Raw genomic sequence first — 62029 nt, 5'->3', positions numbered from 1 at the left:
ATCACTCCAACCCCCAGTCAGCTTCCAGAGCATCTCTGTGAAAAATAAACTGGCTAAATGCAGTGTGGTATCCTGGACTGGATCCGGTAAAAGGACATTTGTGGAAACACTGGTGACGTCCAAAAGCAGTCTGGAGTTTACAATGATAAACGTTCCAATGTTGTGTAACGTTCCACAGTTGTGTAAAATGATGTAAAATGATAACATTGGGAAACATTGGGAAAACTGGGTAAGGAGTAGACAAATCTCTTTGTACCACTTTTTGCAACTTCTCAGTAAGTCTAAAATTGTTGCAAAATTAAAAGTGTACTTAAAAACAATACATTTTACTTTTTGTTTTTGCTTTGAGCATTTTCTTTATTTTTAAGGCTTTCTAACTATTGGAATGGTTTTATTTATGTATTTATTTTATTAAAGTATAGTTGTGCTATACAGTAGGTCCTTGTTGTTTATCTATTTTAGGTATAGTAATGTGTATATGTTAATCCCAAACTCCTAAGTTATCCCTCCCCCTCTTCTCCTTTGGTAACCATAAGTATGTTTTCTATGTCTGTGGGTCTCTTTCTGAAAAACAATGCATTTTATATGTATAACTGAATCACTTTGCTGTACACCTGAAACACTGTAAATCAACTATATTTCAATTAAAAATAAATAAGTAAAACAATACATTTAAAAAACAAAAATGAAAAAAAATTTAACAAAATGAAACAAACCAACAAAACAAAGAACCAATGCATTTGGTCATGTTACTCATCTGGATAGGACATCCTCTAGGATAGCCAAGGGTGACACCTAGACTCTATAGCACAACGGAAGGCCCATCACCCTGGCCCTTGCTGGTACGCTTCTCAGTGCTTTGGTCTCCTCGTCTGTAAAGTGGGGCTAGATCACCCTCCTGACATGGTGATGATTAAACAAGTTAATATAAACAAAGCACTTGGGGCAGTATCTGGCCCACACATACACACTCAATACAAGGGAAGTAGAGGTCCATGGGAGATGAAGGTCGAAGATACTATGTTGCTGGCTTTGAAGATGGAGGAAGGGGCAAGAAGCCAAGGTCTGTGGCCAACCTCCAGGAGCTGGAAAAGGCAAGGAGCCTGCAGATGGAGCGCAGATGGATTTTAGCCTCGTAAGACCCATTTCAAACTGCTGACCTCCAGAACTGTAAGATAATAAATGTGTGCTTTTTAAAAAATTATTATTATTATTATTATTATTATTATTATTTTTTTTTTTTTTTTTTGGTGGTAGGCGGGCCTCTTACTGTTGGGGCCTCTCCCGTTGCGGAGCACAGGCTCCGGACACGCAGGCTCAGCGGCCATGGCTCACGGGCCCAGCCGCTCCGCGGCACGTGGGATCTTCCCGGACCGGGGCACGAACCCGTGTCCCCTGCATCGGCAAGCGGACTCTCAACCACCACGCCACCAGGGAAGCCCTATTATTATTTTTTATCTATCTATCTATCTATCTATCTATCTATCTATTTTGGCTGCGCCAGGTCTTCGCTGTAGCATGTTTAGTTGCGGCATGTGGGATCTTTAGTTGTGGCATGCAGACTTCTTAGTTGCGGCAGGCAGACTCTTAGTTGCGGCATGCATGTGGGATCTAGTTCCCCAACCAGGGATCGAACCCAGGTCCCCTTCATTGGAAGCGCAGAGTCTTACCCACTGGACAAGCAGGGAAGTCCCGGGTGCTGTTTTAAGCCACACTTTTGTGGTCATTTGTTACAGCACTATAGGAAACAAATACGTATGCTAACCTACTGCCTGACACAGAGCAGGAGCTAAATAAATTTGAGAAAGTTTTATTACTCCTTGCCTTTCCCCAGAGAGGCCCTGGCAGGCCGTGTACCCCAGGGCCTTTGCATTTGTTATTCCTCTACTTGGAGAACTCTTCCTTCTCTTTTCTGTCTGGCAAGATCTTTCCTACTGTTTTCCCAAGATTATTCTCTAATACCCTATGAGCTTTTAAGTTTTCTCCCAGTCCCCAGAGTAAAGTTCATTGTCTCTTGGTCTCTTTCTTCTTGACTCCCCTCACTAGACAGTAAGGTCCTTTGTAGCCAAGGTTAAATCTATCCACTGCAGGATGCTGATGCAGTGGATCCTGGGAAATGCTGCTTGGATGAGTGAATGAATGAAAGAGAGAACGAGTGAGTGACTGACTGAGGCCAGGAAGGATGGGTGGGATTTGGACAGCCATGGGTGGCGGCATTTCCGAAGCAGGAAAGGGGGTGAGACACCAGTTCAACAAAGCCACCCATTTCTTCAATGTGCTTCAACCTTATGCATTCTGGTTATCAAAGAATTTGAGGGTCAGAGAGCAACAGTAACTGATTGCACTATAGAGAATGCCAATTTAGGTATTTGAAAATCCAATAATAATATTTTAAATAAACTTTTAAATTTAGAATAGATTTGGAGTTACAAAAAATTTGCAAAGCCCGGGGGGAGGGATAAAATAGGGATTTGGGATTAACATATACACACTTCTGTATATAAAATAGATAAACAACAAGGACCTGCTGTAGAGCACAGGGAACTATACTCAATATCTTAAAATAACCTATAAGGGAAAAGAATCTAAAAAAGAATATGTATATGTATAACTGAATCACTTTGCCATATACCTGAAACTTACACAACATTGTAAATCAACTATATTTCAATAAAAATTCTTTTAAAAAGAAAAGTTGCAAGGATAGTAAAGAAAGTGTCTATGTGCCCAGCACCCAGTCTCCTCTATCTCTAACGTCTTCCATGTGATACGGTTTGTCACAACTAATGAACCACTATTCATGTGATGACCATGTTACTGTTAACTGAAGTCCATATTTTATACAGATTTCCTTGGCTTTCCCTGATGCCCCTTTTCTGTTCCAAGACCCCACCTAAGACACCACGTGACATTTAATCATCACATCTCCTGAGGCTTCTCTCGGCTGTGACAGTTTCTAAGACTTTCCTTGTTTTTGATGACCTTGACAGTTTCAGGAGTGCTGCTCAGGTATTTTGTAGGACGTCCCTCAGTTTGGGTTTTTCCAATGTTTTCCTTGTGATTAGACTGGAACTGTGGGCTTCTGCGGGGGGGGGGAATACCACAGAGGTGAATTGCCCTTCTCATCACATCGTATCAAGGGTCCATGCTCCCACCATGACTCATCATTGATCACCTGGCTGGGGTACCATTCGCCAGGTCTCTCTTCATAGAGTTACTATTTCCCTACTTTCCATCTTGTACTCTTTGGAAAGAAGTCACTAAACATAGCCGTCACTCAGGGGGTGGGGGGTTATTTCCCACCTCTTTGAGGGAGGAATAGCTAACATAAATTATTTGGAATTCTTCTGTCTTTTCTACTCTATTTACTCAATAAATGATTCATATCAGTATGGACTCATGGATATTTATTTTACTCTTCAGGTTATAATCCAATACTATGCTATTGATCGCTGTTGCTTAAACTGTTCCATTGGGAACTCTTTCACTGGCTCCTGTGTCCCTTTGACATACCACCTAGTTTTGTCTTTTGAGCACTTCCTTATTTCCAGGCACTCTAAGATGCTCCAGGTCCATTTCATATGTTCCATGCTCCCTTCTTAGAATCAGCCATTTTTCTGTGGCATCCTGGTTCCATTTATTGGGAATGATATTAGAAACTGAGATCTGAGAGCTGGGTGCAATGAAAATATTTTAACATGATAAAATAGATAAACGACAAGGACCTACTGTATGGCACAGGTAAATATATATATGTGTGTGTGTATATATATATAATATATATATAAAATATATATATTATATATATAATATATATATTATATATATAAAACTGAATCACTTTGCCAACACCAGAAACTAACACAACATTGTAAATCAACTATACTTCAACAAAAAGTTGTTTGTTTTGGAAAAACAAGATAAGAAAGTATTTTAACATGAAAACTCTCTTCATGAGACTCCTATTTCTGCCAGTATGGAGGAGGATTGGATATTCTGCGTGACCCTCCCAATCAAAACAACTCGCGTTCTAAGAGCATTGAGCAGCTGGAACCGGGGTGCTCTGATGCCAAAAAAGAAAGGGAGAATGAAACCCTCGTTGAGAAGCCGAGTCCTGGAGCTGGGTTCTGTCCTGGAAAATTGAAGTTGTGAGCATGATTTTCTCAGTCTTTTGGGTATCATAGGATGAAAGACAAAGTTCAGGGCCCATCCCAGGTGGGGAGTCTAGCAGGGGCCTTCAACATACAGTCAGCTGAAAATACTGCCCCCAGCTCCAAAGGGAAGGGAAAAGGCCATTTCCTCCAAGATTCGTGAAAACAGGGCAACTTTCCAAAGGTTTGAGGTTACCCTGGCTGGTGCCCATCCCTGCCTCCTACCTGGCAGAAGACTGGATATTCCACAAACGGCGCAACGATGTTTCCTGCCCCATGTGCTCTACTAGGACCTTGCCACACCCCCATCCGGAAGTAGAGTCTCTGTCCCCTCCCTTTGAACCTGGACAGGCCTCTTGAATGCCTCGAAGGATAGAATGCAGTGCATAAGTGGCCCTGGGTGACTTCTGACACCAGTTTACAAAAGGTGACGCAGCCTCTACCTGGCTCACCTGTTCTCTGTTTCTCTCTCCCTCTCTCAGTGTAACTGAGCAGGACCCTATGGGGCCTTCCCAGACCAGGACCTGACCCTCTGCTCCCTGCCATGCCCTCCACCTGCCTTTTGTCTGTAGAAAAACTTTAGAAAAAGAATAAATTTAATCAGAGAAGTGAGGAAATGCAGAAAGAAAGGAAAACAGTCAAGCAAGACAAAATAATAATGTTTAGCTGTTAAACAAAGTCAAGGACCTTTGGTTCCTCCTCAAGGGCTAGAGGTAATATTCTGAGCCACGTCCTGTGAGCTGTTTTGTAGATTCTGAAACCCCCACCAGGTGGAAGAAGTCAACTGTATGCTGCCCACAAGCATGGAGACCCCAGACCAGTTAGAACCAGAAGGTTGATGATGTTGACTCCTGATTACCTCACCACCAACCAATCAGAAGAAAGTCCACGAGCTGATCACACACCCCACAACCCCTCTCCCTCACCCCGTCTTTAAAACCGTTCCCTGAAAGCCCTTGGGGAGTTTGGGTCTTCTAAGCGCTGTCTGCCTGGACTCCTTGTTGGCGCCCTGTATTAAATGTTGCACTTTCCTTCACCACGACCCAGTGTCAGTAGGTGGGCTTTACTGCGTGCAGGCAAGTGGACCTAAATTGGGCTCAGTAACATCGGGACACTGGCTTTCAAGCCCTGAGCTGCCATGTAGAAAGTCCTGTCCCCTGCAGCCTCCATGTGGAGGGACTCTGTGGGCAAATGTGAAGTCAGAGGGCAGTGGCCATGGAGCCCCAGGTGTTCCAGCTGCTGAGACCTCCTGGCCAGGTGCCAGACATGTGAGCATGTGAGCCTTCCTGTGATTCCAGCCTGTAGAATGGGGAATTTGGACTTGGCCAAATCAAGGTCTGGCCTTTGTCCAGCCTTCTGGGGGGTGATCTCTGGACCCTTGGGATTTTGTGACTGATAGGAGTATCTGTTTGCCTGAGGGTCATACTGGATAGTCTTCACGATCTGATATAGGGCACCAGAGTGGGGAGGTGCATATGCAGATAGCCTGAGAAAGGGGACTGGCCATGCCAGAAAGAGCAACAGTGTGACTTAGGGTCCCATGATATCAGTTGAACCTGGAGACTGAAACAGCCCTATGGGCAATTGGTGGACCAATTGTGCCTATGTAATGGAGCCCCAATAAAAACTCTGGAACTCTGGACACAGAAGCTCAGGTGAGCTTCCCCGGCTGGTGATGCTCTGTGCACATTGTCACACGTGGACCCTGAAGAGTACCACTTCTCAACCCTACAGGGAGAGGGCAACGGGAGCTCCACGTTTCGAATCCTCTGCCGCATGTGCTTCCTCACTTGGCCGATGAGAATCTGTGTCCTGTAATGAACCATAACCATGAATCCTTTTCCTGTAATGAACCATAACCATGAGTCCTTTTCCTGTAATAAACCATAACCGTGAGTACACCAGCTTTCATGAGTTCTGTGAGTCCCGCTATTGAATTGTCACACCTGAGGGTGATTTTAGGAACACCGCCTCCCCTGACACTGGCCATTGGTGTCTGAAATGAGGGCCGTCTCAGGGGCCATGCCCTCTAACTATGCAGCTGGTTCTAAACTCCCTGCACAGCCTCAGCCCTTCTCTTCCTGTCGCCCCATGAGAGGCCAGGCACCCCCCCCCATTGCGTGTGAGGAAGACTGACAGTGTGTGACGTCTGAAGCCACTGGGCTTTGGAGTGATTAGCTACGTGGTGATGGGTGATGGCAACACCAGACCTCAAAAGATTCCCATAAATAAGGTGAAAGATCATAAAACACACAAGGAAACAGGATGCCCTGAGCCAGCAGTTAACAACAGCATTGAAACTGCACACACTTCAGCTACTGAGAAAGTTGTAAACAGTCTTCAGTGTTTAAAGAAATCAAAGAGGGTGTGGGGATTAAGAAGCCATTTCCCCTCAGCTCTAAACCAACCCTCTGCTCTCTGCTCTGAGGTGCTGGAGCTGGAGCCCTGTCCACTCATTTCTCCTCAGGCAGCTGCTTTCCTGTCAGGTTCCCTCAGTACAGGCGCTTGAGGAAGACCCAAAGGCAGGAGGGCTGAGAAGGGGGTCTTGCTCCTCCCGTCTGCTGCGTGCTCCTGTCACTGTCACCTCAGCAGCCACCCTCCACCTGGCAGCAGCCTGCTCCTTTCTGGGGGGTGATCCCAGAAGCATCCTCACTGCATCCCCTCAGAGACCCCGGCACTGGCCAGTCTGCTCCCACTTGCACAAGCCTCTCCTCTGAGCTCCTGGGGTCTAATGATCCGACACCTTGCCTATGTTCCCCTGTCCCCAGCCCCACCACCCTCGCGATACCTCGGCGTCTTCCTCTTCTGGCTTTTACAGTTCCCCCTTACCTGATTAACCATTTCCTCATACTAAATTATCTTTGTCAGAATAACTGGTGTAGTTTCTTCTTTCCTGGCTGGACCTTGACTGATAGAGTACTTTGTACCAAGAGTGGTCCCAGGAAACAGACCCTCGAAGAGGGGATTCTGGGGCTGACTTAGCCACATCCTCATGCTTGACTGTGGTGCCCATGGGGTGTGGAACAGAGGCAAGGGTGTGCTAGGCTCGGACCAGCTCGCAGAAGCCAATGGTGCATCTCTTTTAACTCTGTGTTCCGCGATGTTCCATAGGTGGCTTAAAATCGGTCCTGGTGGGAGTGTTTGCATCACAGAAATCTGCCCAAACTACAAATCAGTTATTGTTATCCCAGAGAGTCAGTTTAGCATCCGCGTGGGTTACAAGTAATCTACAAGTAATATACAGTGGCATCACTACTACTTGCCTTCACATCTGCATCTGACTGTGATGTAGTGCCCACAGCAGCAAGGGCCCGGGAGAGCCGAGTGGCTGCTACCCCTGACATGGCAGTGATGACCACGGGACTGTGTGTGTGGGGGTGGGTGGCTGCATTTGAGTTCCTGGAGCTTTTCTTTTTTTTTTTGGCCACATGACTTGTGGGATCTTAGTTCTCTGGCCAGGGATTGAACCTGGGCCCTTGGCAGTGAGAGTGAGGAGTCCTAACCACTGTGGCCAGGGAACTCCCTCCTGGAACTGTTATGGAAAGTAAATGATAAGCTCTTTAACCTCTCAGCTTAAGTCACGGTTGGAAAGCCAGAGAGATTCTACAGAGCCCTAAAATAATCCTTTATTTCTTGCAGCTATAGGTTTTCGACCTTGCTGAAAATCATAGCCCAGATTTAATTGGTCAGGTTGCAGAATTACAACATAAATGGAATCCATAGATTTTCCAGAATCTCAGGCAGTACATTTAGATGTTTACTTTGTCTGGCTGAGAGATGACCAGAAGCACAGATGTACACTGACCCCTGGGGAGTGGGTGGCCAGGAACAGATACAGCAGAACCGGATTTCGTGAGAAGGAGGTGTGGGGAGGGGTGAGGTGGATGCCTCCCAGGATGAGCTCAGTGTGAAGATATTTCCAGTGTCCCATGTGAATGCCCACCCAAGGGCATCAGTGACTCAGTAATAATCCACTGGACAGGGTGACAAATTCTGGGCCAGCCCTGCCATTGCTTGTACACTGAGTTTACTTTAAAGTGTTCATGGCAGCAGGTGTGGAAGCTCTGCATGGGCCCAAGAACATGGACTTCCCCTCATCAAGCTGATCTGGCCACTGCCACTGCCTAAAGTGACAACAGTGGAGACCAACACTAAAACCCCAATACGGCACCATTCCCTGTGTGGAGGGGGGCCTGGAACCAATGTTAGAGACCTGCCAATGTGATCCTTAGTTGTATAAAGGCACAAAATAGAACTTATTTTTATTTTATTTTATTTTTTTTAACATCTTTATTGGGGTATAATTGCTTTACAATGGTGTGTTAGTTTCTGCTTTATAACAAAGTGAATCAGTCATACATAAACATATGTTCCCATATGTCTTCCCTCTTACGTCTCCCTCCCTCCCACCCTCCCTATCCCACCCCTCCAGGCTGTCACAAAGCACCGAGCCAATATCCCTGTGCCATGCGGCTGCTTCCCACTAGCTATCTACCTTACTACGTTTGTTAGTGTGTATATGCCCATGACTCTCTCTCGCCCTGTCACAGCTCACCCTTCCCCCTCCCCATAACCTCAAGTCTGTTCTCTAGGAGGTCTGCGCAAAATAGAACTTAGAGGCTTAAAAAAAAATAACCGAAATGAAAAGCTCCTGAAATAGGTTTATCGGCAGTCTAAGGGAAAATTACTGAGTGGAAGAGACATCTGAAGAAATAGCCACAATACAGGACACAGAGATGAGAGGTGAAGCTGTGACAGAGAGGCAAAGAGACACGGAGAACGGTGATTTTATGTCGCCTTTGGGAAACAACCTGCAGTTTGAAGAATACTGGTTGAATAAACTACTAGTCAGACTTCTGGGAGAAAAGAGTGAGAGGACGGACTAAAGTAACATTTAAAAGAGACATTGTCACACATGCTCCAACGTGGGTGAATCCTGAAGACATTATGCTAAGTGAAATAAGCCATCACAAAGGACAAAGACTGTGCGATCCCACTTACTTAGAGTAGTCACATTCATAGCGACTGAAAGCAGAATGGCGGTTACCAGGGGCTGTGGGGAGGGGGCATAGGGACTTGCTGTTTTCTGGGTATGGAGTTCTAGCCGCAAGATGAAAAGAGTTCTGGAGGTGGATGGCGGTCATCGTTGCACGATAATGCGAATGTATTCAATATCATTGAACTGTACAGTTAAAATGACTAAGATAGTAAATTATATGCTATGTGTATTTACAACAATTTAAAACATTTTTAAAAATATTGTTTGAGAATTTTCCAGAACGATGAAAGATACAAGTCAACAAATTCAGAAACCCTCGGGAATTCAAGCAGGATAAATGCTATAGACCGAACATTTGTATCCTCCCCAAAATTCATATGCTGAAACCCAATTCCTGAATGATGGTATTAAGGACCTGTGGTCTTTGGGGTGATAAGGTCATGAGCGGGGAGACCTCATGAATAGGATTTGTGCCCTTATAAAAGAGACCCCAGAGAGCAAGAAAATAGCTGACTATGAACCGAAAGTGGGCTCTTACCTGGCACAGAATTTGCTGGTGATTTGATCTTGAACTTCCCAGGCTCCAGAACTGTGAGAAATAAATGTTGTTATTTAAGCCATCCAGTCTATATGGTATTTTGTTAAAGCAGCCTGAATGGGCTAAGACAATAAATTAAAAGATACATCATGATAAAACTGCAGAACCCCAGAACAACAGGAAAAAACTTTTTTTTTTATATTTTAAAAAATTTATTTATTTAATTTATTTATTTATTGGCTGCGTTGGGTCTTCGTTGCTGCACGCGGGCTTTCTCTAGTTGTGGCGAGTGAGGGCTACTCTTAGTTGCGGTACACGGGCTTCTCATTGTCATGGCTTCTCTTGTTGCAGAGCATGGGCTCTCTAGGTGCTCAGGCTTCAGTAGTTGTGGCTCATGGGCTCTAGAGCGCAGGCTCAGTAGTTGTGGCGCATGGGCTTAGTTGCTCCGCGGCACGTGGAACCTTCCCAGACCGGGGCTTGAACCCGTGTCCCCTGCATTGGCAGGTGGATTCTTAACCACTGAGCCACCAGGGAAGCCCCAAACGGATTATTTTTGAAGGAATAATGAGGAGATTGTCATCTGAAACCTCAGCAGTAACAACGAAAGCTGGAAGTCAGTGGCGGCATCCTCACAGCCCTGAGAGAGAACAATTATCCCTCTAGTAAACCAGCCAAAATACCTTGCAAGAACAAGGGAAAAATAAAGTAATTTTCAGATGAACAAAAACCGATAGCATTTGCTGCAACGAACTCACTGAAATAGAGTTTAGAGGCTCTATTTCAGGCACGAGGAAAGTGATCCTGGTTGTAAGTTCTGAGACGCAAGAAGAAAAGATGAGTAAAGAAACTGGTAACTGTGTGGTTGAGTGTAAACCAACATTGACTATATAAACAATTTAGTAATGACTCACTGGTGAAAAAGGAAAAGATTAAAATATACTATAATTAAGGCATATAATTTATGGGATGGGTGATTAAAGTATGCCTAAGTGCTTTTATTTTCAGGGAGCAAAGTAAAGAGTGATCACTAAAACAACATAAATAGAGTATATAAGAGGAAGAAAAGTGGAATGAGGAAAAAAAAAGTCAGCCCTAAAGAAGCAAAAAGGAAAGAAAAAACAGTCATGACAAATAGAAGGCGCAAAATAAGACTGTAGAAATAAATCCATATATATCATAAATATAATAAGTATAAATCGACCAAATGCTGTAGTTAAAAGACAAAGATTTTCTTTAAAAAACCCTTTTTCTTATGAAGAATTCCAAGCATACTGAAAAGTGGGAAAAATAGTACAAAGAATCCCCATATGCCTGCCATGTAGGGTCCGTGTTAGCTATTTGCTGTGTTTCATCTATATGTGAAAAGGAGAATATTAATACATATTTTATGTAGTAAACATTACATAACGAAGTAAAATTTAAATGTCAATAATGAGGTGAAGTGTTCACTTTTGAGGCCAAGCAGATATGGGGTCTCAGTAACTTTTTTTTTTTAATTAATTATTTATTATTTTTGGCTGTCAGGTCTTTGTTGCTTGCGGCGAGCAGGGGCTACTCTTCATTGCAGTGCGTGGGCTTCTCATCGCAGTGGCTTCTCTTGTTGCAGAGCATGGTCTCTAGGCACACGGGATCAGTAGTTCTGGCTCGTGGGCTCTAGAGCACTGGCTCAGTAGCTGTGGCTCACCGGCTTAGTTGCTCTGTGGCATGTGGGATCTTCCCGGCCCAGGGCTCCAACCCGTGTACCCTGCATTGGTAGGTGAATTCTTTTTTTTTTTTTTTTCTCTTTTTTAGAGGTGGGGCGGGGGGATGAGGTCAGAGAAACTGGCAGAAACCAGGTCTCACAGAGCCTCAAGGCCATGGAAGGCTTTGGAATTTATTCTAAGTGAGATGAGTGACATTGGGGGTTTAAGCAGGGGCATGACACCATTGGACTTAGAGTTTTTTTTTTTTTAAAGGGAATTCCTTTATTTTTATTATTTATTTATTTATTTATTTATGTATTTATGGCTGTGTTGGGTCTTCGTTTCTGTACGAGGGCTTTCTCTAGTTGCGGCAAGCGGGGGCCACTCTTCATCGCGGCGCGTGGGCCTCTCACTATTGCAGCCTGTCTTGTTGCGGAGCACAAGCTCCAGACACGCAGGCTCAGTAGTTGTGGCTCACGGGCCTAGCTGCTCTGCGGCATGTGGGATCTTCCTAGACCAGGGCTCGAACCCGTGTCCCCTGCATTGGCAGGCAGATTCTCAACCACTGCGCCACTAGGGAAGCCCGGTGGGCGAATTCTTAACCACTGTACCATCAGGGAAGTCCAGGGGTCTCAGTAATTTTTAATCATGTACTTTTTTTGTGCAGTTATTTATTCAAAGGCTGCCTCTCCTATGGGCTCTAGTGAGAGGGTGGGAACCAGTCAGTATTTCTGATCATTGTATTTCTAAATATTTGTTGCATTTAGTAGCACAGGATTCAGCACAGTGCTTGTTTACATAGTAAACATTTAATGTAGAGTAGCTTTTATTTATTATAATTGATGCTGTTGTTATCCAAAGCGTTCAGCAAAGTGGCACAAAATAAGCAAGCAATAATTGGTAGCTTACTAAATTTATATTTATTGTTTACCATACGTCATCGTGCCTAGCACATATCATTCACCCATAAACATCATGTTTATAATAAGAATAAATAGTACTTTCATTATTCAAAATCTCTAAGTGCCTGGCACCACATTAGCAGGGGAAAGTGGAAGTTCATTCTTATTAATTATTATTATTGAGTAAAGCACTTAACACAAAGCCTGGCCCCCACGGGCCCTGAAAAAATAATCTTCAGGGGGACGGTCCTCAATTCTGGGCGTCCCCCACCCGCCCCTCCCCCGGGCCTGCGCAACGCCCCACCCCCTGCCGTCCGGCAGCCCCGCCCCCGCGGCAAGCGCCGCGCCTGCGCATTGCCCGATAGGGGCTCGGCGCGCCCAGCTCTCCACCGCCCGAGCGCGCGCCGGGCCGTGGCGGCCGGCTTGCTGCGTGCGTGCGTGCGTCTCTGCGTGCGTGCGTGCGTGCGTGCCGTGCGCTCGCTGGGCACCGCGGCCTCGCCCTCGCCCTCCGCCCCTGCGCCTGCACCGCGTAGGCCGCCCCCCGGCGCGCACCCCTTAGGCGACCCCCGCCCGCGCCCCGGCTGGCCCCCCCCATTCCAAATTTAAAGGGCGCGCAGCATTCACGCCTTCCGGCCCAGGTGACCTCTCAGGGGTCTCCCCGCCCGAGGTGTTCCGCCGCCGAGGAACATGGCGAAGGTGGAGCAGGTCCTGAGCCTCGAGCCGCAACACGAGCTCAAATTCCGAGGTAAGCCCGGAGGCCCGCCGCCCCGCGCCCCCGCTCCGGCCCGCGCTCCGGGGGGCCCGGCGGCGCGGTGGTGACGTCGGCCCCCCGGCCGCGGCGCCCGCCCGCGCTTCCCGGGCCCCGAGGGCCGGGCGTCCGGCGCGGGAGTCCAGGGCCTGCTCCTCCGCAGCCTCCCGCGCCTCGCCCTCAGGACAGTCGCCTCGTTGCCGCTGTGGCCGTTCCTGTCCCGAATGCGGCCTCCTCACTGAGTGTGGGCCCCGGCGGCCGCCTGTGCCGAGAAGGCTCAGGTCCTGGGTCAGAGGTCGCCTCTCGCTGGCCGGCCACCCCGCCGTGGACCCCTGCGGCCGTCCCCTGTCGCGAACTGCTCGTGGCAGCTCGGCACTTAGCACTCCCTGAAAGGACCACTTTACGCACTTGTGTACCATGTCTGTATGTTAGGAGGGAAGCTCCATGAGGACAGGACTTTGTCACGTCTCTGCTTTATGCCCCGCATGCCTTAGGAGCCTAATAAGTACCTGTTGAGCAAATGAACGAAGGGGACGTCCGCAGAAGTTCCCACGGGGTGCGTGGCCCAGCTTTCCTTCTCCTGCCTTTCTCGTGCCCGTTGCTCATGTCTCTGCAGCCGTGCGGGGCTGTCAGGATGGCGAGATCTTTTTTGTCCCCGGAAGCGCCTGAGACTGGAGCCCGAGGAAGCCCAGGGGGCCACATGTGTTTGTGGCGAGCCAGAGCCCCTTGAAATGTGTACCTTTATTTTTAATCTTTTCCCCCTACCTTCTCCAGCAAAATATTAGAGCCGGGGGATTTCTTCTGACTTGGTCATTCCTTCTTTCCAAAGGGACTGAGTAACTGTGTAGCAGACGTTGCTTGGCCCTTGAGAGATATGAACGGACAAGACAGACAGGACCCCTGCTCTCATGAAGCTTACCTTGTAGGGAGGGGCGACAAGCCAGCACATGAGAGTGTTTCAGGTAGTGGTAAGTGCTGTGAAGGAAATAAGACAGGCTGGCATGATGAGAGTATGCTTGCATTGGATGGCCAGGTCACTGCTGTGTCGCCAGCACTTGGCCTAGGGTAGCTGCTCGATAGATGTTTGTGGCATTGGAATGCCTGCTGGCCACAAGGCACCCCACTTTAAACCGGCAGGAGGTAGTGTCCGGTAACTGACCCAAAGTTACTCAGTTGGCAAATGGCACACTTGAACCCAGATTTCAGAGTTCACACTTGAACGGTTATGCTATCCGACCCCTGGGAAATACTCCAGTGCTGTGGCTGTCACTTAGCCTCCCAGGTGAACAGTCTCCAGATTGTCACATTTGGAAGTGACTCCAAATGTACAAACAACTGAAGGTTTTCAGTTAAAACAAACAAACACCCCAAAAACCTAACGTGGATTATAATTCCACAACCGTGCTATAGCTTATGTGATGTTCTCATCACCCGCCTGAGAAAGGAATCCAGGTAACTCAATTGAACATGGAGGGTGATGGTTTCCACTTGAGTTGTCTGAAGTTCTCTACCCTGGAAGCCTGGCTTAGCTACTCCTGGGAATTGGCACGTTCATTCATTTAGTCCGCAGACATTTCAGTGCCTGCTCCATGTGTCAGGTACCAGGAGAAGATGAGGCACATCACATGTAGGCCCCTGCTGTCCCTCAACCCCCCACCCCAGAACTTAGGTGTAGGGAAGAGAGCAGATGACAGAATCAGCCAGAGCAGTGCAGTGATACAAGGTAGTCCAGAGTACTCTTGAGAGCACTGAGGAGGTCAGCTCCGGAAGGAGGTGTCATTTGAGCAGAGTTTAAAGGTCGAATGGAAGCAGGTGAAAAGGAGAAATGGTTGGGGAGCCTGTCAGGTGGAGGAAATTGCATGTACAGAGGCACGAAGACTGAGATGATTGGGCTCCTTTGGGATGCCAGTAGTGTTTCGGAATGACAGTGACAGAGCATTTGTTGGGGTCACGAGGCAAAGGAGGAGATGAGGCTGTCTAGTAGACAGGAGCCAGTTCGTCTAAGGCCTCCGTGCACAGGCACAGCCAGTGTCCAAGTTCATATTGTGTTGTGTCTCCTCGGCTAGTTCTTCCTTGATTGATCCCCTGCAACCTTAACCCCACCCCTAGTACATACACTCCTCTAATGTGATGTCATAGAAAGAGGCACTAATTGGAGAAAATTAAAGTTTTTGTCCCAGTTCTTTTACTTAGTGATGTTTGACCTTGGGCTGGCCACTTTGCTCCCCAAAGCCTGGGATTACTCTTTACTCCATGGGAATGGCGCTCATATCTCCCTTGCCTCATGTAGAAGGTTTTGTTGGTGTTATGGCTGTTCAGCTGCTTTGTAAATGTGCAGTATTATGCAGAGATTGGTTGTATTTACCCTACTGGTTTCATCATTTCAACTTCTCTACCTGAAAGGTATGGCAAAGAAGAGTGATCTGTCTCTGGCCCAGGGTTGACCAAAGTAATGATGGCCAAAGTCACTGGATATTTTTGCTAGGGAAGTGATCCAGGAAAGTTACGGTGTCAGATTGTTGAAGGCTGTTGGCTTGTAGCTTCAGAAGAGGCATCTGCAGGCATATGTATGTAAACCACCTTATGATTTGTTTGTTGGTTAGTGTTAAACTGAGGACTAAGATTGTGAAATCAGAACAGAGGCTCAGTACCCTGTTTTGCTATATAGACAGCATTCGTTTCAGGATGCGAACTGGCACATTTCACTGGTGTCTTCCAGATGGCTTGGGGTGATGATGCTGACTTCATACGGTTCACTTAGATGAATCAAACTCGTAAGCTAACTTTGCTTAAGAAGATAATAATTAAAAGGCTTGTCATCCAGAGGAAAAAAATTAGTCATCTTTTAAGTGCAGCCTAAAATGATATGGGGTTGTATATGTTGGATATATTTTCGTCTTGGGCGTTTTGTGTGATTCTTTTGAAGTTAAGCATGTTGCAGAAGAAAAGAGGACACAGAGTTACAGGACCTCGTTCAGTCTTACTTTTTTTTTTTTTCCCGGTACACGGGCCTCTCACTGTTGTGGCCTCTCCCATTGCGGAGCACAGGCTCCGGACGCGCAGGCTCAGCGGCCATGGCTCACGGGCCCAGCCGCTCCGCGGCATGTGGGATCTTCCCGGACCGGGGCACGAACCCGCGTCCCCTGCATCGGCAGACGGACTCCCAACCACTGCGCCACCAGGGAAGCCCTCGTTCAGTCTTATAGAAAGTGCCCCGCTGCACTGTGTTAAGTGTCAAAAGGAGAAGGATTCCTGGCCTCCTGAAAGAAGCATGACGCTGTGACATTTGCCTTGGTGACACAGTAGGATCTGTTTGGATTGGGGACACCTTTCTGAACGAGTTAAGCGCTTCTAAAACCTGTGAGGTGTGTGCTTTGCATCGTTGCTCTTTCTGTTGCTCTTACCTCTTCCGAGGCCAGATCATTTTCTTTTTCCCTCTGAGGTCCCACTTGTTGCCCAGCTCAATGAGAACTTTTTCAATGAGTCACTTCAGGGCAATTTGTATCTCTTTTCTTTTCTCCTCCTCTCCCCCTTCCATTGATTCCATCCATGGTGAGTAGTATGTCTTGTGTTTTCTTGGTCATTGCCCAGGACTCTTAATCCTTCTTCACATTCTAGCATTCTCCCGCATCTCGTGATACTGTCACCTGAGAATGGTCAGTTAACCGTCCTCATGAGCTGATTAGTTAAGATTTAAACCTGCTGTGGACCCATTACTTTTGCTTTATTGTGTGACTAAACCAGTGGCCTTCTAGAAGTCTCAGGTAGTCCTGCTGTTGGTCAGTGTGGGTCACAGGTGGGGTAGCACCACTGGATTGGTGTGGTTGATTACCACTTTGGGGTGGAAATAGGAACTTGGGTAGATAGGTTAGGGACAGTCTCTTTTGTATAAGGAAAGCGTGCTTAGAATCATTAGTTCACCCTCTTAAGTTAACGTGTAGTTTAGTATTTAGGAAGCTAAAAAATATAACACCTTGTAGATATAGTCTGTTCAATGCAGTAATTATCTTTCAGATGCTAATTACAGCATTAATTCTCTAGTTTTAGCATAGCACTGATTTCCTTAACATTTCAAGATCACATAGAGCGGACTGTGTTTTACAGCACAACAAAATGTCAGCAGTGTGCTTAAGATTCTTTATGGTAGTGGTTTAAATCCATCCTGAATAGATCATCTTCATTTATTTAATTATTAACCAGCTTGCTTATAAGAAGCAAGTGGCACTAAACTTAGCAACCTTTAGTCAAACTTAAATCTTCATAGATTGTGAAGTAGAAGTTAACTTACTTTTACCCACTTATTTACTTCTCTTCTTCACAATTAACTCCTTAAGGAAGAAATGGATAGTTCTCGGCTATGTGCTTACATGGTGATAGTTCCTTGTGTGTGGTTGTAACATGAACACAGTTTTCTTCATGATAAACCTGGTAGCTTTGCATCCAAGTGTGGATTTATTAAAATAATTAGTCTGAATTGATGCTTATTAAAGAGGTGAACTCTTAAACATTATTAACACTGTCTTTTATTTATTAAAATTATATAGCATCTTTCCTTCCAGTGCTGAAGGCAAAATACTGAGAACTTTGACCCTGTAATATTACCACTAAGTTGCTGAAAATGAGGGGAGGAATCAAGGGAGTAAACTACATTGGTTATACTCATATACTACCCTTAGGCTTGATTTTTAGAACCTGAAACTTGAATTTTTACATAAGGAAATATCTCCAAGATTGCTTCATATATCTCCCACTTGTATTTGAAAAATTTGCCGTCTGAAGGATGACCATGGTTTGGAACAAATGAGCATAGCTTTCAGCAAGATGACAAGAAAGACCAACACAAAGAGCGCTGAGTTCCATTAGTCAAGACAGGGTTGCCATTGAGTGTCTTTAATAAAATAAAATAAAAGCCTTCTGAGCAGTTATTTTGCACTGGGGATTGTGTTAAAAACAAAGTTGCATTATGGCTTCCAGGCTTGCCTCCTCCTTTTCTATCATTCTAGGCCCCCCTCTCTAGGCTGTCATCAGCGTAGCATATCCAGGATTGCTTTGGCCCTTGTTCGGTGGATGTGCACATTCTTTGAAGTTTTTACCTAACAGACCTAGGCTGCTAGCTTTACAAAAACAACAGTTGTTTAAACAGCTTCATTATGGGAACAAAATTACTGAACTTGACAATCATTTTAAAACGATTTTTAAAAATGCCAGTGTGGCAAAATAGTATCTCTAGAATATCTGTTTTTCAAAATGTTAAATATGCTGTTTTAACAAAAGCTGTTGATGTCTAGAAACAATGCCTTAATGTGCTTTTGGATTTTCCCCCGTGCATGGAAAAAAAAATCGTTGAGAAAATGCCATAGTCCCAAGGGAAAAATCTTGAAGTGCTTTCATTTAATAATTTAGCATTAATGGCACAAAACTGTAAAGGTGCAGAAATACCTTCCTAGAGTTTTCCTTCATCCTTTCAGAGGGGTTATTATCAGTTTTTGACTAGCAGGTTACTATTTCTTTTCATCTGTGTCAAGTATTGTCTTCTTTTCTTTTCATCTGTGTCTTCTTTTCTTTTCATCTTCTTTTCATCATCTTCTTTTCATCTGTGTCTTCTTTTCTTTTCATCTGTGTCTTCTTTTCTTTTCATCTGTGTCAAGTAGTGTCTTCTATCAGGCTTTTGGCTGTGTTTGTGTGTGCACGCCCATGTGGGCACCTAAAGTGTTGCTGGTGTGCACACATTCTCACAGGTACCCATGATGTGTTTGAGTTAGTATCCAGTTGGCATTTCAGTAGGGTCTTACAACCTTAGCCTATTTGGGAGGGGTGTTAGGGAAATAGATATTTGCGGGGAGAAAGAGATGGAGACTTTTGTCTTTTGGCTTGTACTTGAAGACAGTGTTATGGCCCCCTGGACCGTTTACCTAGATTTGAATTGCTTGCGATGTGGCTTGTAACCTTTATGACTCTAAGTTCCTTGGGCTGTCTTTAAAGGCTGGAGGGTGCTCAAAGACTGGAGAGGAACAGAACCCTGCACCAAGGGAGCTGGGAGCAGAGGGCATATTTGTAAGGGGCTAAGTGGTAGAGGTCCACCACTTAGTAGACCCCGCAGTAGGGTGGGAGTTAAAAGCAGTGGCCGTAGTGGAGCTGACATTCATTTTGCAACATGAGAGGAAAGAAAAGGTGAGGGAAGAATGAACATTTCTAGAAGATAAATGCTTAATTTCCAGAAGGTAGACCACAAAGTCGAGGGACTGTGGTAGATGCTTTATGTTCTTCATCTTACTATTTAATCTGCAGCACAGTCCTGTGGTGGAGTTACTCGGTGGTTAGGGAGCCTGCTCCTGGAGGAGGCCACTGTGGCACACAGTGGTGCAAGGAGTCAACACAGGTTTGTCTGGCGTCAAAGCCCTTTTCTTTCACATCGACTCTAGAATGAACTCTTAAAGGGTTTCATTTTGGAGGGAGGGAGGCAGAGAATTTTTAACCATTAAGGAAGTGTTAGGAGCTGTCAGGATAATTTCTTAAGAACATTAATTAATTAAGAATTATTATTTGTGGAATTTTTAGGAGGGATTTCTCAGCATACTTTTTAAAAAGTTCATGCTGGTGACTCCAAAGCATTCTTTGATTTACCTTGTGAATATTCAGTTTTTATAACAGGTATCATTGGTGTGTCATGATTCGGTATATTTAGAACACATTTAACTTTCGAGTAATTTGCACATCTGCTCTGGAGTCTTTGGAAGGTAGGGTGAAACTTATAGGTAGAGATTTTCACAGGTTTGCACAGTTGTAAAGTGGGAATTTAGAGTTCAAAAGGGTGCTTATTAAGATACGAAGGTCTGAAATAAGTGACCTTCATAGGTGCTACCTTAAACCTTACAGGTGGGGCTACAAAGGCAGAGAAACAAATAAGTGTGAATTAACATATAACTAGAGATTTCTCAAATGTTGAAAGAGAAAAACTCAAGGTGAATATCAGAAAGTGCTGTTTTATTCTGTAGGAGGTATACTTTGGGAAGTCATCATTCCCCCAGATGATGACATCCATGCATATGAATCAGATTGGAGAGGCTTTGGAGACATGCATGGGTATGATGATTGTGTGCGTAATAGATGATTGTCCGATTGAGAGCATTTGGGGTTTCTTCCTTTTCCACAGCTCATCCTTTGAGGTTTACTTCATGAACAGATGACCCCCCTCTTGTCTGACGGAGTATAGCATAACTGTGACTCAGGGTTGGTTTGGTCACCGCATCCTGAAAGCTTCCTGTGGGCCAGGCACCGGAGTGGGGACTGGAGAGGAGTCCCGGCCCTTAGAGTTTCCAGCCTCCAGGTGGTGGGAGGATGGAGGAGAATGTGGAAATGGGACACTTATGGGCTGTCCCTCACTGGGAGCTTAGAAAAAACTGTTAATTCAGCTTTGGGGTTTGAACCTTACAGGAAAGGTGGGATTTGAGATCTGTGACTTGTGCTAGGCATTTTTCTGTAAGTGCTCATTTATTCTTAAAACAGGTCTAGGAAGTAGATGGTTACCATCCTCAGGTTCATGACCTGAATTAGAGGTAGAACTGGGATTTGAACCAAGATCTGTCTGACCGCAAAGCCCATGTTGTTTATCATTACATTGGCTGTATTGCTCCCCTTAAAAAGTGAGTGGGAGTGTGGCTCACTAGGAAGGGCCGGGATTTTCTTATTTATTATGTTGTTAGGAAGATGAAAGGAGGACTGGAAATAGGACAGTGGGAATTGAGAAGAAGGAGTGAAAGAGAAACGAGATATAAAAAGGAAGGAAAGGTGCTTAATTGTCATTGTGATCTAGTAATGGCTTCTTTGTCACTGCTTCCACGCAGTGCAGAGTTGTTCTGGAACGCTAAAGCGACTGATTAAAAAAATCTTTGTACTAATTCTGTTTTCCCCTAAGAACTTTTGTTCTAACTTGATCACTTCTGATTGTGTCATTCATGTATGAATGTTGAAAATTATGTGCTAATGTTATCACCACATCTTTCCTTCTGCCACCCACTCCCCACTCCAAGGCCTTTATTACCTCAGTGTCTGTCATCACAAACAGTGCAGGTCGATTGGGTCCTATTTTGCCTTTTAATTACATCACTCAGCAACATTTACAGTGTAGTAGCAAAAAGGGAAGGAAAGGAATGGTACCTAGGTCAGTTTTCTCTTTCTCTCCATTCTCGGAGCACCCTCCAGCCTTTAGAGAACCCAAGGAACTAAGTGTTCCAAGCCACATCACAAGCAGTTCATATCTAGGTAAACAGCCAGTAGTATCATCATCTCTATTTTAAAAGTCAGAGAAACTGGGCCCAGCACTTGGTGGAATGCATAATTTGCACCTCGGGCTTTCAAGCCTCTAGAGCTCGTGTGCTTTGTATTACAAAGGGAGGCTTCTGTTCTTACTCTTGCTGTCACTTAGACACTCAGCTCACCTCCCCACCCAGCTTTGATTTCCTCTTCTGTTGGATGAGGAAGCTTGAACTCAATGCCACTTTGTGTTCCTTCCAGCTCTAGTCTTGAAAACATGTGATTAAAATTTATTTTCGCTGAAGAAGAAAGATGGAAAGCCCATGAGGGCAGAAAGTGGAGTTTGTGTTTCTCTTAGAACCTACCATTGCTTTGCACTAGTGGGCTCTCAGATTTTTAGTTAATGAGCCTTCTTGTTCCTGTTGCAAAGCTCACTATATCCTAGTAACCTTTCTTGAGTATTCTTGGATATTCTTATCCAGTTCCAGTGTTTTCTGCATCACCTCAAACTGTACAAATTGTGTACCACTGCATGTTTTGTTTTTTTTATCTTTTTTTTTTTTTTTTTGCGGTACACGGGCCTCTCACTGTTGTGGCCTCTCCCGTTGCGGAGCACGGGCTCCGGACGCGCAGGCTCAGCGGCCATGGCTCACGGGCCCAGCCGCTCCGCGGCATGTGGGATCTTCCCGGACCGGGGCACGAACCCGCGTCCCCTGCATCGGCAGGCGGACTCTCAACCACTGAGCCACCAGGGAAGCCCTGCATGTTTTGTTTATGTTATCCTCTCCCTGTGCTTTATTTACTGATTGCTTTGTCTTCCATGCTATAGAATGCAAGCTCCTATAGGTTTTGTTTCTTTTGTTTTCCCCAGTGGTAACTGATAGAATATATTCTTTTCTTCTGCTAGTAACCCCAAAGAAGTTGGACTTGGTCATCTTTTCAGTGTGTGGTTTGACCATTTGAAATAGAAGCATATACACAAGAATAAAAAGAGGGATTTGCTGAAAAACCAAAGGTTTGTCCTTGTGGAGACTTATTTGGATTCTCATTCTGTTGGTTGAATTGATTTGTTGGCATATAAGTGTGTCCTGATGGACTGCTCTGAAAATCTAAATCCGTGCTTTTTGACCTTTTCGAAGTCAGACACTGCTTTACTAATTGGATGAAGAAAAGCCATGAATCACTCCTTGGAGAATCTGCAGATACACTCCTCATTCAAAACTTCTCATGTAATTTGGGGACAGGAGGACCACAGTTTACTGTGGGTGCCTAGTTGACCTCTGGTTCAGAGAGTGGCAGAGGGGGAAGAAACATGAGAGGTCATCTGGTGAAGTCCAGAGAAAACTTGGTCAGTTTATTTGGGTCTCTTTATTTTATTCTTTCAAAAAATTTTTAAATGGATGCCTTCGTTGCCTTTGCCCTTCCTAGTAAGGTTGTTTCTTTTTTTTTCTCTACATGCCTGACTTTGAGCACAGTGCTTTGGCAGTTAGTCCTCTTCAGTAAATGTGTGAGTGTTGTCCCGTCTACCTTTAAAAAAGAATAACTGCTTTCTCAGTCTCGTTTGCTCTCCCTAGCTATTCCCTTCTGGAAGTAGCTTATCCTAGCAAGCCTCTGCAAATAGTCTTAATCACCATTCTCTCACCACCCATTCACTCCTAAAGTCATTGCCTGGGAACCTTATTGCTTCATTACTGCATCTGTTGTTGTATTTTTATTCTTTATCACCTGTGTACCCTCTGTAGCATTTGACACCTGTTGCCATTGTGCTACTTGACACTCTTCCCTTCACCTTCTTTTTTTTTTTTTTGCTGTACGCGGGCCTCTCACTGTTGTGGCCTCGCCCGTTGCGGAGCACAGGCTCCGGACGCGCAGGCTCAGCGGCCATGGCTCACGGGCCCAGCCGCTCCGCGGCATGTGGGATCTTCCCGGACCGGGGCACGAACCCGTGTCCCCTGCATCGGCAGGCGGACTCTCAACCACTGCGCCACCAGGGAAGCCCCCTTCCACTTCTTAATCACCCTCTTTTGGCTTTCTCCCACCCATCTGGCCATTTTTACCCACTCCTTATGGAGTCCTGTGGGTGAGGCTGAGGGATACAGGTTCCCCCCTGCCTTCTTGCTCCTCTTCTCGTTGTCTCTCAGTGTCCCCACCCGTCTTCCTTTTTCCCTGTCGGGGAGCTCTTCTGCCAGTACCCTTGGCTTCTAACAGCATTTATGAATGATCCTAGGCCTGCCCCTAGCCCATATGTGGGACTGCAGATACTCCAAATGCAGCATGCCCCAAGATGTATTTTTCCCCACTCCCTTTTCCTTTTTTCTCCAAATCTCCTCTTCCTGCACATACCTCCTTGAATGGTACCCACATCCACACAGTGGAGCGACTCAAACTCAGAAAGCCCATGGCTCAGCTCTGTCCCTTCTTCCTTGTCCCCTCTGTGGCTGCCTCATCGTCCTCCCGGATGGCTGTAATAGTTTCTCTCCTGGTTTTCCTGCCTTGAGTCTTTCTTCTCTCCATACTGGTGGCACTTTCAAATGTGCAAATCTCAGCTTATCTCTTGCTTTTTTTTTTTTGAAGTTTTGAATTTTATTTTGTTTATTTTTTATACAGCAGGTTCTTATTAGTTCTCTTGCTTTCTTAAAATCTTTAAATGTCTACCCATTGCCAAAAGAAAAACTTTTAAATTCTTTAACAGGACCTGGAAAATCATTTGTGCCCCTGATCTCTCCAGCATCACCTTTCCTCATGCTTGTGCTCTGGCCTTTGGTTCTCCCTGGTTGTAGAGCTTTTGCATATGTTGTTTCCATCACTCAAGATGAGTTCATTCCTCCTCCTGTCCCACTGCTCCCTCCTGCACTTTGAGGTCATTTTCCTGACACTCCACTCACATTGTGCCTGTCCCCTGTGCCCCTGCACGTATCATGGTGAGTTGTGTTTGGTTACTTGCCTTCCTCCCCTGTTAATCAGCAAGGCCTTTGCCTTTTTTTGGACCATGTCTTCTATCCCTGATCCCAGTGCTTAGCATAATGCATGGCACGAGGCACCTTCTCAGGGAGTTCACGTCCAGGTTGAGAAAGGTGAGAAGGGAAAAAGAAAAGAAAACTTAATGTGCAAAGGAATGATGAAGCCCATCAACAAGGCCTGCTGTGTGCAGCTGATCGATGTGGACATAGTGCCTTTCACTCAGAAAATAAAGATATTCTACCAAGCATTGGTCACTTTTCTCTCCTCTGCACGCTTCGGTTTCGCCGCCTCCTGTCCTGGTGCAGGGCCTCAGCACCGCCCGCACCACCCCTTCACCTGGTGTGCTTCACCCCGTTCCTCTTCCATCGCTTGTGGTATCTTGCTCCACTAGTCAGCCTCTCTGTTTCTGGTGTCTCAACTTCCTGTTCTACTTGATGCTTTCCCAGTGCCTGCAAACATGCTTAAGCTTCCCCTTCCTAAAAGGAAATCACATTCCTCCAGATCTTCCCCCACTTAAGCAAATGCTCGGTCTTACATCACAGGTAAATTTTTGGAAGCAGTGGGTCTCAGTGACTGGTTTACGTCTTCACTCTCCTTTCAATTCTCATTCCTGACCCCTCCACTGAAGCCCTTCTCAGTCACCAGGTTTCTCTTTGTGACTTTTGTCTTTGACTTTTCTGGTGAACTGCCCAGCCGTTTATCATCTCTTTTACTGGATGTTGACATTCCCCAACCTTCTGTCCTCAGTCTTCTCCATTTAAGCATTCTCTGGGTTGTCGCATTAATAGTCCCTTCGGCTCTCACTTCTACACAGAAAACTTGCAAATCTCCAAGCAGATCTTTTGATCTCTAGGCTATCTGCCTACCAGTCATTTCTGCCTCTCTGGTGGTCATGAAAACACCTCAGGACTTGCCATATTCCGCGCTGCATTCGTGGTTTACGCTCTCGTTCCCTGTTGAATGTGTCTGCCGTATCTTGGGACTGGCCCTTGCTCCCAGAGGGGTACGCCAGAGATCCTAACCTCGTCTTTCCCTGCCCCTTATCCCACGCTGCTCACGTCTAGTCAGTCCATTTTCATGAGCAGCGTCTCCTGCACCCCTCTGCTTCTGTTTCTGCCCACTGCCGTATCCTGAGTGTAGGCCCTCTCTCTTCAGTATTATTGCCCCATGTCCCAACTCCCTGTTTCTAATTTACTCCTTACTTCCCTCACCCTTCAAGCTATCCTGGATACACTTTTCAGAATTATTTTCTAAAAATTGAAATTGATCATGTCATTTCTTTATTTTAAAACGACGTTCGTTGGCTCCCTCAGTCCTACAGGTTAGTGTTCAAAATTCTTAGGCCAGCATCACAGCCTTTCAAAACTGGGTCACACTTCTTTATTTTTAAAACGGTCTCGGCTTTTATTCTCTATTTTAAACAACTAAAATATTCAAACACTCACATACACACAGATGTGTGAGTACATCTCCTCTTGTATCTGGTTGCTCCTGAATGCTGGCAGAGGCGGTGAATACTTTTCAGAGCCCCTGAGGAGAAGGAAACCCATTTTCCTTCCTCATACCTGCCTTCCTAGCGTCATTTTTAATATTCTTCCTTTCATTTCCTTCCACAGAGCTCATTGCCAGACTTGTGTAGGTTTACGGCTTTACTTAAACTATAAGCCTTTAAAAAGCATAAGCAGACATGATTTCCCGCCACCCCTCCCGGTTCTCAGTTCATTCCCTTCCCTCAAACCCCTTCTTCTGCAGCCATATGGTCTCCCTTACAAAGGCCTCTTGCACTTTGATCACACCACACCGTGCTTACCCCAGGGCTTTTCCTCCAACTGAGAATGTAGGTTCCTTTATCTTTTCAAACTCTGGGACTTCCCCTCAGTGTTCAACTCCCCGCCCTCCTGCGTTTACACAAAACTTTATATATTATCTTTCACATGGTATTCAGTGCAATGAGAGGTCGTGTACAACCCAGCAGTTAAGAGTGTGAACTCTGGGGCTAAAATGCTTGGATGTGAATCCTGGATCTACCACCTAAAAGCTATATGACCTGGGATAAAGTATTTAACTTCTGTGCCTCAGATTCTTCACTTTGTGGTATGTTAGGAGAGGATTAGTGAATTAGCACATGTAAAGTGCTTAGAATAGACCTGTTCAGTGTTAACTAATGTTACTGTTGTTTGATAATGTTTTTTCAAGATACATCATTCCGGAGCCTCAACCCTGGAGATTCTTTTTTTTTTTTTTTGCGGTACGCGGGCCTCTCCCATTGCGGAGTACAGGCTCCGGACGTGCAGGCTCAGCGGCCATGGCTCACGGGCCCAGCCGCTCCATGGCATGTGGGATCTTCCCAGACGGAGGCATGAACCCGCGTCCCCTGCATTGGCAGGCGGACTCCCAACCACTGCGCCACCAGGGAAGCCCTGGAGATTCTTATTCATTAGCTCTGGATGGGTCTTTTCAGGGTTCTGGGCAGGGGCAGCAGTGTCATCTCTCTAGCTTGAGAGCCTAGCGCAGTACCTGGACTGTGCAGTCGTCAGTTACTTACTGGATGCCTGCAGTGTGCTAAATACTGTCCCGGGTACTTGAGACACCGAGATGAAAAAACTGACAAAACCTTCTAGTGGGGAAGATGGGCAGTATATAAAAGGATGGGAAATACGTATAATATGGTATCAGATAATGGTAGGTGCTGAATGGGGAGTGGGGGTGGACGCAGGATAAAGGGGTTTGGTTGGGAGTGGGTTCTGTTTTAAAGAGGGTAACTGGGGAAGGCTGAGTTTCCGAGAAGGTGATGTTTGAACTGAGACCTGTGTAAAATGAGCGTGCAAGCTGGGGGGAAGAGCATTAGAGAGAGAGGGGACGGCAAGTGCACGGCCCTCGGATGGTGATGGGCTTGGTGTGTTCAAGGAGCAGCACAGTCACTTTGCCTGCAGTTGAACGATGGAGTGGTGCAGTAGGAGATGGGCTCAGGGAGGAAGGAGGAGCTCTTGGTAGACAGGCCACGGGAAGGACTTTGGATTTTGTTGTGATGTGGGAAGGCATGGAGGATTCTGACCAGGAGTCTTTTTAAAAGAGCATGGTCGGTGTGGGGAACGTAGGCTGTGGGAGATGTGTGGAAGCCATGAGGCTGCTACAGTTATCTGTAACTCGTCCACCCATCCGTCATCCATACAGTTATCCATCATCCATCTACTCATCCATCATGCACACAGTTGTCCATCATCCATCCATCCATCTGTAATCCATACAGTTATCCGTAACCCAGGCCAAGAGACTGTGGCTTGGACCAGGGCGGTGGCAGTGGAGAGAATGGGATGAGAAGTGCTCAGATTCCAAATCTCTTTTGAAGGTAGAGCTGGCTGAAAGGTCAAATGTGGAGCAGGAGAGGAAGAGAGGAAACTAAGGTAACTGCTTTTGGCTCAAGCATTTTGGTGAATGGTGGTTTCTTTTCCTGAGATGGGAAACACTGGGTTTGGGGGAGGGGAATGGGACTCTGCTCTTTGGCCATGATAAACTTGAGATGCTTAGTACAGCTGTAAGTGGACATCAGGGGAGAGGGTCAGGCTGTGGATATAAATTTGGCAATTCTCAGTTTATCGTTAGAACACAGTATAGGGAGGAATAATTTTTTCCAACTGAGAGGTGACGTAAGCCTTTCCAAAAGAGAGGACATTTGAGCAAAACTTCGAAGAATGAGTATGATTTCCAAAGTCAAGAAAGGGGAAAATGGAAAATATTTTCCACCCAAGTCTCACAGCCTTTTTCCCTGGCCTCTTGTTGAATTTGTTTAAGAAGCTGCTGACCTGGTTGATAATCTCTTTTCACTTGTATAGCCACTTAGGTTCTCTATTGAAAAGGAAACCAGAGCAGATTACATACTAACTGATAAACCACATTCTGCTATTTCTCATTGTTCACAAATTGAAAATTCGACTTGGACCATAGAGGTGCAGAATGCTAAGTGTGTTTTTGCTTCACTCCTCTGTGTTTGCTGTGAATTGGGACGTGTTGATTTTGGTGTGGAGGTTTTTCATATGTTGTCATCTCCACTGAAGGTTGAACATTTTGGGGAAGTTTTTACTTCTGCTGTTACTGACTCTAGGCACTTGACTTGACCTGTTAATTTATAACTCAGTCAAGTTCCAGCCACAATGACCATGAGAAATTGGGACCCCTTGCTCTCTAATCATGCATATAACTCCTTTGGGCATAATATCTGTCTTGATTCTTCCTGCTTTGTGTGAAAAAAAATGTCATGTTTTGCCACTCTCCTTTACAGGTAGAATTTTAACTGGAGTAGAATATTGCTTATCTTTTTGTTTAACTTCATGATCACCCTAATCACAAATTTGGTCTCCTAAATAAAGAAAAATTACTAGATGTTTGTTAGTCAATGGGTCAAAGATTATGCATTGAAAAAAAACTGAGTCTAAGATACTTTTAGAACTGATATAAAATTCACACTAGATAGGTGTGCCATTACCTTAAAATAATCTGTTTTAGTGCTGGGTATAGGTAGAATGTACGAAACTTCAGCTCTTATATAATACTTTTAGCCATTTTTCTATTTAGAAAAGAAATGTTGCATTAACGAAAGTAGTCATAGAATTTATTTCTAGGGCTTCCCTGGTGGCACAGTGGTTGAGAATCCGCCTGCCAATGCAGGGGACACAGGTTCGAGCCCTGGTCCGGGAAGATCCCACATGCCATGGAGCAGCTAAGCCCGTGCACCACAACTACTGAGCCTGTGTGCCGCAACTACTGAAGCCCACGCGCCAAGAGCCCGTGCTCTGCAATGAGAGAAGCCACTGCAATGAGAAGCCCGCACACTGCAATGAAGAGTAGCCCCGCTCACCGCAACTAGAGAAAGCCCAGGCGCAGCAACGAAGACTCAACACAGCCAAAAATAAATAAATAAAATAAATAAATTTCGGGGAAAAAAAAAAAGAATTTATCTCTAGATGGGTAAAGGCTTCTAGTCTTCAAAGTTTTTATAATAGATTTTGTCAAAATTTTGAGTTTGGGTCTTTGTCTTGAATTAGTGAGACCACTTCTACTCTAAACGTGTTTTAAATAATAACCTTGATTTTTATAAAAATTACACAGGAATGGCTATTGATGTGTGTATATTGGTTTTCAACAGCTCCACAATTCAGGATTCTAGTATTTTCATGTATACAAAGCATTCTGGACAAGAAGAAAATTCTCTCAGAACATTGTCTGGATCTTAAACTATTGCTTTTTTCCTGTGGAAAAAAATGTAAATACACAAAAATACATATAATTTAATAAACACCCAAATACAGAATAACTAAATGTTAATAATTTGTTAGACTTGTAAAGTTTTTCTTTAATAAATAAACCTTCACCAAGAATTTGAAGACATGTTTGTCCTCCACATCTGCCCGTTCATGCTCCAGATCTCTTCTTCACTTTCCAGAGGAATCTAGTGTGAACTATTTCCATTTTTTTCTGTATTACCTAATGTGCTATTGTGGTGTATGTATCACGTAACATGTTTTTTGAGACCCATCTATTGTTGAAATACAGATGTAGCTCATTCTTTTTAATTGCTGTATAGTATTCCTTCATAAGAATTTTTTTTTTTTTTTTTTCGGTCTGCATTGGGTCTTTGTTGCTGTGTGCAGGCTTTCTCTAGTTGCGACGAGCGGGGGCTACTTTTTGTTGAGGTGCGTAGGCTCTAGGCCCACGGGCTTCAGTAGTTGTGGCACACGGGCTCTAGAGCACAGGCTCAGTAGTTGTGGCACATGGGCTTAGTTGCTCCGCGGTATGTGGGATCTTCTCAGACCAGGGATCATACTCGTGTTCCCTGCATTGGTAGGCAGATTCTTAACCACTGTGCCACCAGGGAAGTCCCAACACATTTATTCTTAATAAGAGTTCTTTATATATTCTAATAGTAATTGCTTATCTGTTAACATAAGCTCCAAATATCCTTCAGTTTCCTAAGGTGTTCCTTGCTGTCCAGCTTTATGTCTTTTGCAGGTAGCTCTCCTGAGTTTGATCTTACACTTCCATAGTACTTTATCCATTGGATTCTTACACTACAGTAGGGTGCCTTGTGGTCTAGTTTTTCCCACCCATGGAGTTGATGGGAGACTGAGTTTTACTTCTTTTTGCCCCAAAGGAGCTAGGAAACTAGTGAGTTGAATAAGCAGCCTTAAAGGTTGGTATAGCCTATCTCAGTCAAGCTGGCGTCTAGTGTGCCTTTGATGGCATCATTAGTGAGTATTCTTGGTTTTTGATTTCTCTTGCTATAATAATGGGTATGATGTTTCTCAGTAGCTGGCCTTCTCCAAGGATATCAGGTAGGTTACTTTATTAATTTAGAACACTTTGCATTCTAAGATTTCTTTGGGAAAGTTATGTGTATGTGTAGGGTTCTTTATGTGTGGTTCTTTCAGAAGAAGAGGTACATAATTAGGCTTTCTGCTGAAATATTGGAATCCACTGTCTGCCATTAAAGGCACATTGGTTGCAAAGCTTTATTTTTGTTTCTGAAGCTTTGAATTAACGTGTGAGCTAATAATTAAATCAAGAAAATAGATTTTAAAAAATTATCTCCCAGTGTCCTTACTCTTGAATTCATGGTTATTTAAGAGCTTACCGTCTTTGAATAGCTGTTACTATGAAATCTGTTTTTCATATTTTTTGAAGGGGCAACTTTAAACAAAATTATCATAGAATAATAATGACGAAGGCATCATTGACACAAGTGAACATTTTTAGTACCTTCAACCTGTGTATGAACAAAAATATATCATGATTTCAGATCAAAGTTATGGACTAGGCATTCGTTTATAGGAAACGTGTCAGAATCAGAGTTGAATCGCCTCTGAGGAAGTCTGATGTTCATTTATGCCGCACACACTGAGCCTTTAGTGCAACAGTGTGTTGCGCTCTTCTAGACTCAGACCTTCCAGTGCTGAATCATGTGGAGATTCACTCTAGGTGGGAAACAGGCAGGAAAGGAACACATGAACTATCAGTCAGTGGTAAGTCTTAGGTAGAAGATGAAAAGGGGGATAGTGCTGCGGAGGGAGCAGTCAGCAGCCAGCTCAGTGTTGGTTCGCCCCGAGCCTGGTGGTGCATCCAGGAGGGAGGGTGCAGGAAGACTGGAAGCATTGTTTAAAGTAGAGAGAAGTGTGGCACGGCCGTTTTACTCATTTGTTCAGCATATTTATTGCGCATCTGCGCTATGTCTGGAAGTGTTCTGGAAACTGATGATCAGCGGTGAACACAAGAGGGACAGAAAAGTCTCTGTGTTTTTGGAGTTTACATTCTGAAAGTGGAAGCCTTACATAAACAAGAAAAATAATGTGAGGATTGGTGCATTGCAGATGGTTAGGGAAAGTAGGAAGCAATAGGATACCTTTAATGAAAATACACTGTCAAAGGATAAATTTTAAAGACGTCTATAAGATATCCAACAGATTTTTACTTGACAGTGTCCATTTCCCCCATCTTAATATACTTTTACAATAGACTCTGTGTATCAGGGTCTATTGTATTGAAACCTCAAGCATAATTTCATTGTCTTAACAAAATCCATCATCAGTCCTAGGCTTCTGGAGACAGATTATTACCTTTCCAGAAGGTAATCTTTTCAGAGTTGAAATGACATATGGTAACTTGTTTTTTGGAAGTGTTGAAGAAACAAGAGATATTGTACCTAAATTGTGTTTATAAAAGAGTATAAAATAATATAGCTCTTTTTATGTAGAGTGGAAAAAAACTTATGGAGCTAATAACTTTAAATTTATATCTGGAAAGCTGAGAGCTGATAAATTATATATCAAATTGGCATATAACTTACTTGGTAACACATAGTTTGAGTTTCAAAGTATTGTGGCTACCTCAGGACACATATTACAAAGGAAGGATATGTATTTGCAACACCAGAATTTCATGAACTCCAGAAAATGGAAGAAAAGCAAAACAAAGCATCTTTATTTATTTATTCAATTATACATACACAGTATATTAAAATCAGTCATATTTACTATCTGAAACTGTGGGGGTGCCACCAAAAGTGGATTAATATGAAGACCAAATACTTTTTTCTTCCTTCTTTTTTGGGGGGAAAAGAAAAAGCTTTATTTTTTTTTAGAGCAGTTTTAGGTTCACAGCAAAATTGAGCAGAAAGTACAGAGGGTTGCCCCGGCTGCACACATGCACAGTCTCCTCCACCGTCAACGTCCAGCACTAGAGTAGTACGTGCGTTACAATTGATAAAGCTGCATTGACACGTCATTGTCACCCAAAGTCCGTAGTCTGCGTCAGGGTTCGGTCTTGGTGTAGTACATCCTGTGAGTTTTGATAAATGTATAATAACATGTATCCACCAATATAGTATCATACAGAATAGTTTCACTGTCCTAATAACCCTCTGTATTCAGTCTCTGTATCCCTCCCTTCCATCTTAACCCTGGCAACCACTATCTTCATAGTTTTGCCTTTTCCTTAATGTTATATAGTTGGAATTATACAGGTTATAGACTTTTCAGATTGGCTTCTTTAACTTAGTAATATGCATTTAAGATTCGTCTGTGTCTGAATTTTAATGGTGTGATGGCTCATCTTAGTATGGAATGATATTCCATTGTCTATATATACCACCGTTTATTTACCTACTGAAGGACATCTTGGTTGCTTTCAAGTTTTGGCAGTATGAATAAAGTTGCTGTAAACATCTGTGTGCACATTTTTGTGTGGACGTGAGTTTCCAGCTCCTTTGGGTAAATACCAGGGAGTGTGATTGCTGGATTGTGTGGCAAGAGTATGTTGGGTTTTTTAAGAAACAGCCACACTGTCTGCCAAAGTTCCATACCATTCTGAATTCGCAGCAGCGAGGAATGAGAACTGTTGCTCCACATCCTTGCCAGCCTTTTATGCTGTCGGTGTTTTAAATTTTGGCCATTCTAATAAGTGTGTATTGGTATCTCATTTGTTGTTTTAATTTGCAATTTCCTAATGACATATGTTGAACATCTTTTCACTTGTATATTTTTTCCACCTGTATATCTTCTTTACTGAGGTGTCTGTTCAGATCTTTTGCCCATTTTTTTTAAGTTCAGTTGTTCATTTTCTTATTGTTGAGTTTTAAGAGTTCTTTATATATTTTGGGTGACAGTCCTTTATTAAATACTTTAAATATTTTGCACATATTTTCTCCCAGTCTGTGGCTTGCTTGTCTTCGCATTCTCCTTAACAGTATCCATTGCAGAACAAACATTTTTAATTTTAATGAAGTCTAGCTTATCAATTATTTCTTTCATGGTTTGTGCCTTCCGTATTGTATCTGAAAAGTCATCGCCAAACCCAAGGTTATCTAGATTTTCTTATGTTATCATCTAGGAGTTTTATAGTTTCGTGTGTGTGTGTGTGTGTGTGTGTGTGTGTGTGTGTGTGTGTGTGTGTATCTATCTTTGTTTTCTAGTTGAATTGCTAAGGAAAAATATTACCCCTTAATTTCTGTCCTGCTCTTTACATATGGGGTGATACGATATGCTTAAGGTTACACAGATAAGTAAGGTCAAGATTGAGTTTTGAGTTCATTTGGAGTTTCACTGTCACCTTTTACAGTCATTGGGACCTGAATGCTTAAGTTATTCTTTTGTGAAAATGGTTATTTGCATTTTCTGAAAGGAAGAGTTTTGTTATAGTCTTTTCTTCCATGGATCTTGGAATGAACGATTACAGGAAGGAAGTACTCTTAAACCGTGCATAGATTGCTAAAATGTGTAAAAATTTAATGGAATACTTTTTCCACAGAATGCTCTTGTGTTTCTTGATTGATAAGTTTATCTAGCCATTTTTGATGAAATTGTCAATACCTGAAACCTGATGTCTTACTGTTGAGAATCTCGTTTGCTGGATTATGACCTTCTTTCCTTGCCCTTTAAAACCAGCGCTTTATAATGCTGAGACTCCATTTTTGTAAGTAAGACTGAAAAATTAACTGTTCCTGCTTTTACTTTTAATGCTATGCATATTTCTGCTGAAATTGTATTATTTACTTTCTAAGGCCAATTCTAGATCTTCTTACAGTTTTAAAATACACACTTTAAAATGACAATAAGCCAAACCTGGGTGGAAGGAATAGTTTATACTGTGCTTAGTTTTATCTTAGTATGTTTTAGAGCATGTCATGGAATTCATATTCGCGTTAGTTAATGCTATTCATGAGCATCTATCAGACTCACAAGAATTTTCACAGATGAATATGCATAATATAGGGCATGAAGAACATTATTCAGATTGTTAAAAAGGAGAAAAATTAAAACTTTAAGGAATATTCCTAATTTCTCCCAGATTCATGTTGCTTCATTTTTTTGGACCTCCTTTTTCACATGTTAGATGATAATTCTTAAATATCTGTATAACTATCTGAAATAAGGAAGATTAGAAAGAAAAATGCTTAAAAGGAGGTGCTGCAGTGCTAGAGATACCAAATCATTTTTTTCATCTTTTAAAATAAAAAAGTCTCATTTTTGAAGATTTCATTTGTAAATTGACTCTGTTCATTGGTGATAAATAGCATGTTGGTATAGGAAAATCCCATTTTTTACATAATGCTTTCATGGAAATGGCAGTTCTATGAAATGAAAATGACTAGTAAAAATATGAATGATTCTCATAAGCCCTTATTACATCATTTTTATTGAGGTTTTTGTGTATTCTGATTCATTAATAGAGGGGAAAAGGAGAACAGTAACATGATTTATTTCCTATAATTACTCAAATCGAATAGAATTTGTTTTCAATAAAATTCTTAGAGTCAATTGCCCAGGGAGAGGAGAGAAGGGTTGGCCTGTTTTTACAAAATGTCATGATTTTTACACATGAGACTTTGCTATTTTATCAATGATGTTGTTCACTTGCACATATTTTTAGTATAGTTTATTCCAGATTTTTAAAAATAAAACCTATGTAAGCCCAAGAAATCTCTAACACTTTTTTTTTTTTTTTTTTTCGGTACGCGGGCCTCTCACCGCTGCGGCCTCTCCCGTTGAGGAGCACAGGCTCCGGACGCGCAGGCTCAGCGGCCATGGCTCACGGGCCCAGTCGCTCCGCGGCATGTGGGATCTTCCCAGACCGGGGCACGAACCCGTGTCCCCTGCATCAGCAGGCGGACTCCCAACCACTGCGCCACCAGGGAAGCCCGAAATCTCTAACACTTAATGGCTCAGGATTGAGTGTTGAGGGAGAAATCTGGGATATTTATTTTATTCTGCTTATTACACAAATATCGTTTGTCTTTCAATAATTTAGACTACTTTTTAGGTGAATCTTATAGGCTGAAATATTATTTAGATTGCTATGTAATGGGTTAACTGGTGGAATTTCCAAAAGCAGATTAGTGTTTACAGTTAAATTTGCTTTATTTTTGTGGAATACCTAGAAGAAAAGGTCATTGTAAAGGATAAAGACACTTAAACTCCCCCCTCTGATGAGGCAGGGTGAGGAGGAAGAGACGGGAGAAACTGAGCTGGAAACAAGTAAGTGCTCTTAATTTCATCACCGTGGAATCTTGCCAGCATCCCTATTTTCTGCTTAGTAAACTTCAAACCACCTTAGAAAATCCTCTATTTTTTTGGATGTGTTTGTGGGGCCTTATGAATTCTTGGCATTCTGAACTGAAGATGTTTCCATGTTCTTGAGGCAGAATTTTGTTGAAACAAATAACTTTAAGCTTCTATCTGGAAAGCTTTAAGGCCTGTTAGTTTATGAAGCACCTTCAGGTTGTTGGTGAGAGTACTGTTTTCCCCCGTAGGCCTTATATTTGAAAGCGCACCCCTTTTCAGGTGTCTCACAGTTTTTGTCTGTTTTCTTCTCCTTTCCCCCCCAGCATTGTGGGGTCATTCGAGCTGGAGCTCTGCTTATATGATTGGCATGTAAGTCCTTGTGATTGGCACCTTTTACATGAGGGCCAAGGAATATATGTACATCGTGATTGTGCCCGTGTAGGTCTGTCTGAGCTTGTGTTTGTGTGTTTGTTTAATTGCTTTCTTTGACTCCAGAAAACTTGAGTTGTGTTTAGTTGTTCTTTTTTTCTATTACCATTGCTGAAGTGATATCCACTTCAAGCAAAGAGGCTTAACGGGAGATCAGACTTTCTCCATCTTCATTCTGAGCCAGACTGCATGTGTTGGAGAGCGGAAAAGGGTAGAGTCGTGGAGAGCTGCTGCCTCCATAATCCCGAAAAGACTGCCTCAGCACCACGTGTCTTTTTTCTCCCGAGAGGCCAAGAATTTGATACGAGGATGGAGCGTGGTCAGCGTCTGGCTGTCGCTCACCGTGGCTGAAAATCCTGTTGGGCCACAGGGTACCCACCCTCCTGTGTCAGCTTTTAGTTCTCAGTAAGGAGATGACTTAGCATGTCAAGAGAGGGTTATGTGTGATGGAGTCAGTAGGCGGGATCAGATAGCAGAGGCCTTGCCTTTCCCCATGCCTGGCCACAGCCGGACCTACAAAGTGCCTCCCTCTTGTGGCGTCCAGCTTGACTGCCACGGGGCCAAGGGCAGGGCTTATTGGAAAGGTAAGCAAATGGAGAAATTCTGTCTAGGCATTTCATTCTTTTTTTGGGGGGGGGGGGCGCCCTGCCACGTGGCTTGTGGGGTCTTAGTTCCCCGACCTGGGATTGAACCCTTGCCCTTGGCAGTGAAAGCGTGGAGTCCTAACCGCTGGACCACTGGGGAATTCCCTAGGCATTTCGTTCCTGAAGGTGTCGTTGCTCAAAGAATGGGAATAGCTTTTAGTATAAGTAACTACAAAACAATAGATAATCTAGTAGTATAATCAGTCCTGCTACAACGCGGCACATGCGTTCCTAAAAATCGCCATCCTATACAAAATAGCACAGTAAAAACCATAGGACTTAGGAGGAGGAAACGAGGTTAGGTGCACAGCACTCAAAACCTTTGCTGGTCACACACGCACAAAGACAGGAACCTGATACAAGCAGAAGCACAGTTTTGCGCACATTAAATGGCTCGGAAATATATACATACTATAATAAATATGGCATTTTACCTTGAAAAAGACCTGAAGTTTGCCTGTGGAAGTGGGCGTTGGAAGAGAGTTGCAGTTTGTGAGGTACTGAAGTGGAGGAAGGAGGGTTACCCGAAATCACAGGGAAGGTGACACCAGGTGAGGATGGGTGTGGCCCCTGTCCCACACGGTGAACGGAGGTGCTGGTGGGTGATTGAGGTGTGTGTAGTTGTGTATTTTGTGTATTTCTGTGCCACTCAGTGCAGCTGGGTGCAGTTTTCTGTGATCACTTAGCGTTTCTTGCAGACAAAATCACACATAAGCAAATGTGAAATCCATTTTATGCTCAGATTGTCCCCATAATATGCACATCAATCACACTGAAACAGATTCACGTTTTCAAAATAAGCTTTCTAGCGGAACTGGCTGCAGTTTATTTTATTGGAATTGAGTCCCTTTTCCTTTCTTTCTTTTCACCGTTATTGATTTCTTAATTTATATTTGTTAAGCCCATATCAGATTGATTTTTCATGCCCAGAGCACCTCCAGAGGCGAGAACGCAGCCTGAGATTTTAATTTTGCTAGTGGTAATCCACGAGGTACTTTTCCTCCTTGGTGAGTGACTCTCAGTCAGTCTCTGTCTCTGTCTCTCTCTCTCCCTGCCCCCTCTCTCCACACACACCCCTTTACCACATGCCAGGCACAGTGCTGGAGATACAGAAACTGGTATCATTCTTGTCCTCAGGAGCTCAGAGTCTCATTGAAAAATTTTCAAGGCGCAGATTTAAACGTCTTGGTTGTGGATCTCCGTAGGGAGCAGATGAACCAACTTCATGTGTTTCTTAGTTTGTGAACACAGGAGCACACATACCTCCCCACCCCATCTCTTACTTCCTGTGAATGTAAAGATGGGGTAAAGAGCTTGCCTGGAGGAAACACAAAAACATCATTGATTTACATAGTGAAAAGATGTGAATTTGAAAAGAGGTTGAAGAGGTCCTAAGAGACCTTGTAGTTCACCCCCCCACCCGATTTCTTGATAAACCCTAGTGGTCAGGTGTTGGAGAAGTCTCAGAGTAATGTAAATGGTATGATCCCATTTTTGTTAATCCCCCCTCCTCACTCATGTATGTGTGTACTGCTTGTGTAAGCATACGTGATGTGGAAACAGCTCCCATATTGTGAATATTAGTTACCTCAGGGGACAAGGGAAAGCTGATTAACTTCCTCTTTATACATCCTTTATTATTTGGCTTGTTTTAAGAAGCATGTTTTACTTTTTTAATTAAAAAATCTAATAAAGTAGAAAATGAATAAATAATAATGATAAAAAATACCCTCAGGGCACTTTGTTTCAATCTTCCCAGTACCCTGGGTAGTTAAAACTGAACGTGATGTTTCAGGGGTGGGCTGCCCAGCAGGACTCTGAACTTGCCACAGCCTGAGATGATGTTACCTTTTCTGCAGCGACACTGTGTTGCTGTGGGGGCAGTTTGTGTGTATAGACCATTAACACCTCAGCGTCATTCTTGCCTCTCTACTACTGTGGGCACACTCTGCCTTTGATAATCATTTTGGACCCAGGTCCAGTCCTTTACATTCTCCCTGTTAGATTTCATCTTGTTATTGCGGAAATCAGTGTTCAGCATAGGTTAAGAACTGGCCTTGGATTCAGGCTGCCTGGTTCCAGATCCTGACTACCGCTAACTAGCATGAAAACTTCAGACAGGCGGTGCGTCATCCCGAGCCTCCGTTTTCTCCTCCGGCAGTAACCATGGATTTGTGAGGTGTCACGGAGACACCGTATGCTAGGACACTCACTAGGCCAGGTGCCTGGTGGCGTGGTGAGAACCTGGTGAATGTTAGCTGTTACTGTTAGTGCGTCAGCCTCAGCTGGTCTCTCCCATCCATCATAATGAGATGGTTTTGGATTAACCATATTTGCACATCCCTCCTGACCCCAGACCATAAATCAGTCTTTCTTCTAAACGATCCTCCTGAGATCCCCAATTAATCTCTGTCTCATTCCACAGGTCCCTTCACCGACGTTGTCACCACCAACCTAAAGCTTGGCAACCCGACAGACCGAAATGTGTGTTTTAAAGTGAAGACCACGGCACCACGTAGGTACTGCGTGAGGCCCAACAGTGGGATCATTGATGCAGGGGCCTCTATTAATGTATCTGGTAAGTTCTGAGAATGAAGGCCAACAGGGTGGGCTAAAAAGGCCCCCTAGAAGTAGTGGGATCTCTTAAAGCTTGTGTGTGCAGTATAGCAAAATAATATGGTCGTTTTCTCCCCCACAAGCCCCCACCCTCTGATTAAAAAGCTCTGTGGGTCCCACTCACCTGTTGTTCTTCCATAATTAAAGTCTCTTTAGTTTAATGCTTACAGCCTTCGTGCCTCAATAGTTAGAGCATAATTAAAGTGGTAACTTCAGACTTTGCTTCAGAATGAGTTTGGTTTTCGCTCCCTTGAAATTAAATCTGCCCTTTGGCAGTAAATAAAAAAGGGCTAAACAAACTTAATTTTACTTTGTGGGAGAAAGCTAAATGGAGTTATTTTCTTATTTAAGCTAAATGATTTCTGACATTAAGCTCATGTCATTTCCAGTGATTGGTAACTGCACTTTACTGATTGTGAAAGGGTAAGGGAGATGAAGGCTGAGGAAATTGGAATATACTCAAGGGGGCAAGTTCTGTGCATGTCTGATGGGTTTTTTCCCCTCCTGTCTGAGAGGGCATATATTTTCCAAAGTCCAAATTTTGAAAAGATGCTGGTAGAGTACCCAAATTGAGAATTGGATTTCAGAATTAAGGAGATGTAAGTGATGGGTTTGAGTTTAAATGTATTTTTAGAAATGGAATAAACTTTTAGCTCATTAGAACTTCTGGATCCAACAGTGCTTTTTGTATTTGTGGAGGAGCTGTGGGGGAGTGTGTGTTAATCCTTTAAGTATCAGGAGACTGTCACAGAAGGTTCGGCATCATTAGAAACTACTACTCATTTGAAATGGGTACCTGGCTGGCTTTTTTCATGACAGATTTTGATTGTGATACATTGGGCTATTCATTTGACACCTAAAAGAAAATGACTCACCTCTTGGGAAAGATATAAGGTGTTTCATTATCTGATCATTTCTGCAAACTCTTGTTCCCTACATCCATTGGTCTCTCTCATTATGGTGCGCTCACACCAGCTGTCCCTTTGTGTGTTTGTCCCTGAGGCTGCAAGACCTGATTTGGACTCTTGCATCGGGTTATTATCCAGGAGAAATCAGGAGGGTGGCAGCCAGCATTTACTGAGGGTCTCCTCTGTGCTGGGCCTGCATACATGTCATCATGTAATTTCTGTTGTCTGCCCTGTGCAGAATGCACTGTTACCCCCATTGTACTAAGAAGGGGGCCAGTGACAGAGCGAAGGTGTGGACCATCCTGTTTGGCTCTGATGCCCAGACGCTCTGAACTGCAGCATGCTGGTAAAGGAAGGGGCCCAGGGTGTTGGCATTTCGGTGTTCCTTGGATCCAGAGGGTTTCAGTTTTTCCATTGAAATCAAGGGCAGCTGGTATCTTTAATTCCCTTTTTTAAATTGACTTCTTCTTTACCTCTTGATTTCCTTGCCCATGTCAAATTTGAGTAAGGTTGTCAGTAGATGAGACTTAGATGTTTTCACGGTAGACATGGGGCAGCAACATCGTTTTCTGAATAGTCTCAACAGGCAGTTGTACAGTGTAGGTGTGCTTTCCAATATGAAGTATAAACGTGTGTGAGTATATGTGTATCTCTTTCAGAAAGATTCACCCCTCCCCCATCAGAGGAATGTTTTTTAAAGTAATAACGAACCCTGGGCATTTGTTTTGATTTATGTCTGCCTCCTTAAGGAAGACCAAGATTTTGTGGTTGTGGCCTTCCTTTTGCAGATAAGAAGGTAAGGTTCAGAGAGTGGGCGTGAATACCTACAGGCACATGGGTGATTAGTGGCCGAGCTAGTATTTGAAGCCAGGTGTCTGTCCTGATCTAGTGGCTCTTTGGTGACACTGAACTGCCTCAGCAGTGTTAGGGGATGGCCCCACTTACAAATGAATGTAAAACAAAATACCTTGGCTCTCAAAATGTCATGTACTTGGGGGAAAAAGCCACTGAATAACAAAATGTCCATGTGTCTGCAGACCTTCCTCTTAATGAGACAAGATTATGTTTACACATGAGAAAGGCCTCCTTTGTTTTTATTTGGTGTGTATCGGTCTCAGTGCTTGGGGTGCACCTGGGTAAAGCCAGATTTTGTTGCATTTTCGGGACAGCCTCATCAGTCGGCAGAGGAGACCAGCCTCCACTTGCTGTAGTTTTCCGTGCTGAGGGGCCGCTGTACCATTTATTAGACGTTCATGTCTTGGGGTAAAAGCACTGCACTTTCCCAAGGGTCTTGTTAAAATGCAGCCACGTGATGGCATCTGGGTGAGGACATGGGGTTCCCGGGTCCCTGCGGGTGAGAGAGACTGTCCTCAGGAGAAGGAGGCGCTCGGCGGCCGGCCTTCCCTTCCCGCGCGCACGAGCGCGCGGCTGAGCTGGGCTGCACCCGCTCTACTCAGAGGGCGTTAGAGCTGGGCTTCGGAAACCTGAACCGGGAAGCCCAACCCTGCTGTTTAGCCTGTCGGCTGACCTGTGCCAATACTCTTAACCACCCGAGGTTCCAGTTTTCTCATTTGTGAGGTGGAGAGAGTGGTATCCGCCTCACAGAGTATTTACCAATGCTGAAGGATTTTAACGGGAAGCGTGGTACGAGAGTGGGATTGCATTTTTCTTCCACTAGCTTTGACAAAAACTGGCTAGTTTCTGTTGAAGGTGGATCGTACATATTTGAATTGCCTTTTTAGAAATAAATCAATCCTATACATTTTACTAATTTATGAAATTTTTCTAATTTAAGAAGAAATTTTTGTTTTTCTTCTTTCTATAATATGCATTTGTTTTATAGTGAAAAGTCACTAGTAAATTTTCAAATACAGTCTATGAAAAGGAGGTCATCAAATCAACTGAAAATACTACCAGCATTGCCCTGCCTACCACACAGAATGTCACAGCGTACCTGAAAAGGACATGACTAGTACATTATTTTTTTCCCATCTCTGAAAACCCTTGGGATGTGCTAGCTGACAGGAAAGGTTATAAATCATTCTTTGAGAGAGGGGGGCAAGGAGGAGGGGAAAGAGGAGGAGGGGGATGGTATCCACCCATGGAGCTGGCAACACAGACTGAGGTCTGAGGGCACACAGATCAGGGTTTTGATGGGGGATTGAGACTTTCCAGCTGTCAGATGTCTTTCAGACACACCCTGTGAAACTCTTCTCAGCTGTCAGCTTAATCTGATATTCGCAGGACCTTACATTATGCATCGAAAGTCCAGACGCTGACCTGTCATGTCTCTTCTTCAGAAGATGGCACATCACTTATTGGGCCCTTAAAAAAAACACAACAACTCTTGTATAAACTCAGGTGGTAAAGTTACAGTTGGAAACAGGTATAACCTAAACTTCTTGTGTCGGTAGGTGAAAACATGTGGACTTTGCAAAGGAGTGTTTGGGGATCCGGTCACTCGGGTCTCTGACTCCTTTTCTTTGTCCTTTAGATAGGTGCTCCTTGCATCTCCTTCTGACAGCCCCTTCTGGGATCTGTGCCTGTTGGATGAGGCAGGCAGTAGGTGGGAGGGTGCTGGGTGCTTTGTGTTTGCATTAATTGGCCCAGAATGCCATGGTTTTGGCCCCTTGCCCCTTGATACGCACCATCTGCTAGAGACGGTTTTGAATTATTCAAATCTGGACCTCAGCAAAATAGGCACACTTAAATGGAGATTGGAGGAGAGGAGATTGGATTTTCTCCTCTAGAGATTTTAAATGCAAGGAAAATAGAACTTTTTGAATTAATGAATTGTTTGAAGCAGTGGGAGGTCTCTCCATTTGTTCTAGCTTTACAAAATTAAATCTGTTTTCTGAACTGTCTGGTGGGAAAATATTTTTAAGGTAGACAATTTCTGAAAATGTCTGTGGTAAGCTGTTAGTGTTGTGGATTTTTTTGTTTTAATACTGCAGTTTCATAATGAGGGGGTTTTCCATTAATATTCCAAACCATGTTTGCCAGCGGATACAGCAGGTGAAGTGGTAAAATTATGGGCCCATCAAAAATGCTTAGGCTTCCTGTAATATGATATTAAGTTTAATATTTTTATAGCCTTCACTGAATTCTAATTTCACTAAAGTAGCAAGCACGCTTCCATTTGCAGTTCAATTATGCATATTGGTTGCCTTTGTACCAAGGAAATTAGAAATGCAAAATATCTGTTTGGTGGGGGGGGCATTGGAAAGAGTCATTAAAGATACCAATATTTAGGTACAGATACACTTTACTAAGTGTACCCTGGGAATTGAAAATGAATTAAAGACAAACCAACACAAATCTTCTAGTGTCTGAATCTGTGTTTTAAATTAAAATCCAGAGAATTAAGGAGCAGTGTTTATTCCTGACATATAGCCCTTTTCAGCACTTATTTCAGTCACATTTAAAGCGTAAAGTTCTTCCAGTAAAATCCCGAGGACAGAGAATGCATATCAGCAGCTCTTCTTGGATGGAAACATTGGTCAGGTAACGTAATTGGGTAGTACTGCAATTGATAATTAATCCTTTTAAGATTTTGCTGACTCAGTTTAAAGGAGGTGCTTGCTTGCCCTGGACCAGCCAACCTTGGGTTGCAGCTTTTAGGTGATTAGCGTCCGGAGTATAAGTGCCCTGCCCTTAGAGAAAGAAGTCAGGGATTCATCCGTCAAGTGCTGATAGTGGGAGCTAAATTTGGAGGTTTGGGCATCTTAACAGCCACATTCTTCTTCGATTGATCGTTTGCTTGGGAAGTCTCTGATAAACAGAACCTTTTCCTAAGTGGTTTTCACGAACCAGCTTTATGACTCTCAGATAAGAACAACTCACATTCATACTTAAAAGATGTCTTTAATCTTTTTCACCAGATGAGATTCTGGTTTTTAAAAAAAGGGGGAAAGTACCAACAGTAATTAAGCTTAATCGTGCTTCTAAAGATTTTTTTAAAGTTTACTGTAGGGACTTCCCTTGGTGGCGCAGTGGTTGGGAGCCTGCCTGCCAGTGCGGGGGACCCGGTTTCGAGCCCTGGTCCGGGGGGATCCCACATGCCGCGGAGCCGCTGGGCCCGTGCACCACAGCTACTGAAGCCCGTGTGCCGTAACTACTGAGGCCCGCGCACCTGGAGCCCATGCTCCGCGGCAGGGGAGGCCACTGCAGTGGGAGGCCCACGCCCCACAATGGGGGGTACCCCCCGCTCGCCACAACTTGAGGGGGCCCGCGTGCAGCAACGAAGACCCAACACAGCCAAAACTAAATAAGTAAATAAATTTATTAAAAAAAAAGGTTACTGTAATATTGAAGTTTCTTAAGGAGAATCCTAGGTTTCACTTTCTATGAGTGTAACACAATTTCCTTAGTTTTTACATTTTTCAAAGATCATGATCAAGAGGACTTTATCCAAGTACATTCAGTACACCTCACTTAGCTGAAGTACATTCAGTACAGCTCACTACAGTGTGGCCGAGGAGCAGCCAAAAGTAATGTTCCTTTCACTGGTTACAGCACCTTTTGCACATTCTACACTTAGGCTCCCTAGTCTTGACTGTCCTGTTTATACTCTTACCTTAGACTCTCTGTTAACCCTGTTCTGATGTCCAGCCCATCACAGGCCAGAGTGAAGGGCAAGGGCTGCGAGCGGTGGCCACAGTGAAGGCCTGGACAGGAACACCGCAGAGAACAAGTACGGGAAGGTAACAGCAGGGATCTGGGATTGCCCGAACCTCAGGGCACACCGTTCTCCCTGTGCAGTGGGTCAGTCCCGAGAGACCTTGCTTGTGGGTCATATTAAGGTGGCATGTAATGGATGTTGATAATCAGAACACGAGAGTACTCAGGAAAGGCTGTGTGGTATTCCAGTATGAAGTGTTAGTGGAGATAGGAAAGTGTGTTGGAGCTTTGAAAAAAGATGTGCATTTTAAAAGATATTTATAAAAAAGAGTGAGTCAGCCATGTTCTTTGGCCAGTGATTGTATATTGCACACCTCATTTTCCAGTGATACTGGGGTACATTTGCACTGTAAACTCTGCACAGATAAATCAATAAGACTCTGAGGGATTTGTTATCTAAGATGGGCTGTACTGAACTGGAAACTCCTGTAGAGAGCACAAAGACAATTCAGTGTCAACCAATTTATAAATAGATAAAATTAATTATTTACTCTCTAGACTCTTAGTTCCATCCATGGGTCCCTGAATAGACAGAAGTCCAGGAAAGTAGTCATGTTTCCAACATTTTGAGCATCCTGAAGGAAGTAATAAATTTACTCACGATAAGGGCACCCAGTCTCACTAAAATGTCCGCTTTGCTTTAGGCTAGAACTCTGTCCCCTCATTGTGGAATACTGGTTATCATAAGCTGATGACAGAGTGCTGGTGTGTCTCTGATTAGTTTCAAAAAAGTGGAGCAGTGACTTCATTATGACATTGTAAATGCAGTTTAGTAGAGAACAGTCTTTTGACAGAGGCATGAAAGCAAAGCCAGAGAATGCGAGAGCACAGTGGTGATGAGAGGATTGGAAACCACTGTCTTAAACCACGAGATGAAGAGTGAGTGGCTCTGGGAAGTGGGGCAGAAGAGAAGACAGCGGGTTGAGGATTAAAGAGGGTTTCCTCTCTCTGTGCTGCCCAGGGAGATTTCTGGGGGGAGCATGATTCCAGAGGGCTTTGAATGTTGGAAGGGAAGAGGGGGCATACTCCTCAACCAGTGGAAAGCTGCAGATTAGTTCCCAGAATGTGAGGTAGCAAAGCATGAAGTCCTGGTCTCAGCTTAATTGGGTAGAAAAGGCGAACATGTGGGGAGAACTCTGTATCAGTAGTGTCCGCTGATAGAATAAGATCCCCAGTAAGATGAGAGTGTGAAATAGCATTCTAGTAGGAGCTGCGGCGTGAGGAGGTGTCGTGCAGCACGTGTTCTCCAGGTAGGGTGCCTGGACCGGCGGCAGCAGCTGGGAACAGGTTAGAAATACATGTTCTCAGCCCCACCTGTTGAATCAGAAACTGGAGGTGGGACCCTGCCACCTGTGTTTTGACAAGCACTCCAGGTGGGTCTGATGCACGCTGAAGCTGGAGACCCCCTCATGACAGAGTCAGACTAGTGGCAGGTTCAGAGTCAGATGAAGCCCGGGGAGGTGTGACATACTGAGATGTGAGTAGGGCAGGGGGACCGAGAGGGATGTGGCAGCCTTCTAGGCCCAACATGATAAGAGGAGACTTGGGTAACGACAGGAGAATACCTGCGTGCGGGGGTGTGGCCAGCACCATGTGCACACCTGTTGGACCAGCAGGGAAGCCTGTTGTTGGATCATATCAGTAAACTGAGAGAACCAGGCTGTGGACTTGAATTGATTGTTTTTTACTTGGGAAATAGGCTTTTTTTTTTGTAGCAGGTTTTTGGTCCGAGGAATATCGTGATGGTGAGTAGGGTGTTTAGGGGGAGATTAAATTTGTAGCGTTTTAGGGCTCTGCAGGGCAGCTTGTCTGAGAGAGAGGCCGGGAGGAGGCGGGGAGATCTAGCTGGAGAGGCTTAGGTGTTGGGGGGTGGGGTGAGCTGAGATTGTGGTCATGTGAACAAGGAGAGGGACATTTTAAAGATAAAATTCCGAGATTAAAAAAATAATAAAGCGTGTGTCGAGTTGCTTGTTAGACTTTTATTCATGTGCTCTGTTGCCATTATTATGATGCAGATGAAAATGATCTGTGACCTGCTCAGGTTCTCATAAGAAGCTTTTATGCTGCATTTAATCAAGTCATCTCTCTGGGGGGTGGGGGTGTGTGTGTGTGTGTTAAGCGGCATATATTCTGCATTTCTTCTGAAGAAAGTCTGATCTTATTGATCCAGTGTTTTATGACCATGAAGCCCCTTTCCTAACAGGATCACGCTTTCGCAGTCTGCAGTATAGCAGACATTGTATGACAAAGCGTTAATGCTGGTGAGTGGTGACCTGGTCTCCCGGTGGTAACAGGCTTCTTTTTAGTGTAGTATCAGCAATACATTTTAAAAGTAGGATGGATGGTTCATTTAAGAGGATTTTATCATCAGTGTCTCTGGTATTCAAGAGAAATAAGTTAATGGGAAGCTCTTTTATAGCCTGTCATGGAAAAAAGTACATAATTTCTGTCACAATTTGCATGTATGCAGCCGAAAGAACAAACGTTTAACAACATTTATTCTGTCATGTTCTCGTAAAGTTCCAGCTAATAGAGTATAACAAATTGAATTCAACATGAGATGATCGTAGCTGAGAAATACAAACTTTTGGACATGAGTTGGGGGCTGTGTTAGTTCAGCAGGGTGCAGATGCTGAGGCCCAGCGAGGATTTATGAAATTTCACAAAGCCTGGGTGCCACTTGACATCCTCCCTCTCGCACGCTGATTGGGGAGCCCACAAGAAAGGAGCTGAGCTGAGATTGTGGTCATGTGAACAAGGAGAGGGACATTTTAAAGATAAAATTCTGAGATTAAAAAAATAATAAAGCGTGTGTCGAGGTGCTTGTTAGACTTTTATTCATTTGCTCTGTTGCCATTATTATGATGCAGATGAACATGATCTGTGACCTGCTCAGGTTCTCATAAGAAGCTTTTATGCTGCATTTAATCAAGTCATTTCTCTGAGGGGGGTGTGTGTGTGTGTGTGTGTGTTAAGCGGCATATATTCTGCATTTCTTCTGAAGAAAGTCTGATCTTATTGATCCAGTGTTTTATGACCATGAAGGCCCATGAAGGCAAATGCCTTCTTTTCCACCTACTGCTCTAGGTGGAAGGAGAGTTGCTGCAGAAGTTCACCAGCGGCCACCATTTTCACTCAGCTTAAAGTTTTCACCTTGCCAGTCTCACCAGTGCATCGGGCATCTGCGTTTCTGTTTCATGAGTCCCAGCCTTTGCAGAGGGGTATTTGACCCGCCGCCTCTGCTGTCTCCAGTGCTCCTGTAAGGTGATTTGTTACCACCAGTACCCACTTCTTTGTGTGCTTACATTCTTGTTGAGCCTCGAGGTCTAAATGTCAGTTACATCCTCTTGAGGGTCTTCTAGCTCTGCACTGTGGCGACTTGGCAGGCAGCCTGCTCTAGGCCTGGAGTTGGACTGATGCCACCTTCAAGGTCCGAGGGTGGCAGGGGGTCTCAGACAGCGCCCTTCTCCAGAGGTGGAGCAAGAGGTTGCAGGGTGGTTTGGTTAGCAGAGCACAGGGAACCCCAGTCCCCTCCCTGTAAGGGACACATGCGCGTGCACGTGTGCTTCTGTCTCCACCCGAGGCCTGGGTACATACGGGACTCCAGACTTGGTTTGTGTGAGGTTGCTTTCTGTTTCACACTGCACATTCTCCCACGAAGGGGACCACACAGAGCCACCAGCGCCTTCACTTGAATTATTAACACGAGCATTTTCCTCCTGGAGGGGCCTGCGAGGCAGCTTGATGTAGAATAACGGTGGTCAGACCTTTTGGTCTCGGGGCCCCTTTACACTCTTAGAAATCAAAGACCAAAAGAGCTTTTTTTGATTTGTGGGTTGTATCAATATTTATCGTATTGCAAATTAAACTGAGAAATTTAAAAAGTATTCCTTTAATAACAACTTTAATAAATACAGTTATATGCAAACAGTAACATTTGTAGTGGAAAATAACTTTTCAAAAAAATTATGGCTTTATTCAATATGTTTTGCAAATCTCCTTGATTTCTGGCTAAATAGAAGACAGGCTGGATTCTCTCAATTGCTTTTGCATTTCAGTCTGTTATAATGTGTTGTTTTGGTGAATATATATGAAGTAAAACCACCTTTACCACAGATAGGTATTGGAAGAGGAAAGGGTATTTTTAATAGCCTTTTCAGATAATTATAGACATTATTCTTTGACACTATACCAAAACTTGACAAGTGACACTTTCTTAAAGTTTAATACAGTGTAGAATCTGACACCCTGTCAGTGAACCGTTTGAACTTTGTTTCACTAAAATGCATTGGTTTCTCTTACACTTGATGGCTTTGGTAATATTATGCTAGCTGAGTTATACAGATCTTCCAGCTGTTGACATCTCATTATACAGTATCAGAAAAGTACATTCGTTACTGTTCCCACTGATCTCATTGGAAAAGTCCTTAAATCTTCAGGAAACTGTGAAGCTCTTGGTGGCAGAAAGAGGTTTTCCAATATTCTAACTTTTGTTTGAATGCCTGGTTTTTGTCACCGGCAACAACTATAAGTTGTTTTCCTTAAAGTGACAGGCTCACTTCATTCATTTTTCAGGAAAATATCTGCTGTATACCCAGGTGTGAATAACCATAGTTTTTCTGTCGGTTGTTCTTTCAAGTACATGGTTCCATGAGAAAGCGTCCAGTTGAGCTCACAACCCAAACAGTTGCACAGGTGCTTTTCCCAAGGCAGCAGAAATGCTTGATGTGTACTTGTCATTTCATTGTACAGAGTGCTAAGATGCATTGTCAGGGGTTGGAATTTAGTAAAGTCTGCACTCAGGCACTAGCAGTTTCACCCACCTTTGCTTTTGTGCCGATCATCACTTCGAATGTCAGTGCAGTGGAAAAAGCATGTAACATGTAACGTCTTGGTATTATGAGCAGTTTTGATTTTATGGACCGCCTGAGGGGTGGGTCTCGGGGTCTGGGAGTAACACTTCGAGAACCTGTGGTGTGGAAGTCGGACTGTGGACACAAAGCCAATGTGGAGCTCTGGTTCCATCAGTTAAAACGCTGTCCATGGGACTCGAGGGAGGCTACCAAGCCCTGTCTTCTCATCTAGAACATAAAGACATGGCCATCTTTATGATTGTTGTGAGAACTGATGGGAGAACTAAGGAAAATATTCCTTCTTTGGTGCCTAGTCCGTACTAGGCCCTAGTAAAAGTTATTTTCCTTTTTTGGGACATTGCGAAGGCATTGGGGATGGGAGTGTGGGGCGAGGTAGAGAGAAAAAGGAAGGGTCAGTTTGCTTTAGAACGTGCCTGCAACCCAAGCCCTTCTTTCTGGCTTACACCTCCTGGAGGAAGGGGGAGAAGAGTGGAAAGGGAACAGCAGGTCTTCCTGGGGCTCTTTATGTGGGGTTGTCTTAGGGTCTCTGGACCCATCCATTCTCTGTGTGTGATCCAGTGTCACTGGAGCTAAAGAGCCAACTTCTCTGAAAATTAACCGTGTCTTCCGATTGCTCTCATCTCCTGGGCATTGGGCTCGTTACAGATAAGACGGAGGGGGGTGTTTGTATTTCTCTTCCTCATCATGGGTGGTTCTGTAAGATACGTGATGGTGGGTCTGCGGTGCGTGCAGGATGTGACCCCGTCGCGAATTGGAGTGTCCATTGTGGCTGAAGGGGTGCTGACTGCACGTGGCTCCTGGTCGAAGTTTTGCTGCTTCCCAGCACAGTGACCTTGAGCAGGTCCCTTCACTTTGTCGAGTCCCTTCACTTTGTTGAGTCCCTTCACGATTCCTTTATGAGCTAGGGCTTAGGGTAGGTGCCCTGCATCTGCTGCAGGGGGTGGTTGATTGTGAGGCTTTAAGCACCTGGGAAGTTCTAAGTGGTGTTCAAGGGCAAGAGAACACTGACGAGTGCCCAGCAGCAGAGGTGCTGGTGGAGAAGGACAGGACCTGCACTGTCAGAGGACAGAGAGCCAGCCCCTCATGGTGGCCACGAGCATTGGCTTTCCAGTCAGACCACCTGCGTTGGAGTGTCCACTCCTCCGCGGTGTGACCTTGGGCAGGTTAGCCAACCTTTCTGTGCTTCAGTTTTTTCATCTGAAAACAGCCATCAAAATAACTTCCACAACATTACCTGCCTTTGAGGTAATGATAAAGCTGAAATGCAGAGCTGAGCTTCTGGCCCAAGGGAGACGCTCAGTCCCAGGGAGCTCTTATCAAGGTCAGGGCTACAGCGGGCTTTTCCTGGGTATGGAAAAGTTAGTTTTCAGGGAACTTAGTGAGATGTGTGGTTTAGTCAAAGGCTTGTAGCAAAACCTGTATTTGAAAGCAGCTGTCATTTAATGGGGTAGGGTGGTAAGTCCTAGGGCAGCCGGTCAGAACGGGACGACACCTCGCTCAGCGCAGTGGCTGTGCTCAGTCAGGGAGCCCTTATGTGAGACTCCCCTAGGTGCTTAGGGAGAAAAAGGGTGTAAGCTGGTGGTGTCTTCTCCATGCCCTGAGGGTGCTGGTTCTGAAAATTCCCTAACATTCTTGGCAAAATTGCATTTGAAGCATTACTTTGATGACCTTGACGTGGGAAATAGGACAGAGAGAAGCTAAAACAGTTCCTCAGATGTCTTGGATTACTCTGTTTTAGTTCCTGAAGAGATCATTTGCACGTGTCTTCTTGAGCAAAACAGGCACAGGTGTTTCTACCTGGTTGACCTGGATGTAAGGCCCGTAGCAGATGTTTGGTCAGGTGTGCCCTAGCGGCAGATCAGTGGGCTGGGAATCAGAAGACCTGGGTCCTGAGCCCCAGTCCTGGCTCTGCCACTACCTGCAGGTGGACCTTGGGGAAGTCCCTTCAGTTTCCTGGACCTCAGGTTTGAGACCTGGTCATCCTGAAGGCCTGGGGCTTCTGAAGGCTCAGACAGAGTCCTGGTAAACTGCTTTACAACCAAACTACAAGTAATTAACGTAACAAATGGCTGCTGGTAACCGAGCTCTGACCCTCCTAATGAAATATTTTCTTTCTCAGTGATGTTACAGCCTTTCGATTATGATCCCAATGAGAAAAGTAAACACAAGTTTATGGTTCAGTCTATGTTTGCTCCAACTGACACTTCTGATATGGAAGCAGTAGTAAGTACTGAATGCTTCTTATTTTTTTCAGTAATTAAAAGAAATGATTAGGTGCAGAATTGTGGGTGCATGCATTTCAAAATGTGTCAAAATTGATTTTAAAGGGGAATGGTGCCTTCAGGGAGGTTTGTGCTTTGACTGCCTTTATGGTTTTTCTAAAACTTTGATTTTAACATTTCATGTAACTTTTTAGAACACTCTTCTTTTCTGACTTTTATATCTGGTTGCCTTCAGCAGTTCCTTCTTCTGGTGGATTGTGTCTTGAATGGTCTGAGGATTCTCTCCCTTCACCCCCCTCCCATTCCCCCCACAGAAAAGGACAGTTTTCACTATAGAGAACCTTCCTACCACATCTTCCCCATCTTCCAGAACCCAGAGGGATGGGAGAGAGTTGAATACTAAATATCCTTCAACCCTTTAGGCATTTTTTTTTTCATGCTTGGTTCTGGTAAGCATGATTCTGGGTTTTTTGTTGTTGTTGTTGTTTTCCCCAAGTTTCCTTCATTTTTTTTTTTCCCCTGCTTAAATACATGTTTAACTCTGTCTCTTAATTTTGGTAAAAATAAGATGACTTCATTTTCATAAAATAAATAATTGATATATTACAGTTGGCCCTTCATTTCTGTGGGTTCTGCATCTGTGGATGTGGGCCAGCGGTCCTAGCATTTTATGTGAGGGACTTGGGATTTTGGTAGCCGTGGGGGCGGGGCCCTGCAATCAATCCCTCGTATTGATTTTTCTAGAAGAAGATTATAATGGTAGTTCTTCCCCAAGGTTTCACTTGAATAAATCAGCAGGCATCCTGGTGCTGTGAGTGTGTATCACAGTATACGGATAAACCTTAAAAAAATCCACAGCACCAGTGAGGACAGACTGTGTAGCCCTCACAGTTTGGGAAAGAAGGGCAGGACTGCCGCAAGGTTTTCACTGCTTTGCAGTTCGCCAACTGAAACTAAGAGACTGAAGTCATCCGAGGAATGGCTGCAAATTTGAGTTAGCTGGGATGCACACTGTACCGCTGCTTCTCTTTCACAGTTGTATACTAGGTGCTGTTTTCATGCACAGCCTACCTTCGTGTCCCCGTGCCACCACACAGCTGCTGCTTTTCATCTCGGAAAAGCATAACCGACCACCTTCACGCATGTTTAACTTCTGGGTAGGAAATGAAGGGTAAGCTAGATATTTGGGGGTTTCAGAGAGATCAGGGAGAGTAGGCTTCCTTTAAGATTCCTTCGAAGAGGAATGACTGTTGAGACATTCGCTACTTTTATTTCCTGGAACATGATGTGTCACTTCATGTTACTTTGTGTGACCAAGGAAATGTATGGCAAATGCAGAATGTGGAATATCCAGGAATATAATCTGTTTGGCTTCTGCTGCATGGCTTGGTGAGAAGAGCATGGGCTTGGGTGCCTTGGGTGTGAAGCTGAGTTCTGCCTCTTACTAACATTGTGGCCTTGGGCGATGTTCATTAACTCTCTTGAGGGTTTGGTCACGTGTAAAATGGGGATGAACACCTAGTTCACGTGGCTGTGGTGGGATTAAATGTGCTGTGTATGTAGAACTTGGCGTAGTGTCTGGCATCTGGCAGCTGTTTTATCTGAGCACTGTTATAGGCCAGGCACTCTATATACAATAAAGGTGAATTTTGCTTCCATGATAACTTTTATAACAGTTAAAAATTTTTTATATGAAATGTACATTGTTGGAAATTTTGGAAATATACAAATGAGCAAAAATAAAACTAAGTGACCTGTAATTTGTTTATACTAAACCCAACCACTGTTAATGAGAGCCTTGTGCTTTTTCTTTACTTTAAAATATTTTTCTTTATATTGTGATATACAGAAAGTTGAAAAAATAGTAGTGCCTACTCATCTAACCTTTACTAAGATGCACCGTTTAACATTTTGCCACGTTTGCTTCGTTGCTGTCATAAACTTCCTTTTTTGCTGAACTACTTGGCTGTAAGACACAGACTTCATGACCCTTCACCACCTATAACTGCTTCAGACAAGGACAGCCTCTTACATAGCCACAGTCCCATTGTCACAGCTAAGAAGCTTAACATTAATTCAGTAATGTTTGATAGAGAAACCCATACCCATGGTCACCATTTTCCAGTTGTTCCAGAAATGGCCTTTAGGTTTTCTTCTCCTGGAGCACCCTCACCCTTTTTACAGTCCAGGCCAGTTGACTTGCAGAATGTCCCACATTCTGGATTTGTCCAATTATTTCCTCATGATTAAATTCAGGTTAAATGTTTTTGCTTTCTTTTTTTTTTATTTTGGCAAGAATATTCCCTAGGTGGTGTCATGTATGATGCACCATATTAGAAGGCGTTTAATGCCGTGTTGTCCCTCTTTTGGTGACACTAAGTTTGATTACTTGGTTAAGATGGTGAATGCCAACTCTCCCCAGTGTCAAAGCACATTTTCCCCTTGTGGTTAATAGGTAATCTGTGATACTCAGAGTAATCAGATACTTGGAGACCACATGAACATCCTGCTTGCCGGCGAGCAGTCTTTCACTTGGTGATTTTTGGCACCCAGAGATGATCCTTGCCTGATGTTCTTTTGACACACGCACGCAGGCACACGTACACTGTGTGTGTGTGCGCGCGCACGTGCAGAGGAACAGACTTAAGATATTGCTTGTAGTTTCTTCACTTAACATCCTGCGAATTTTCCCCATGCAATTAAACACTCCTCAGTATCCCTTGAATGGCATGCTATTCCATTGACTGTACCTGCCATGGTTTATTTGGTGATTCCCTATTGTTCAACACAAAGATTATTTCCCATTTTTGGCTCTTGGTACTGTGTTGCTCTCGCTGCCTCCTGCATGGTTCTGGGGTGAGGGTGGGGGAGTTCGTTCCTTTTTCTGTATTGCAGCCTTCCTGCTATGCTGGTCTGTAATGATCAGAACACCTGGGATTCCTGTCCTCCACTGCCAAGAGGAGGAGGAGTAAGCCAGAAGTGCATCGTCCCAGGACATGGATTTAGTCAGGGAGATATTACTACCAGCACACTGAGGCAGTGGGGGGCAGCCCAGACAGTGGCGATCACAGGGAGTGGCCTGCCAGTTCTTGTGCCCTGTTGGTAGTTGGCAGTGTTCTAAAACCACTCCCAGATAGCACATGCTACTCTCTCTTAAGAAGGACGTGCCCTGTGAAGTAAGTTGTGTTTTCTTAAGGAGAGCCCAGATGTCCTTAGGCCATCCAGTTGTAGTTTAGAAGATTCCTCTTGGGTCAGCGGTGGTCTTCTCTGTCCCGTGTGCTTCCCGCAGACTGGCGACAGGAGGACCGCTGGTGGGCTCTGAGGGGTCCGGCAGCAAGACTGGGGTCTGTGAAGAAGAGTATATATTCAGGAGAGCTAGTGCGTTTAATCTTGTCATGTTAAAAGTATTGAAATCTCAGCAGACTTAAGTTCTTTATTTGATATACATCAGGCCTTTCTCATTAAGAGTATTTTTCTGAAATTGTCAGTTATAGGAAGAAAATTATTCTTCCAGCAGCTTTATAATATCCTGATTATTAAATTTAAATTGTTTTAGTGGAAGGAGGCAAAACCGGAAGACCTTATGGATTCAAAACTTAGATGTGTGTTTGAATTGCCAGCAGAAAATGATAAACCAGTAAGTATGTTTCTAGTTAACAGTAATTGATGTTGCAAGCTGATGCTTATTTGCATACCGTCTCCCGCAAAACCAAGATTTAAGTTGGCAAATTATTTTCCTTCTTCTGATGTATGAAGGAAAAAATAAGCTGAAGTTAACAAGTAAGTGGGCCTTCATGAAATCTGCCTTTGAGAGACTTGCAGAAAGACAGCTAATTGAAACATTTTTTCCCTTTGAAAAGTGCAACCTGTTGGCTGTTGAAATGTCATAAATTCCAAAGAGCTTCTGTGACTTGGCAAAGTTATAGGTTGCTATTTAACGGTGGGTAAGACCAAAACGGAATAATTTGCCGCTTATCGTGGTGCTTGGTGGACAGGTGGTGGTGAGCTCTGAGGTTCTGTTGTTCTACAGAGTGCCGCCTGTAGGCTTCCCCGTCTACACTTTCCCTCAGCACCACCTCTCTACCCCTTGAACCCCACCCACCTCTTCAGTCAAAATATGCTTTTAGATTAGGATTTCTCAACCTCAGCACTATTAACACTTGGGCTGGATAATTCTTTGCCGTGGGGGCAGTCCTGTGCCTTGTAGGATGTGTAGCGGTATCCTTGACCTCTGCCCACTAGATACCAGTAGCACCCCCTAGTTGTGACAACCAAAAATGTCTCCGGATATTGCCAAATGTGCCCTTGCTGGGGCAGAATGATTCCCTGTTGAGAATCGCCCCCTTTGCTTTTCGAGCGGGTGAGGGCAAGGAGCGACTTCCTCCAAGCTGTCAGCTCTCTCTTCTCTGTGTGAAACCCAAGGGATAAGCCTGTCGTGGCCCTGGCTTGTGAACAGTTGGAGAGAGAAGATTGTATCAGTAATGCTAATGTGGACCTCCCTTCAACCTAGTCAAAAAACTTATAATAAATTGTATTAAAAACACAGTTTAAAACACATGTAGAACATTCAGCCACCCTGGCTGTTAACAGCTGGAGGTGGGAGATAGAAATGCTCACCTCCTCAACATTGTCCATAGCCGTCTCCAGGAATGCTGATGCTTCGTGTCGAAACCACGTAGCATTTTTTTTCTGCTCAGTAATTGACCACTATCGTTATCCTGTTGGTTTGAATGGCACTGGTCTTTTTTTCTTTTTTTCCTTCCCATTCCCATTCCAGTCCTGGGAAGGTCAGTTGTGGACGCTGTGAGATCTGTGTTCTGGCCCTAGCTCTGTGCTAGGTGATTAGCTCTGTAAGCTGGGGCCTTGCCTTTCAGGGCCTCACTCTTCTCACTTGGGAGAGACGAAGGGTAGAGCTCCTAGTTTTCAGTTTGCTGCATGGAACCCCCAGGGCAACGATCCCCAGTTATTTTATTTTCCCGACACACCTGAGTGCTTCCATGCCCTCTCCCCACTTACTGATTCATCCCCCGCCGGTCTCCAGAGTGTGTCACAGCACAGTCTTGGCCGAGGAAATGGAGGAATGTGGTGCTTCCCCAGACTGAAATATTGTAGACACTGAGTTTACTGCACCTTCCTTCCATCTTCATGAAATAAATCGCCCTCTGTGTTACGTCCCCTCTGGCCGCCTTCCGAGACCCCCACTCAGCCAGCCCTGGGGGTGTTCAGACCTTTGTGGTGACAGTGATTTGTGGATGGTAATTCCTGAGCTTGCACAGTTACAGTGTGCTAATTTCTGCATGGCAGGACTTTGATAGTGCAGTATGCACGGCCCCTCCTCTCTTTCTTTGACGTGTTAGTCTCAGCCGAACTTCATCATTTGCCCTTATCCATGATTTCTGGAGCACAGTTGCTTTAGATTATTAAGATACTAGGTAAAGTAATCCATATTAAAAGTAAATGTGACATTTTACAGTGTGGATGAAACGCTACCACGTGTGGTGTTTGCTGAGAACTACTTTTTACTTTGCATTAAAAAGTCCATTACTACATAGTTGGTGACACTTGGGCTTTCATTTATTTCTGAACAGCATGATGTAGAAATAAATAAAATTATATCCACAACTGCATCAAAGACAGAAACACCAACAGTGTCTAAAGCTCTGAGTTCTTCTTTGGATGACACTGAAGTTAAGAAGGTGATGGAAGAATGTAAGCGGCTGCAGAGTGAAGTTCAGAGGCTGCGGGAAGAGAACAAGCAGTTCAAGGTAACAGCGTTTTATTTTCTGATCATCTGCAGGGAACAGGGGCTTTTTCGCTGTGATCTTGGGTGGGGAAGTTGATGGACCCCAGCATTTGTAGAGTTGTTTTATATTTGCACAATATAAACTTTTGTCACCTCGTATAAAAGCAACAAACAAACAATCCATTAGCGTAAATTGAAATTCAGTTCTGAGACTAAAAATAAAACAGCAATGGCTATCTTGAATTCACATGTTCAAACCCCACTCCATCCCCACTGGATGAGAACCTTTTTTAAGTGGGTAAATACTGACCTGTATTCTGTTTTAACACAGCATAATTCTGTTTCATGAGGATCCTAAATCGGTCTAGGCAGTAGGGTCTTATCCTGCTGTTAACGCGGTGAGGAGACTGGAGGTGGGAAGCTGTCGCCGTACATGGGTGGAAATTACAGGGAACCAGAGTCTCCAGCTTGTGGCCATTGACCCGGTGGTTGGCATTGGAGGGAAGCAGGTGCATTTCGCTTGGTCTTGGAGGCCTGCAGTGTTGTGGAAATGACCAGCCAAACTTGGGCTCGCTGTGAATCTTTTTTAGTCACGGCGGCTCCCAGGCCTCTGTTCGCAAAACCCCTTTAAGGCCCCTTCCAGTGTTAAAAGTATGTCTGTTTCATACGCAGTATTAAAGAGAGCATTTCTGAACGTCTGATCATAGGGTCTTTCATTGCAGCTTAAATCTCGAGGCCGATCTGTTCTCTGCATCGTGATCATGTCCCCCCACCACATGATAGGCTTTTTTCACTGCGTAGCGCCAGGTGCACGTCATAAATTCGTGGCAGTTGACTTTCCTTCTCTTATTCTAGCAAGGTAGTAGATACAGGAGGGCTGACAGAGTTTGGGAAATGGCATCATCTTCTTTCTTGGCAGTAATCTTGATTTGACTTCCTTTAGTAAGGAGTAAATTATGAAGCTGACACGCTACTTTTTGGCTAAAAATCTAAGATACGCCTAGAGGTTCTCCTTGAATGTATTGCTCTTCAGAAACAGACTTCTGTGCCATTTAAAGTGATAAATAGGTAGAAATAGCTTCTATATAAACCCAATAAAATAAATGCTGTATTGCTGTGCCCATTTTTTTTTAAAGTTAATCGAATAGCACCAGTCATTTATCACTGCGCAGTCGTATTGGCCATGCCCCGTGAGCAGAGCGTCTTTTAAAATATTATCGGGCGAATCTTGACATTAGAAGATTCTTTATCTTGCCAAACACTGATTTCTTGTTTTGTGTTGTTTCCTCCTGTCACTTGGCCAGCACATTTCCTAAGGCCCTACCTTGTACCCCGCTCTGTGGATACAGACACGGGCAGTCCCTGCCCTTAAGATAAGCTCCCTTGTTAACCAGGGTAGCCGGGGAGGCCCCGACACGAATACTGATACCGAGTGTGATGAGCGGTTCCACCGAGGTGGCCATGAGTGTCACGGAAAGTCTGCTCGGTGGGTTGATGCCTCTTGTCTTCAAGACCCGCTAGGCACTTGCTGAATGTGAATGGACTGAAGCAGAAGAAGAGAAGGTGCAGCTGCTGTGTGGGCGTCAGGGATGAGTCGAGGGGTAACTAGCCGGGGTAGGAAAGCCTTGGTGTGCGCCCCGTTTGGGGACGTGGAGAAAGCAAAAGTTTCTGTTCGTACAGGTCTGTGTGTGCGGGGGGAAATGGCCAAGTTATCTTCACGCATATGAGAAAGAGAGTCATTTCCTTGGTGGGAATTCCATGCGTTAAGTAGAAAATATTTGAGATGCATGTATCAAGCTCATTTTAATATTACACACATCACAGTTTTGATCCAGCAGTCTACCTGTAACTCATCAGATATCAACTATATACAGAGCTCTACCTTTGAAAACTTCCAGGTCCCCCACTTGGTCGTTTCTTGTGATTCTTTTCTCTGAAGAGTTTTTTTCTGTAAATCATGGGGAACCAGGGAGTCCCCTGCTTAGATGTGTGGTATAAAAAGGTACCCAGCAGCACTGTGTAGGATGGATGGGAGAAAAGAGGGGCTCCCGGCAGTATTTTTGTGGTGGCCTCAAGCCAGTCTCTTCTTCTGTGTAGGCTTGTTTCTCCATTTGCAAAACGAGGAGGTTGGACCTCATCATGTGATCGAGTCTGGGCATCACCGCCTCCCCGCCGCGTCCCCCAAGCTGTACAGATGACTGCTGCTCTGGTGCCTTGGACTGTCTTTGAAACGTGTGTTTGCTCCCGTAGGAAGAAGATGGACTTCGGATGAGGAAGGCAGCGCAGAGCAACAGCCCCGTTCCCGTGTTAGCTGCGGCTGGGAAGGAGGAGGGCCTCAGCACCCGGCTACTCGCGCTGGTGGTTTTGTTCTTTATCGTCGGTGTAATCATAGGGAAGATCGCCTTGTAGAGGCAGCAGGCAAAGGATGGTAAATTGGATTGATGGCTCCGCCATGTCATGGGATTTAAGTGTATCATAACCGCGTGTAAAAAGAAGTTAATGTATGATGACATCTCACAGGTCTTGCCTTTAAATTACCCCTCCCTGCGCGTGTGTGCTGCCGCACGCGTGCACACACACACATAGAACATAAAATAACAATCTTTTAGAAAGTTTAACACGTATAGTAAATGATCAGGGGAAAAGAATGATCCTTATTAATGACAAGGGAAACCATGATTAAACGAGACTGGCATGTTGTACATGTCATTTTAAACACTTGTAGCCTTGGTCCATGTTGCTAATCACCTCTCTTCCAACACGACACTCTTCCTTGCCTGTTGGTGCTGGCCCTCGGGGAGCTGGAGCCCAGCGCGGTGGAGAGTGCATCCCCCGCAAGGCGTCCTCCCCGCACTGCTCGCTCCCTCCGGGCTGCTCCTCCATGTCTGCCCCGGCCATCAGTTCCCTGGGACTGATGGAGAGAGTCTGAGGCCGAGAAGAACGGCGCTGTGGCAGCATCGGCTATGCTGGGAGGTGTATGTTGCCCGAGTGACCCAATACTCTGGAAATAGAAGTCAGTGAAGGCTTTGTTCTCTTAAAGGGACCAAGCTAGATAACCATTGGTTCATGTCATGAGATTGAATTGTTATTCAGAGATGTTTAATGCATATTTAACTTATTTAATGTATTTCATCTCATGTTTTCTTGTCACAAGATTATAATTAACTCTGTGGCCTAAAATCACCTGTGCTACCTAACTCTGCTGGGTGAAGCTGGCATTGCTGCTGGAGGTTCTGGGCTGTACACACAGATGGAGGTGCGGCTCATTGGAACGCTGGAAAACGGCTGCCGGGAAGTGGTTTTCTGTGCAAATAAGTAACGACTCTCGTAGGGAGGGGAGTGCTTAGTAGTGGCAGTCAGCTCTAGGTCACGCTCTCTGTGGGGAAGGGCAGCCGATCTCTGTACTGTTCTTTCTTTCTCCACTCCTCAGCCACCACTCACGCTTCAGCACACGTGCCCCAGTGTGGCCCTGACCTTCCCCGTGTGGCCCTAGCTGGGGATCAGGCCATGTGAGTCAGGCAGCAGAGGGGTGAGCAGAGAGGAAACCGGCTCGGTGGGGTTGGGAGGGGGTGGGAGAGAAACGTCAGATAATCCGTCAAGTAGTGATCGAGAGTTTGTGAATTAATTTTATGCCATAAAAGACCAATCCAATTCTGTTCGACTATGTAGCATCTTTAAAAGAAAAAAAAATTAAAATAAAGCCCCCAAATTAAGAGTTCTTTTGTCATTTTGTCACTTGTGCTAAATGGCGGGGGGAGGGAGACATTATTTTTATCATTATTATTTTGTCATTGGAAGGTTGATTTAAAAATGAACCCTATCGATGAGAAATATAACATGTTTACTGTACATCCTGAGAACTCGCGGTAAACGTTGACTAGACCTCGTTCTCGACCACACACCCATGGCGTGAAGCTATGGAAGGCCGGCTGCCCGGTTATAACTTACTCTCCAGTCTCTATTCCGTGTGGACCCAGGTACTTAGGAAAAGGAGTGAGAAGACTGAGCTGGGAAGCCTGTGCTTCCTGCTGTTTTCTCCAAGTGGAGTAAAACCTATCTGAGTGTAGGAGTTGCAACGAATTGCTCTTCATGTGGCTTCTAACACCTCATGACCTTGAAAGGAGAGTGAT

At 44.4% G+C, this 62029-nt stretch overlaps 1 protein-coding gene across 3 annotated transcripts; it reads left to right on the top strand.

The window, feature by feature from the left end:
- Positions 1-12719: 12719 nt before the first annotated feature.
- On the top strand, positions 12720-61617 carry VAPB (VAMP associated protein B and C). Of its 3 annotated transcripts, none has more exons than XM_033410418.2 (6): positions 12720-13017; positions 39282-39371; positions 52054-52157; positions 55713-55793; positions 57745-57921; positions 60150-61617. In XM_033410418.2, exons 1-6 carry the CDS (start codon positions 12960-12962, stop codon positions 60306-60308), a joined length of 669 nt encoding a protein of 222 aa, XP_033266309.1. In that variant the 5' UTR covers positions 12720-12959; the 3' UTR covers positions 60309-61617. The 3 variants fall into 3 exon arrangements, with proteins under 3 accessions (XP_033266309.1, XP_004282358.1, XP_033266308.1); XM_004282310.4 differs by having other exon boundaries at positions 12724-13017; positions 39282-39434; XM_033410417.1 differs by lacking the exon at positions 12720-13017 and adding an exon at positions 35693-35756 and having other exon boundaries at positions 39282-39434.
- Positions 61618-62029: the final 412 nt, after the last annotated feature.

The sequence above is a fragment of the Orcinus orca genome, chromosome 16 (assembly GCF_937001465.1).
Source record: "Orcinus orca chromosome 16, mOrcOrc1.1, whole genome shotgun sequence".
NCBI classification, from domain to species: domain Eukaryota; kingdom Metazoa; phylum Chordata; class Mammalia; order Artiodactyla; family Delphinidae; genus Orcinus; species Orcinus orca.
This window is presented reverse-complemented; position numbering and strand designations above follow the sequence as displayed.

Coding starts and splice junctions, on each gene's coding strand:
- VAPB (XM_004282310.4), top strand. CDS start 12,960: ATGGCGAAGGTGGAGCAGGTCCTGAGCCTCGAGCCGCAACACGAGCTC. Junction 13,018..39,281: donor ACACGAGCTCAAATTCCGAG/GTAAGCCCGGAG, acceptor CTCATTCCACAG/GTCCCTTCACCGACGTTGTC. Junction 57,922..60,149: donor AAGAGAACAAGCAGTTCAAG/GTAACAGCGTTT, acceptor TTGCTCCCGTAG/GAAGAAGATGGACTTCGGAT.